This window comes from Vulpes vulpes, chromosome 12, assembly GCF_048418805.1.
Source record: "Vulpes vulpes isolate BD-2025 chromosome 12, VulVul3, whole genome shotgun sequence".
Taxonomy (NCBI): domain Eukaryota; kingdom Metazoa; phylum Chordata; class Mammalia; order Carnivora; family Canidae; genus Vulpes; species Vulpes vulpes.
This window is the reverse complement of record NC_132791.1, coordinates 165,780,668-165,833,330: the sequence shown is the minus strand read 5'-3', so window position 1 is coordinate 165,833,330 and position 52,663 is coordinate 165,780,668. Positions and strand designations below refer to the sequence as shown.

At 55.7% G+C, this 52,663-nt stretch overlaps 1 long non-coding RNA gene across 1 annotated transcript; it reads right to left on the bottom strand.

The window, feature by feature from the left end:
* Window positions 1-19,490: 19,490 nt before the first annotated feature.
* Window positions 19,491-47,748, bottom strand: LOC140594779 (uncharacterized). The gene is made up of 4 exons (XR_011996084.1): window positions 47,296-47,748; window positions 24,537-24,621; window positions 23,485-23,719; window positions 19,491-21,755 (listed from the first exon to the last, which is right to left on the bottom strand). It is a non-coding gene; the product is annotated as an uncharacterized lncRNA (long non-coding RNA).
* Window positions 47,749-52,663: the final 4,915 nt, after the last annotated feature.

Below are 52,663 nucleotides of genomic sequence, written 5' to 3'. Positions count from 1 at the left end.
AGGGTTGGCATCTGGTGGAGCCATGGCCGCATGCTCAGGCCACGGTGCCTGTGGCCCTGACTCACAGATACAGCCTGGGGCCTCAGCTTTGCCATCATCGGCTGGAATAAGCAGGCTGTTCTCTGCAGAACCCTGAGTGCAGGAAGAGCCCTGGCTGGGGCTGCTGCTGACCAGCTGGACGGCAGCCACAGGACACCCTCCTGGCCGGGCCCCCGAGGCACCTCAGAGGTCACACTGCTCCCCGCTCCCATCTCAAACAGTTGCTGGGGGGTGGGGGCGCTGTCTGCAGGATCCTGGTTGGAGCTGCGAAGTCCAGGCCACATCCGGCAGTGTTATCGTGGTCCTGGGAACTTCCCCCGGCCAGCCGAGAAGGTGGCCCTGGAGATACTGGGCTCAGGGCGGGGGCTTTCCTGCCTGTGACGCGATTAAGTAACAAAAGCAGTTGCTGGTGGGAAAATGAGCCGCGACACTGGCCATCTGGCTCTGCCCAGGCCCTGCTCCACCTCCTTCCAAATTATCTCTGAGGGCCCAGCCCTGCTGGCCAGCCTGTTATCACCCCCAGGACAGACTGCGAGATTACGGCGTCCAGAGCTTCGCAAGAAGCTTCTATCAAAATCTGCAGCCAAACCCGAGGGACAGGGGAGCATCCTTCCCCAGGGGCACCTGGAGGGTCTCCAGCCCCAGGCAGGCCCCATGCCTTGCCTCCACTCCACTGTAACAATCCCCTCCCACCCGCCTGCTGCAGGATGCTGTTTTGCTCACACCTGTGCTCCGTATGGGTTCACATCAGCCCCGAGTCTAACTGAATCCAAAAATATTAAACCAGGCCCATCTGTTGGCCAACTGATGAACACAGATGTGCTCTGGATTTCAGAGGCAACTGCCAGCCAGTCAAAGCTGTTAGAAGCGGCACCTGCTGCCCGCTTCCCCCCCTTTTGCACCACCCCCCCAGCCCCAGGAGCCTCGCGGCCAAAACAACTCTTCCTCCGGAAGGGGCTAACTCCTCCCCCCACCAACTAGGGAGCATCATGGGGCAGGACCCACAAAGAGCCTTCCCTGCCAGCTGGGAGGTGGGGACCCCAGGTCTGCCGGGCCCTTTGCCCTGAGACCCCACTGTAAGCCTTGATAGCCAAGCTTTTCTCGGTGGTACAGCAGCTGGGAGCCAGGCATGGCCACCTCAGGGCCTTTGCGCCTGCAGCTCCCTCTGCCCAGAACACTCTCCCCCGGGGCCACATGGTCTGCTCCCTACCCACTTCAGATCTCCCCTCAGACAAGGTTGGGACTGAATAAATACGACCATTTTTATCTTGTGTTGGGATTCACACGAAGAAGTTATGTAATGAACACTTTTTCTGGCCTTATTTCAAGAGAGGGGAAAAAAAAGGCTGATGTTCCCTCCATCCTCATCTGCCCCTCCCTCGAGGATGAGGCAGAAGCTGCAAGAGCAGCCAGCAGAGATTCGGGAATCTGAGGCCAGGGCTGGAGCAGGAGGCAGTGGTGAAGGTGGACGGAGGAGCTGAATCTGTACCTGGAGGAAGAGACAACAGGGCCGCCTGGCAGATGTGAACAGAGGCCTCAGAGGCCATGGCCCTGCCTCCTTCCTCCGTCCTCCTTTCAGCCCTAAGGTTACCACCTATGTGGTTCCAGGGACAGCTGAGCGAGCGCTGGTCCCGTCGCAGGGTGTGGATGGCTGGATGGGAATTGGGGCCCGCCCAGAGGGAGACCAGCTGTCGCAACCAGCAGAGGGCAGAGGGCTAGTGTCCAGACAGGGGAGGGCACAGAGGGGCCTTGTGGCTGTCCTCTGCCCCCACCCAGGGTTTTCACTGGACGCAGGTGCGCCTGGGCCCCTGGTAGTGGCCGTGGGAGCTGTGGCAGGATGGAAGCAGGGTCCTCTGAGGCACTTCTTTCCCTCCCTGAGGCCAGGGTCCCCCAAGCGCTGCTCCCTCAAGCCTGGCACCTCCTGGGTTCGGGCATCCTAGGCATCTGAGGCATCCGGCCAGAGGGTTGAGATGTGGGACCAGGGCCCCTGGCACCCTACAGACCCCGAGGAGCGGCGGGGAGCTGGGTCCTCATCTGTCAGGCAGGAATCAGATCAACCAGTGTCCTTGTGTTCTGACCTGTGGCTTTCAAGCCTTGTTGAAGGAGATCTACAGCGTGGAGCACACTTATATCCTGCCCCATGTTTACATGCTCTCATGGGTTCCAGAATACCATGCCTGTTATCCCCACACGAGTGTATACGTATGCACACACACTCTGTGCCAGTGTCCTCGCCCTGACAGGACAGTGGTGCTTTCCTGCATCTCTTTGTTTCTTACCCTTTTTACAGGGAAACAAGCCCCTGGTGCTGCCTGTGCAACGCCCCCGCCCGCAGCCCCTCAAGGCCCCCCGAGGCCCGGTCATCTCTCCTCTCACACTGTGCCATCTTTGGCTCCTGCCTGAAAGCAGGGCTGTTCTGTGGCTCCGCGGCTGGGAGGGGGTGCAGCTTCTGTTCCCTTCCCTCACCTTCTGTGTCCCGTGTTGAGAGAGCCCGCTAAGTCCAAATGCTCATTCCTGCCTGACATGCCTTTATGAGATGCTCCCACCTCGGACTCCCCGTCCCCTGGGCCGTCCGGTTGTCACCATCACGGGCAGGTGCCTGCGCGTTCCAGGCCTTGGTGAGTTCCCCGGGCTCTGTGCTGGGGAAGGACATGGGGGGAGGGCAAGGTTTGCAGTTCCTAACTCACATATTTTCCATTTTATTCTATTTCATTTTTTCATTTTTAAAAAATGCTGGTCATGGGGCAGCCCCGGTGGCCCAGCAGTTTAGCGCTGTCTTCAGCCCAGGGTGTGATCCTGGAGACCCGGGATCGAGTCCCGCGTCGGGCTCCCTGCACAGAGCCTGCTTCTCCCTCTGCCTCTCTCTCTCTCTCTCTCTCTCTCTCTCTCTGTGTCATGAATAAATAAAATCTTTAAAAAATAATAAAAAAAATAAAAATGCTGGTCATAAAGCATATGCCAAGGGAAAGAAGCCAGTCACAGAAAGCCACATGTGTAAGTCCATGTCTGCGAAGCGTGCAGAACAGGCAAATCCAGAGACAGGAAACAAATTCATGATTTTTGGGGGCTGGAATGAGGGCTTTAGGGAAATGGGGAGTGAGTACTCCTGAGTGTGGGGTTTCCTCTTGGGATGATGAAAAGTTCTGGACCCAGATGCTGTTGTGTCAGCCCCCCAAGACCTCCACCATCTAGGATTTACAGGAGTGCCACCAGGTCTGGGGGCACCTGCTCCAGCCCCACACTGATGGCCAGGCTGCTCTGATGGTGAGTGCAAGTGTCCCAAGGCTGCTGTAACAACGTCCCACATGCCGGGCAGCTGGAACCACAGAAACCTGCCCTGCTACAGTCTGGAGGCCAGAAGCGTGAGCCCAAGGTGCCTGTGGGGCTGTTTCCATCCAGGGCCTCCCCCCAGCTCCTGCTGGTTTGCCAGCGTCCTTGATGTTCCTTGGATGATAGACTCATCGCCCATCCCTGCCTCCGTCCCACTGGGCTTCTTCCTGTGTGTGTCGGTCTCTGTGTCCAGACGTCCCCTTCTTGTGAGTACACCAGTCATCCTGGGTTGGCACCCCACCCTGACAATGTCATTTTAACGAATTGCACCTGCAATGACACTATTTCCAAGTAGATCAGTTACACAAGTACGGGAGGTCAGGACCTGAATGTGGATTTACAGGGGCTCGGTTCAGCCCGTAACAGTTAACTATCCTGAACCTCACCCCTGCACTGGCCTCACCCCTGTCTTCCCGGGATGAAAGTGCGGTGTGGACAGGGTTGGATCTGACCAGGAGTGCAGGCTCCTGGTGGGCGGGCCTGTGTGCATGAGCTGGGCGCAGGTGTGACCGACCCACTGCAGCCCTGGCACCACTCTGCTGGCCACCTGCTTCACAGCCTGTGGCGTTGGTCTCACTCGAGCGGCCTGGACAGACCCTAAAGGAGCTGGTCACACTGCACTTGGCCAACTATACCAGTTTTGAGACTGAGTCAAAAGCAGCATTGATTGAATACAACCTGCCAGTGCCCTAATAGGTCCCTAATCTGGGCCGCCAGGTGCACATGACCCCTGATGGGCCCAGCTATTCCTGGAGGTTACCAGCTCCAGCCGACGCATGGCAGGAGGATCTAAGTCTCCTTCTGGAGCTTGGGAAATGCTCTCAGCACCCAGTGGGATCTGGCCGGGGGCAGCATGGGAGGGAATGACCTCTCTGCCACCCGGGACCGACCCCATGGCCTTCTGGGGTGCACAGTGGGGCTGCTGCCTGCCACGGGCCAGGACTTGCCAGGCTGTCCCCATCCTGCCTCATGCCACCCAGGGGACTGAGCCCTTGGTTGCCAGGCCCTTCATGGGTGAGGCTGCTGTCACATCTCCATGGAAACCAGGCCCTGGAGCCCCCGAGGCACCTGGTGAGCCTCTGGGGCAAAGGGGTGCTTCCCAGCACCCCATCTTCTGGTGCTCCCATCAGACTCCCACCAAAAGTTCTGGGACCATCATTGGTCTAGCCTGTTTGACTTCCAACAATGAAACAATGGCAAGGCATTCTAGGAGGCGAGAACACAGACTCAGGTGTGACACACATGCCAGGCTCTCGAGTGGGAGCTAAGATGAACACGCCAAGGGATCCAGTAGGGCCAGTGGACTCCAGGAGAGAGCAGACGGATGGTGTGGGCACAGGGGTGGGACTCTTACGGGGACCAGAGAGGTAAGCAATCCGCTCCAGGACAGAGGTGGGAGCGCTGTCAGGCTCCTGGCAGGACTCTCTGGGTGGAGGAGACCCAGCCCGTGGGAAGCTAGGTCGACAGTTCCCAGCTCCAGCCACGAGGGAGACAGCATCCGGGAGCCCAGAGCAGCCTCAAAGGCACAGCACACATGGAAGGAAAAGCAGAGGACAGAGCAGAAGAAGCTTTGGAAGGGATTGTAGCCGAGACCTCTGCACAGCTAGTGGCAGAGACACACCATAGACCTGAGCAGCTCCGAGAAGACCCAGGGGGATAGAGACGATGACCCTGAAACCCCCCCATGCAGACCCTGGACATTCAAGTGCAGAGAACAGAAAACAAACCCAGAGTCCCGAGAGGAGCTGGAGGGAAGTCTTCCTCGCTGTGGATGGACATCGTGTCCTGTCCAGAGCCGCAGCAGGAAAACAGTGAGAAATACATAAAACCACCCTCCCAGAAGTCACTGAAACTACCGTCCAAGGTGGAGGAAGCGCCGCCTCCTTCAAGCCACGATGGAGAGCATGCAGCCCAGGGCCGGCCTCGTAGGCAGCGCTGGACGACGTCCTCGGGCCAGAGCTTGGCTTCACCGGGAGACCAGGAGGCAGCACAGAAGCAACAAGAGTAAGGTAAGCTCCTTCCTTTTCCCATCCAGTGGCGCTCAGATTGGGCGCCCCTCTCCACCTCTGCTGGTTGCTGGGGGTTGGGGGCAGCCTGGGGGCAGGAGTGTCGGGCTCTCAGGGGCTCCCTCCCTGTTGGGCACAGCCGCCACCCCCTGCAGTGGCTGGAGGGTCTGAGAAGAGGCTCAGCTTTGGAAACTGGGCAGAGGAGCATCACTTACTGGAAGGAGGGTGGCTGCTCCCCAGTGCCTGCCCCTGAGCCTCTGCCCCCCCACCCCGCTGGCTCAGCTCCACTGTGTTGAACCCAGTGCCCTTGCACCTGCTGCCCTTGAACCCAACGCCCTCGCACCCAGCATCCTGGCACCCAGCGTCCTGGCACCCAGTGTCCTAGATCCAGCACCTTCATACCCACTGCCCTCACACCCAACACCCTGGCACTCAGCGCCCTCGTACCCAGTGCCTTGGCACCCAGTGCCCTCGCGGAGCCTGGCCTCCTCCTCTCAGGCTTCTTCCCTCGCCACCTTGCACAGTGCAGAAATGGTCTTTCTGTGCATCTGTCTCCTCTTGGTGTGCCTCGCTGTGAGTAACCCACTCAACAAATGTTCACTGAGCACCTACCAAGTGTCAGGTGCTGTTTTAGGCACTGGGAATACAACATGAGCAAAATGGACACAAATCCTCAAGAGGGGAGACAGAAGATAAGCAAAGTGAGCCCACGAAATCTGCGCTATGCCCGTTGGTGACACATTCACAGAGGAAATTATAGCCAGGGACAGGGTGAGGTGCCAGCATGGCTGGACTGCAGGGAGCAGGGGGGTGGGAGGTGGTGGCAGAGGTCATGCAGGGCCCCGGGGCCTTGTGAGGGTAAGGCCCTGGCTTGAGTGGGGTCACTGGCTGGTGAAGCTGGGACCAGGCAGCAGTGGGGGAGCATCCAGGAGAGCTGGTGGGGGCCTGGGCCTAGTGGTACTGGGCAGGGGGAAGGCTGGCAGGAGTCTGTCAAGGTAGAGCAACAGGTGGGAGGTGTGTGGAGGGTGAGGGTTAGAGTTAGCTCACTCTGCATCTTCCAGTTTGGTTGGAGATGGACGTGAGATGGATCTGCCCTGCAAAGCTCTGAGCTGGTGGCCAGAGGGGAGACGTATCAGAAGCTGCCGAGGGAGCAGATGCAGATGAGTGAGAAGAGACCCAGAGACCAAGTCCTGGACCTTCCAAAGTTTTGGGGGCAGAAGAGGGCCTCAGGGAGTGAAGGGGCAGCAGGGAAGGCAGGTGGTGGGGAGCAGAAGGGACGTGGGGCCTGGCAGTGCATGCTTGCCAGCCTGCTGGCCTCTCGACCAAGCTGGGCTCCCTGCAGAGGTAGGTTCCCCACCTGCCAAGGCTTCCTGTACCTGAGCCTGAGCCCATCCCACAGCTCTGAAACCTTGCATCCTGACTGTGAAGATTTGGCTCTAAAAATAGGTGCCATGTGGGGGAGGAGACAGGTGGGAAGCGGTGCCCCTGCCCCCCTGGCTGCCGGCATCCTGGCACACAGCCGTCTGGCCTGGCAGTTCCCTCAGCTGGCAGAGGCCTGGTGCATCCTGGCACATCCCCAGCAGAGAACAGGCTGGCAACTTGGCAGGCCGCCCCCAGGGAGCCCCTGCCTCACCTCTACTGTGCATGCCCCAAGAGCCAGCTGTGTGACGTGAGCCTCACTGCCTGGCCGCCTGGCCCCACACTGGCCTTTCCAACCCCTGCACACCTTTGGGCAGGTCTTGTGATCTGTCCGTGCTTCCCACTCCTCCTCCAGACAGTGCCCATTCCGTGGGGCCGTGCGAGGATCTCAAGGGTGCAAATATACCAAAGGCCTTATGTGGCTGGGGTAGGTCAAGCTCAGTGGGTGTGGTGATCCTCATTGGCTTTCATCCTCTCAGCTTTGCTCGGGGACCTTGCCTCCACCTGCACGCTGGTATCACCTCCTCACCTGGCCTCCCAGGTGGCCTTCGGGTGCATCCCCAGGGGCAGGTGACGCATCTCTGTGATTCACTCCCCAACCTTTCCTGCAGCACAATGACACCTCACCCCTGCTCTGTCTGTGTCAGGTGGGGCCACGTAGCATCTTGGCCGGTGCAAGGTGTGGCGACTGAGGTTTGCTCTGTTGAGCAGCATCATTGGCGCCTGAGGGGGCTCATTCTGTGTCCCAGGATGAGAAGTGCCACAGCCAGCCTGTCCCTGCCAACTAGTACTGTGAGCAAGAAGTAAACTTGGTTAGAAGCCCCAGGGTCGGGGTTGTTTGTTACTGTCGCAGAGCTGACCAGCACACCAGACAGTATCAGCTTCCTGCCCGCTGCACAGACCCTTGTTTTTTTTTTGTTTTTTTTTTTTGCACAGACCCTTGTTAACATCAGCTCTCCAGACAGTAAACAGTAAATGCACAGGTCTTACCTATGTAGGCCAATAAGAGTGTGCCGCCGTGTGAGCCCATACTCTCCTCTCTCCAGGCAAGATAGAACATGCCCGTCACTTGGTACCTCCTTAAAATCAATTCCCCTACCCCAGTTCAATCACCCCCCTGATTTCTCTCCTAATGGGGCAACTGGACTGTTGCAGTAACAGGACCATGGGGTACATGTTTTCTGTGCCCAGTGTCGTGGCTTGTCATGGTGTTCTTGTGAACGCACTCTGGGTTGTGTGCACATTTTACGACGACAAATACGGCTGCTGTGAAATCTGGTGTACGAAACCCTTTGTGAGCACATGGCTTCCCTTCTGGAAAGTCCCCTGTGAGTAAAACTGCTGGTTACATACACAGTATATTTACTTTTGTAAGAAATTTCCAAACCGGTTTCTCAAGTAGTTGGCCTAGTTTCATGTTCCCACTGGCACATCGAGGGTTCCAATGGTTCCCCTTCCTTGCTGACATCGGATATGGTCAGGTTTTGTGTTTTCTGTTTTAAATTGTTATCTTTTTAGTTGATGTGCAATGACAGCCAGTTGGGAGTTTTAACTGGCATTTCTCTGACGACCAGTGATGTTGAGCATCTTCTCATGTGCTTGTTGGCCATCAGTACCTTTTACACCAGTGTCTATACACATTTGGGCCACATCTTATTGGGTGTTTGTATTCTTATTAAGAATATATAATGGGTTGGGATGCCTGGGGGGCTCAGCGGTTTAGTGCCTGTCTTTGGCTGAGGGCGTACTCCTGGAGACCTGGGATCAAGTCCTACATCAGGCTCCCTGCATGGGGCCTGCTCCTCCCTCTGCCTGTGTCTCTGCCTCCCTCTCTCTCTCTCTCTCTCTCTCGTTCTGTCTCTCAAGAATAAATAAATAAAATCTTTAAAAAAAAAAAAAAAAAAGAATCTATAATGGGGCAGCCCAGGTGGCTCAGCGGATTAGCGCCGCCTTCAGGCCAGGGCCCAATCCTGGAGATCTGGGATCGAGTCCCAAGTCAGGCTTCCTGCATGGAGCCTGCTTCTCCCTCTGCCTGTGTCTCTGCCTCTCTCTGTCTTTCTGTGTTTCTAATGAATAAATAAATAAAATCTTTAAAAAATAAAAAAGAATCTATAAGAATTCTTTATAAATTATCAATACAGATTGTCATATATGTGTACTGTTTATTTCCTCTGCGATTCGCCTTTCTGTTTTCTTAATGGTGACTTTGATGAGCACAAGGCTTTCATTTTGATGAAATCCTATTATTTTTTTCTTGTGTAGCAAATGCCTTCTGTGTCCTAAGGAAGGAATCTTGCTGGGAGATGTTTCTCCCATTCCCTCCCAGATGTCTGGTTTGCTTGTACAAACTGGTCCAGGACCCACTTCCTGCCCTATGGGGCTCCCAGGAGAGCCACCTGCCTTGCCCGAGGCCCGAGGCCTTCCTCGTCACAGCCAGGTCTGGGCCCGGGAGTCCAAGTCTGCTGTGCTGACAGGGCTGTTCGGCCCTGGGGTCGGTGCCATGTTGCCCCCCACCCCCTGGACGAGAGTCCTGAGGCCCATAGGCTGCAGCCTGAAACAGCAGATGTGTCTTCTCCCATGGCTCCATAGGTGGAAGGACTGTGGTGGACCAGGTGAGCAGGCTTGGGGATCTGGTCTGGGCTCCGACCCAGGAGACAGAGCACTAGGGCTGAGCCGAAGGGTGTTTGCAGGGGGAATCATCAGGTCTGTTGACCCCAGGGCAAAACTGCAGCTGGGGGTGTTGGGGTGTGTGGCCGTGTCTCACAGCCCAGGGCGGGAGGGAAGTTGGAAACATCTGGGTGTGTGGTTTGGTTGCTGGGATTGGGGGCAGAGAGGGCAGAGTACCAAAGGTGTTAGCCAGGGAGGTTCCTGGGTGAAACCAGGTGAGGGGCAAGAGCAGCATGGCTGGCCAGAGCCCTGTAGGTGTGTGGGCTCAGGGGGACACTAGGACGGCAGGGCTGGGCTGGGGCTCCCAGGAGGCTTACATTTCTCTCGAACAGAACAGTCCAAGGCCCATGAGATTCACCAGGGCTGGAGGCTGGGCCCTGGCTGGGACGGAGGGGAAGCCTGCCCTGCCCGCTTCTGCTCAGCATTCTGGGTAGGGGGTGCGTCCTGGGCTGGGGGTGGGTCCTAGGCACGGGGTGGGGGTGGGCAGGAAGGAAGATGGGCTGTTCTGAGGCTGGCGGAGCTGTAAGCACAGTTTGGACAGACCCTAGCTGGAGTCTGGCTCCAGGGATCACAGGGCATATCGCCACGGCACATAGATCCTCTGATTTCCTCTTTCTGGAACAACCAAAGCCACATCAATCCCAAGCCCCCCTGCAATGGCCTCTGATGACTACACCGTATATGAGCACTAGCTTGCGTTGCATCCGGCAAACACGGGCCTCCTGAGTCCCTAGGCCCACGGAGGAGACCACCATGTTAGTCAGGGTGGGGGGCCAGGCTTGTGGCTGGAGTAACTTTCCCCCACTCAGGCGAACTTGGATGTCAGTGGAGGTCCCCACAAGGCTGCTCGGATCTCCTGAAGCCATTGTCTCAGGATCTCCAGGGAGGAGATGCAGCCCCAGGTGGCATGCACCCCCCTAACCACAGGGGCTGGGGAACATAGGGGTGCATGGGGCTCAAGGATTGTACAGCTGTCCAGTTGCTTTGGGTCCTGAGCCCAGCACCCAGGAAGACTTCTGCGCCCAGGTTCCTGCACACCCACACACCCCAAGTCTTCCACTTGGGTTCATTTGCTCATGCAACTAATGTTTGCAGAGCACCTGTATGGTAGCAGGTGCCAGGCTCGCTGCTGTGGATTTGCACTGAACCTGGAGGGGGTGTCAGCTAGGTGGGGGTGGTGTAAGTGCCCAGAACAGCCCAAACTAATGGCCCTAGACTGGCGCTTAGACAACCAGAACCTCTCCTCCCCTCCGCCCACCCCAGACTTGGAGGCTGGAGTCTGAGATCCAGGCAGGGACACACACCCTCTTGGAGGCTCCAGGGGAGGGTCCTTCCTGCCTCATCCAGTTCCCGGAGGCCAGGCGTCCTTGGGTTTGGGGCTGCACCCTTCCACCCCTGTCCTCATGCGGCCTCTCCCATGTGTCTGAATCTCTTATACAGACTTCAGTCATTGGATTTAGGCTACCCCAATTTAGGATGGTGTCATCTTGAGACTCAGCACTTGATCACATCTGCAAAGACCCACTTTTTAAACAAGGTCACATTTACAGGTTTTGGAGTCAGGATGCAGACATGTTTTGGGGGACACCCTATTCAACCCATTTCAGAGGAATGAATGACATTAAACCAGGCACTGGGTGGGGGTCTGGGGGGGGGGTACTTGGCCCTGGTGCCCTCCCGCGTCACACACGCTGCCCTGGCTAATCCTGCAATGAAGCTCTGACCTCCCCTGCCCTGCAGAGGAGGGAAGGAGTCAGCGAGGCGGGCAACTGTTGGTGCATTCCTTGGAGCCAGCTCCGTCCCGGACACAGATGCATCTGCAAAGACCGGGCCACTTGGCAATCCCTCTCTGTCACGAGTCACCAGCACAGACCAAGGTGACAGCGGCTGATAACCTCTTGGAAGCTGGGTTTCCTCGCCTGGAAAGGGGAGATAATCACATCTCCCCCGGATCAGTGGAGATGGCCCAGGAGAAGGAGGCTTGCCGTGGCTGTTCCCCACCTGTGACGGGTTCCTCTCCCGAGTGGGCCTGGCTCCCACTCCCCCGGGGGCCCCAGGGGTGCCAGTGGAGGCTCATCAGGGCCAGACTGGGAGGACCTGGGCCCAGGGTATGCCACCCTCGGGGAAGGACGGGGTGGGAGCGGGATTAGGGAGAAGATGGGGTGCACGAGGGGGCATGGGGGATGGAACCCCTGACTCCCTTCCTCACCTCACCACCCCCTCCTCCCCAGCCCTGCCAAGGGACAAGGGAGGCAGAAAGATAGAGGCAACCAAAGAAAATGCTCCTTGAAAGACATGAAAATGAAGTCAATAAAAGAGATAAAAATGGAAATATCAAGACAGCAACTTCTCTTCTGATTACAAAGCAGGCGGCGGGGGTGGGGGGGCGGGCGCCCCACAGAAGCAGCTGCACAGCCGGCCGGCCTGATAAGGGCCAGCAGCCTGGGCCCGTGAGATAAAGCTACGCGGCCGCCTCCAGCCGGCCTGGCCATCAATATTCACACGGCCCACGACTGGGGCTCCAGATAGAAGATGCGCAGACTGCGGCTGTGCTGCCGAGACCTTATTAATCTGCTCGCGGGCATTTAAATGCCGTGGAAAACGCGAGTTTAGTGCAGCCGTCAAGAGCTTGACACTTCATCACTTTCTCTCCCGCCCGCCCCTCTCCCTGGCCATTGTCTCCCTCTGGAAGTGAAGTTTTCAGATGCAGGTGGGGGTGGGGGGTGGGAGTGGGGTTGGGGGTGGGGACAGGTCCAGGCCACCCCCCCCCCCCCCGCCCCTGCAGGAGGGAGGGGCCTGCAGAGGTCACACCTGCTGGGGAAGCAGGCAGGCAACAGCCCCAGTCAGGGGCTTTCAGGGCTTTAGGGGCCACATTGACTCGGAGGAACTGGCTGGACATTGGTACCAAGGCTCCACTGTGCGCAGGCCACAGCAGGGCAGGGCAGGGGGGCTGAGCGGCGGGGGGGGGGGGGGGGGGGGGGGGTGTGCTCACTCTTCTGGGTGTGTCAGGGGCGGGGTGCAGCCTTTTCCTCCTGAGCCGACAGCCTGCTGGCAGACACAAAAGCTGAACACACAATCATACAAACAGATTTACAATTACGGGAAAGGCACGGTAAGGGATGTGACACGGGTGGAGAGGCGGGGGTGGGAAGGGAAGCTGTCCACACCCCTCTCTCGCTCAGACTCCTCATGGCTCCCACCCTCTAAGTGAAAAATCTCAAGGGCCCCAGAGGTCCCAGCCTTCTTTCCTCATCTTTGGTGTGCTTGTTTCTTTTTAATGCCAGGCTTGCTCTGCATAGGGCCTTTGCATGTGCTGGGCTGCCTCCCAGGGGCCCTTTCCTCCAGTTGTCTGCCTGCCTTGCCTCCTTCAAGTCTTTGCCAGATGTCACCTCCACAGAGAGGCCTTTCTTTTGAGGATGGGGATAGCAGGCAGAGGCAGAGAGAGACTCTCAAGCAGATTCCCTGCTGAGCACAGAGCCCTTTCTGGGGCTTGATCTCACAACCCTGAGATCATGACCTAAGCTGAAACCAAGAGTCAGACACTTAACTAACTGAGCTGCCCAGGCGCCCTGAGAGGCCTTTCTTAACCACACCCTCACCTCCCTAATCCCTTTCACGTGTGGTCCCCATCCCCACCACACTCACGCAGCATAGGAACAGGTGTCTGCATCCACTTTACCCACTGCTGGAAACTCAGAGCTTAGAACAGTGCCTGGCACATAGTAGGTGTCCAGTACATACTCACTGCTGAAGGAGAAAGGCCGTCATGGAGGCACCTCAGTGAGGTGCTGGGATGACAATTGGTGGGGTCATGTCAAGGGATCTGGGGTTAGACTAACTGCACCCCAGCACGCAGAACCCACACACACGGCTCGTGCACAGAGAAACTGCCCAAGAAGCATGCTCCCTTAAAAAAAAAAAAGAAGAAGCATGCTCCCAAGTGGGCTCCCAGTTGGGCTCCTGGGTGGGCAGCCAGGAGACAATGAGACGGGCAGGTTCCCAGGTGTCATGCATGGAAAAAGCAAGGGCAGAGTGCTCTCATACCTCTACACCAGTACATGCTGGTTGCATCCCAATCCCAGTGACGGCTTGCATGGACAGCATGGCCCTACTAACTGGAACCTAAGCAAAAGACCTCTGAAAGCAGACACTGGAGCAACTGCAGGCTTCCCCAAGGCTGTTCCCCACCCTGCGACTGCTGCCCTGACCCATCACCCCTTTCCTTGCTCACGCTTCTCTCCGTGTTACAATCTCCAGGACTCTCCTGTCAAGACTTATCTCAGCCAGGTTCCTGTGGATGGGCCAAGGGGAGATGGAACACCCCTTTTGCCAAAAGAGGATACTAAATCCTCCCACCAGACAGACAGGACATTGGAGGGAGGCTGGCTCACTCCAGGCCCTGGTCCCTGGGTGCTCTTCTTCCAGGTGGGGTTCTTCCCATCAGCAGCAGGACTTTTTAGAACTGTAGTCTAAGAGATTACCTTTCTGGGTTAAGACCAACATTTAAATATTTAAAAACCGGGGATCCCTGGGTGACTCAGCGGTTTGGTGCCTGCCTTAGGCCCAGGGTGTGATCCTGGAGTCCCGGGATCGAATCCCACATCGGGCTTCCTGCATGGAGCCTGCTTCTCCCTCTGCCTGTGTCTCTCCCTCTCCCTCTCTCTCTTTCATGAATAAATAAATAAAATCTTAAAAAAAAATTTAAAAACCTATTAGGAGGCATTGCAGATGGAAAAGATAAATGCTGTTTGTGAAATGGCATTTGGGTTTGGGGATGTATATATGAGTGTACAGATGGCTGGTACCACTCACAGTCCAGCCTGCACTCTTCTCTTGCTTTACACACGTTCACGTGCCCAGTGATCCTGTGAGGTGGGCACTCTTGTCTTCTCCATCCCACAGCTCAGCAAACAGACCTTGGACTTTGGAGCTTCAGGCCAGGTGCATATGCCCCCAGTTGGATGTACTCAGAGGAGTCCCCTCTCCTCTCTGAGTCTCCGTTTTCTCATCTGTAAATATGGACATAATGCTGGAGACTTCCCAACAAGGATGCTGTGAGGTGCAAGCAGGACACAGCACTCAGGAGATGGGTGCTGCTGTCAGACCCCCCATGCAGCATGTGCCTGCTCCCCTGGCCTCCTCTGGCCCAGAAACAGATGGGGTGAGGCCTTGTCTCCTCCTGGCTGAGCCAAGCACAGGCAAGCACAATTGAGGGAGACATACAGAACACAGGGGAGACCTGAAAAAGAACAAGGGGCATAAGAGCAGCCAAAGTCCTACTTCTAATTCTCGAGGTACACATTTGAGTTTAGAAGAACCTCCCAAAGTCTTCTGTAAGCGCCAGACAGACGCTGCACATTAGGGCGGTGGCCTTCCGGCCAGCAGTGGCCAGTCTCTCACAGCATCTGTCCTTGTGGCTGCTCTTCATCTCACGGACTACCCATGCCATGAGCTTCCCTCCCTCAAGGCCAGGCTGCTTCTGCATCTGGCTTCACCCATAAGCAAATGTCAAGTCACCCAGTCCAGAGCTCCTAGTCAGCAGGAAAGCTCTGTGCAAATATCAGCAATCATTAATAATCATTAATGAAAATTATAAATACATGCAAATTATGGGAGGAAGATTTTCTGGAGAGCAGGTATCCAACTGGACACAAGGACCCTTGGCTGATCCCCCTGCTTTTCCCTCTTCCTGACCACAGGATTCAGCTCTTGCATGCAGGCCAGCTGTGGGTTAGTTCAGGGTACTTGAGATAGTTCACAGTGGTTCTGGGACAGACCCAGCTCTCCAACAAATGTGTAATTCTGATGGATAGGTAGCCCCAGTGTTCCCAAGTATAAAGTCAGGTGGTGGGAGAGTGGTATCCAAAACTGGTCAACATTCCCTCTCTTCCTTGCATGGAGCAGGCAGGGAGTGGCGGGGGGAGGAGGGGTTTGTGTAGGTTTGGCTCCTGCTCCTCCTTGTTCCAGCTGTGGGACCCTGGGCAGGGCACTCCTTGCTCCAAACCTCAGTGTTCTCGTCTGCAAAGTGGGCACAATAGTGCTGTGCTCATAGGACATCATGAGGCCTGAGTGAGCTAATACATGTGCCTGCAGCAAACCGGACACACACGTGTCACACGCCTGTTGCTGCTGTGGCCACAGCCCCATTGTACTGGGTGATGAACAAACGAATGAACAGAGTCCTGGGCAGTGGTGACCGGGTCCCATGAGGCTGTAAAATCTGGGGGCAGAGGTCCCTCTTGCATGGTTCCTCTGTCCGTGGTGCTGAACCTAGGTACCCTGCCTACCACCTCCCAGCGGTCCGAGCCAGGTGACAGGGAGACAGGATGGGGGACAATAATGGGACCTGGGGGCATTTCCACTGACACTTCACCAGGAGAGAAGAGGAACTTTTGTTTTCAAGGCAGTTTTTAACAGTCCTGGTTTCTCAGGAGGGTATTTATCACACTGTTATTTGCCACCATTCTCCTTCCCACCTGCTCCAGCTGTGGGTCCCTGAGCAGGTCTGTGCAAGTGTCCACCAGAGCAGAGCCAGAGAAGCAGACTCACCGAGTGTGTGTGTGTGTGTGTGTGTGTGTGTGTGTGCGCTTATGTGTGATATATGGATATATGTGTGGGGGATATATGTGGCCCACACCAGATACATGTGGATGCATTGCAGCGATCTGACCACAGGCAGTTTGGCACCTGATTAAACAGCTTTGTGGGGCTGCTGTCTGATGTTAGAAGACTTAGTGATGTGAAATGGGGAAAGAGGGTAAGCTGCTCCCCAAATTGAGCCAGAGCCCCACAGATACCCTAGTGTGGCCAGTGGTTGTGCCTATGACCCAGGGTGTCCAGCAGGTGCTGGGCTACACTGCCCCATCTAACAGATCAGAGTTGGTGAAGAAGGGTAGGGGATAATGGCTCAGTGGCAGGCCTGGCCACATGCCACAGGTGACTCTACAGATCAGGGACAAGAGGTAGCTTCCCCTCCAAATCCCCTGAGAGACTCTCACTCTGGGCCCACTACATCTAAAACCCACAGGGTATTTGGGGAAATGCAGCCAGGCTTGGCAGGCCCACTTGTGACAAAGCTGCCATTGTGAGGAGGTGACAGCCAAGGCCTGGCAGGCCACCTGTGGTTTGCGGTCAGCTCCTCTTGGGTCAGAGCAGGCCTCTCACCTGGGCATCTGACTTGTATCTTGACTACTGGTCCTTGGGGTGGAAACTGCCAACCTGTGTGGCTGACTATGCCCCTTGGAGGGCTGACACCAGGCCTGGCTTTCCCCCATCTGCTGAGCCCCCTACATCTGCTGATCCTGGCAGCCCCAGCTCCATGAGGGGAGGCCACCTGCCTCCAGGGCCCATTGTGAGTGGAGCTTTGCTTCTTCTTGCTCATCTGTTAATGTGGGAAGCCGTCTGCTGGCTTCTCCTGATGCCAGTAAGGACAGAGCCTGTGTGCCGAGGACCCACACAGGTATGCGTGCTGGGATGAACCCCAGCAAATGTCCTCCCCAGGCCCGAGGCAAAAGGACTTAGAATTATAAACAGCAACTTGTTCATTTTCTCCACCAGCATCTGGGGCCCACTGTGTGCCAGGGAAATGCAGAGATGAAGGAACAGTCCAGAGTGTAAGGCCCATGTGTTGAGAGAAAGACGGACGCAGCCAGTAGGATATCACACATGGTCCTCACAGCCAGGTGGTGCCTTGAAAATCCAGTGTGGCCAATGCGGGTCGTCCCCCACACCAGTGTATTCATGGTCCCTGTCCAGAATGCCGTGTCCAGAAAGGTTCTGATGCCGTGTTTCAGACTATCTGCAAAGAAAACTGGGATCAGGGACGCCTGGGCAGCTCAGTGGTTGAGCGTCTGACTTCAGCCCAGGGCATAATCCTGGAGTCCTGGGATTGAGTCCCACATCAGGCTCCTGCATGCAGCCTGCTTCTGTCTCTGCCTATGTCTCTGCCTCTCTCTCTCTCTCTCTCTCTCTGTCTCTCATGAATAAATAAGTAAAATCCTTAAAAGAAAGAAGAAAGAAAGAAAGAAAGAAAGAAAGAAAGAAAGAAAGAAAGAAAGAAAAAAAGAAAGAAAGAGAGAAAGAAAGAAAGAAAGAGAGAGAGAAAGAAAACAGTTTTGTCTGCCATAGTCACACTACTAGGAAATTTTGGGTTGAGGGGTGCCAGGTATGGATACTTTATGGGAAGCTGAGGTCCAGAAAGTTGCAGTGGCTTGTGCAAGGTTTTGGAACAAGTTGTCTGCAGGAATGAGACCAGAAATTGGCCGTTCTCTCCTAATTTGGATTCTGTCCAAGACATCACAGTGTATTCAAGTGAGCTAGACACAGGGAGGGTGGATGTCTGGGGTTTGTGTCCTCACTGGTTCTGTGACCCTTGCAGTAGCTTAGTCCTCCTGCAAGGCTGGTGGAGACAAAGTGCAAACAGACTCCTGCAGTGACCCCCGCTTCTACTGAGGCCTTGCCCTCAACATTGCCGATTTCCCTGAGACTAAGCGGCTTACCGGACCTTTAATTGCCCAACCCCCACCCCAGGCTTAACTCCATTGAGTGGCTCAGCTATTCCCAGAAGCATTCATGGCAGGAATGCCCAGAAAAGGCACTGGAAGAATCAGACAGAGAGGCTGTCCCTGGGGAAAGGGGTTGGCCCAGAGTTGTCCAGTGTAGGTCCTAAACCCAAGTAGGGAACGAGGACTAAGTTTCTATTCCTGCATCAAGAAGAAGAGAGATTTGCACAACTGTGGTTTTAGCTCATCTCTGTTGTGTCTTAGGCACACACACGGCTAAGATCACTCTGTCTAAAACTAGGTGCCGGAATTTTGTGTAGAAAGCTTACCAATCTAGGAAGATAAGCCTCTACTTTGTTCTCATGGACGCACAGTATTCACTCACTCGCTCATCTACCATCACCACCTTCTCATTCATTCACCTACCCATCTATCCATCCATCCATCCTCCCATCCCTCCTTTCCCTCCCCAACCACATATCCACAGAGTTTGTGCTGTATGACCAGGCACTGTGCCAGTCTATGGGAACTACAACAATGAACAAGACCCTATCCTTGAGCTTCTGATCCAATGTAAGGTTCCAGGCAAGGGTGCACTCATCCTGGGGACTACATAAGTAATCCCCTGGGGTGCAAGAAGGAAACAGTCCCTCTGTTTGTGTGCATTTTCCCCATCTCTTATTATTTATTTATTTATTTATTTATTTATTTATTTATTTATTTATGATTTTATTTTATTTATTCATAAGAGAAACAAAGAGAGAGAGAGAGAGGCAGAGACACAGGCAGAGGGAGAAGCAGGCTCCATGCTGGGAACCCAACGTGGGACTTGATCCCAGGACTCCAGGATCATGCCCTGGACTGAAGGCAGCACTGAGCCACTGAACCACCCGGGTTGCCCACCCCCCATCTCTTATTTAAATGACTCCTGCCATGTATCTCTTTTACAGTGCATAAAGCAGTGCTCAACATATCCTTCTGCCAGGGGCTGTGATCAAGGGAGTGATTGGGAGGTTCAGCTGGCTGAAGAACTGGGTGGCAATCCAGCTGAAGGAGTGAAGGGGCCTCCAAGAACAGCTCAGCTGCAGGATACAGGGTGTTTAGACCTAGGAGGTCTTCTTGGGGGAGGTAAGGATTCATTTGGGTCTTGGGCAGAACAAACACAAGTGGGACAGGGTGGTGAACTGGCACTTGGCAGGACTGGAGAACACAGAGGTGCCCAGGCCACTGAGTGCACTGAGTGTTGGGGCAGGGATGTAGCAGGAGGGGTGGGGAGGGGCAAGATAGGTGCGGTCTTTGATGTGGGTTAGCTTTAGCTCCACCCTGGTGGGTGATAGGAGCTGCTGAAGGAGGATGAGGGAACCAGATCTCCCCTAGGACCATGTACACAGTTCTGAGGGGCCGGGGGAGGGGAAGCTGGCATCTGGGGCAGCGCAGGCATCCACTGAAGAACAGGAGACAGAGGCTGCCCATGGTGGCCATGTGTCAGGCTTTCAGTGAATAACAAACACCCCGAATCTCAGTGGTCAGAAACAATGGTGATTTATTTCTCATGACTTCAAATTGACTGTTTCGGCCTAGGTTTACACCTGCTTCTGCTTACACCAACGAGTCTGTGGGCTGGACAGATCACAGAGGCCTCACTCACAGGCTTGAGAGATGGTGCCGGACATGCCCCAAGGCCTCCATGAGCTAGACCAGCCTCCTTCCCTGGTGTTCTCAGGGTGATGCTCCAAGAGGGTGAAGTGGTGGCTGCACCAGACTCCAGATTCAAACATCACTTCAGCCACGTCCTGTTGGCTAAACCAAGTCAGAAGCCCATGTGGGCTTGAGGGTGGGACCCACTCCACCTCTTCATGGAGGGAGCCCAAAAATCCTTTGCAGTCACATTTGATGGATGATGGGCATCCCAGCATTGGGGCAGTGTCTGTGGAGCGCTCACATGTGCTTACTGAACACCTGGCTGTGGAGGGCTTCAGGAAGAACAGAGGCGAGAGGCAGGCATCTTCATGGGTGCAGACAGATGAAAGAGCAGGACACATGGATGGGAAGTGCAGGGGCTCTGTGCAGTTGCAACAAGAGGATGGGGGTGGGCTTGAGGAGTGAGAAGACTCTGGATCTGATTCTGAGGGTGACAGGGATGGGGAAAGGCTCCAGAAGGGCAGAGAAGGGGAAGAGGACTGTTAGGAGCCAGCCAGGTGAGTGATGGGGGAACCTGACCCTGCAGGGAGTTAGGGAGATGGTGAGGATGAGGAGAAAGCTATGCAGGAGGTGGTGGGACTGGGCATCCGTCTGCATGGCCCAGCGAGGCACTCGGGGCACCCTCAGCTCTGGCCTCCCATTCACTTCCTATCTGTAGTGCCCCTTCCAGGAGCCCTTTCCTAGTTCCCAAGGGATCTTCAGCGGGACTATGGCCCCACAGCCACCCCGGCTCTGTCTCTTCATCCCTACCCAGGCCAAGCCTCCAGCCCGGAGAGGAGAGAGAAGAGGAGAGATCCTCAGATCAAGAAGCCACTAGGGAGAGCTTTTAAAAATGCAATTAAATAGAAAATAATTAAATCCAATTAAAAATGAACCATGGGGGAGTTCTGGGGGCCTCCATGTGAAAGCTCAGGCTGTCTCCATCCTGTGTTGGCAGCCTTCCCAGTGTTCATGAGTCGGATGTTTAAGGTGGAATGAGAAAGGCCAGGCACCCCCAACACCCTCAGGGCTCAGACACTGCTTGCCTTGGACCCATCCATCCTTTCCTACCCCTGAAGCTCCCCCCAAGCCTGTCCCTTCATCCTTTGGGATGCCTAATAGTCTTACTCTTGCCAAATGCCAAAAAAGCATCTGAAATTCATTCACTTAGGGCTGCCATCCATGCCACCCAAGTGCTCGTCTGGCAGATTTGCCAGTTCCATCCTATCTGGGATGGTGGACCTCTGGACTCTGAATTTATAGTAAGCCCCAGGTGATTCTGGCAACTAGAAGCTGTGGTCCAGTGCCCTCCTTGAGAAATAATCTATGGCCTAGAGAGGAGGTGTGGCCCAATGCTGCACAGGGAGCCTGGGGCAGTGGGATGGAGCTTGGTGGAAGGTTCTCTGGCCAGAATCTGGGGTAAGGTGAAGGAGATGGGAACAAGCCTGCTGGAATGGGCTTCCTCCCCTGACTCATCCACTATCACATGTGGCCACAGCTGTTTGCCAGGTGAGGGCTGAGTCCTGGGCTGAGAGTCTCCCGAGACTGTCTCCTCAGGGTACAGCGCTGAGTAGGTGCGTGTCTGTGAGACTGAGCTGCTCAGGACCATATCAGCAGAATGGACCTTGGAGGGGCCAGCTCTGCCAGGGTCATCTGCACTCTGTCAAGGAGCAGCACCTTGCCCTTTGCATTACGAGCACCTGGTCTCAGGGGCTCAGGTAGAGAGCCCCTCTAGGGTGCCTGTCTGCCTCCAGATAATGCTCCAAAGTCATCAATGGCCAGAAATCTCCTTCTTAGAGGGAGGGCAGTGTCTGGAGAAGGCACTCTTTTTATTATACACACAAAAAATAGTGTTAAATGGAGATTAAGAGCCTACAAGTGCAGTACAAGAAAGCCATGAAAAAAAAAAGAAAGAAAAGGAAAGGAAAAAGAAAGCCATCAAAACGTCCCTTCTGTTTCTCACCTCCAGGGCCTCAGTGTTCCCACATCCTTCCAGGACAGCTGTGCACAGGCAAGCACCTGGGTGACTGCATGGTCACATAATATCCATGTGTGTGCGCATATGCGAGCCACCAGCCCATGAGCACGTCTGCATCGTCCATCCTGTCCCCACCTGAATGGCAGCACATGGCAGGGCAGTGAGTTCCAACTGTTGCTGGCATTGCAATCACCCAGAGAAAGAAGCATGGCTCCACCCCAGAGATCCTGAGCTCATCTCAGGAGGTACCTGGGCAGTTGTCATTCCATATATAATTTTATTCTGAGGATTTTAATATTCAACCAGTGCTGAATATCCTGTGGTAGAACCCAGTGGAAAGCCTTGCTGCTTTTCCTTTGACACGTCTGGACAGGAAAAACACCACATGCCCCAAGCTAGCCTATCAGGGGTGAATTCCTGGGGCAGACTGGGTGGGTCACAGGACGCTCAGTGAAGTCTTGCACAATGGGGAGAGGGCGGGGGTCTTCCAGCTTGCAGGTGGGGAGCAGCCACACTGGGCTAGATGGGAGCAGGCTGGGTTACTAGCATGGTTATTTACCTGTTCAAAGCTGAAGGGAAGGATGCATGTGGCTATGAAGCAGTCACAGGGTGGATGGGGCAAGCATTTTAGATATGCTCTCTCCACCTGCCTCCCACCCTCTTTCCACTTGCAGAGGCTGAACGCTGACAGCCAATCCTGGACTCTCCTGAGGCTCCCGTTCTGGATGCAGGGGAGGCCCCACCAACTAGCTATTTTCAGAGAAAGTGGACAGGTCCTGGTGAAATCACAAGCCACAATTATCTCTAGCTCCAGGTTTTATGGGGCAGGCCTAGAAGTGGCCGGCAGCCCACCATCCGGAGCTTGGCCAGCCCCCTAAACAGTGAGGTGGTATGGAAAACACAGTCTTCTGGAGGATGAGCACCAGGACTGGTCAACATTGTCCTTAGCATGAGGACCTACATGGTTGTAGTTTCCCTGTCCTCAGAGAGAACAGAGGAGGGACTGAGCTGATGGGAGGTGTTGCTGCACAATCTGGAATCTAGCCCTCTAAATGCCACCAGGGAGTGAGAGCCTCACACAGCAGGGAACATAGTCCCACCCATCAGCAAACCCTGGAGAGCTAGCCATGTGGCCCTGGCCCACTGCAGGCTGGAGGGCAGTCTCCATACTGGTGGCAGGCAGGCAGGCATGCATCAGGCACGTGGCTGGGGTAGGGGCTAGGCTTCCCTTTAGGGTGATGAGGAGGCCGGCAATCCATCTAGGGCATGCACACTGGGTGGACAGACTGCAGCTTGGGCCCATCTGTGCAGCCTCACTCTTTGCAGGCTGTGGAAGCTCTGGGACTCAGGACAGAGCGGAGGCTGGAGGCCAAAGCCCCAGGTCCTGGGGGATGGAAGAGGGGCGCTCCCGAGGGGGAGGCAGGGATGGCGGTAGCCCTGGGAGCATCGTCACTGAAGTGCAGGGCTCAGCAGGCTTTTGCTGCTCACCATCTGTCTGTCCAGCCCGAGGCCAGGATGGGAGCGGCAGGGCGTGGGGGCACCGACCTCCATGGTACTCCTGCCAGGTGCCAGAAGGCTGCCTGACCTTTGCGCACCACTCTACAGGCAGCTCACACCCCAAGGCTGGTGCACGGGGGCCTGGACCCTGGGTCTCCCCACGCCCAGCTTCTCCGTGGAGAGGGTGTCCCTGGGCGGCCCGGGGCCAGGGGTCATGGGCACCTGGCCCCTCTCCCTGCCAGGCAGCCCCGCTCCAGGGATGGAGCTGCAGGGGGCACCGGCCTCTTGCCTGCCCGGCCGTCTTCCAGCCCTTCCCTCCACGCCCCACTCCCCGGTAGCTCACCCGCCCCACTCCCCGGTAGCTCACCATAAGGGCAGAGCCGTGCGGAGAGGCCGGCCTCCCGGGCGGGCGCAGGCATCACCGGGCCCCAGCCTTGGTCCTCCACCTGCTGCAGTGCCTTCAGGTGCCCCGTGGGGCGGCTCCCTCGCCAGCGGTGCCTCCGGAGCTCGTGGACGGACGCCCATTGGGTGCAGCATGTGTCCGACACTCCAGGTGGGGAGGAACTTACAGCATCCGGTGGTGGGGGCAGTGGCCAAGGAGCCTGAGGGGTAAGGGCCTGCGGGTGAGGCCGGGCCAGAGCCTGGGGGGTGCCAGGAGCACTGGCTTCCGCAGGTCAGGTCCCAGGGGGTGGGGGGGGCACTGATTCCTCAGCCTCTCCTCCTGTCTCAGGTGGGCTCCAGGAGGGGCTGGGGTCTGGAGCCAGTATCCCTCCGCTCACCTGGCTGGAACACCAGAGCTGTTCAGGGCTAGGTGGGGCTGCAGGCCACGGCTTGGGGAGGGGGGCGGTGTGTGTGTGAGCAAGCCACAGCTTGGGGAGGTGGTTGCAGGCCATGGCTGGGGGTGGCGGCTGCCTGAGAGGGCTGCAGCCTGCTCCTCCACTGGCCCAGGGATCCCAGGGGCTGCCCATGGGAGCACGGGAAGGACAGGTGAGGTCAGCAGAGATCAGATGAGCTAGTGGGCCGGGAGGAGGATGTGACTGTAGCTGAGACACCTTCCTAGGAGCCCCCTGGGTGGCGGGCCTCATGCCTGCTGCCAGACCTTTCCTCTCCCTAAGGCAGTGGTGGCTGGCCTGTTGAAGACACTGTGGCCTTTTGTCTCCAGCAGGGAGGAACCAGATGTGGGGGGCCACTTGAGCTCTGTTTCGGTCCCAGCTCTGCGGCCAGCCAGCTTTCTGACCTTTCCTGAGCTGCGTCAGCGCTTCCTCTGGTATGGGGGCCATGCCTGCTGCACAGACCTGCTTTGAGAATGAGGCGGGAGGACAAGGATGTGGTATCAGCTGCTGCCTTGCCCATGGCTCTGCCCACCTCTGGGCCGGGGACCCTAACAGCAGCCCACCCCCTGCCCTTCTTTCAACTTACCCTTCAGCGGTTGGTTCAGAGATGAGCATGTGACCCAAGATGAGGGAGACTTCAGGAGACCGCCTTTCTAGCTCTTATGGGAGATCTGTAGGAAGACAAACCACTGTTCTCTATGCTAGTTACCCATGTCTGGGTGTGAGGTTTGGGATCAAGAGTCATCTTGGTACCAGCCTCATCTTGGACTGTGGCATGTCTGAGGCTAAGAAGTTAGGCTTCCCTGCTTTCGAGGATGCTGGCAGAGGACATGAGACTTCTGATCAGAGCCAGGGAGCTTTCTTGGTTGTGGTGCAGGCAGAAGCTTGTGTTCTGGCTTTGGGGGCTTCCCTTCTGCCTGAGTCCCATGGGTGTGATCCAGATGGATGCTGTGCGTGCAGGGAGTCTGAGGAATGGTGCGCTGAGCTAGACTTAGTGACCTAGCTTGCCTGACTTTTCCTCCAGAAAACGAACAACTTTGCCCTTGACTTTGGAAAGGAGATTGCCTGTGCCAAGGCTGTTTGCTAACCAGGCATCCTCGATAATATGGTTGGGACCCAGAGTTGTCAGTGCCCCACCCTGCAAGGTGTGCAGAACTGTGACAGACCCAGGGAAGCAGTGGCTGGGTGACCATGTGAAGGAATCTGGGTCTCTGATGACATTATGAAGCTGCTGAGTCAGCCCCAGTGGGATCCTGCCCATTGCTGAACCATGTTTGGATAGGTAATGTTTCCTTACACTGTATGCTTGTGGAGTGCCGCCTAAAGCACCAGAAGCAACCTGCCATCTGCTCCAACAGGCTTTACTTGGTCTTACCTCTGCTTTGTTTTTTGTTTTTTGATGGTTTTTTTTTTTTTGGTCTTTTTTTTTTTTTTTTTTTTTGGTCTTACTGCTGTTAACCGTGTGGTCTGAGACGGTAATTAAAACCCTGTACTTGTCTTGCTGGGGTGTGGTGAGAGCCAAGTGAGGTTCTGTAGGCAAGTGTTGAGAAAGCCAGAACATGTTGGTGGGAAGACACGATTATCTCCACTCTTCCACTTCACCCCTGGTTGGAGATGGGGACTTGAACTGGTTTCCTGGGTCTTTGTTACAGCAGCTGAAGTAAGGGCAGGTGTAGGAAGGAGGGCACCACCCCCCACCCCCAGCAACTCTGGTTGAACTTGTGTGGGAAAGGCCACGACCTAGCCAAACGTTGCGGGCACTGAAACTTGGAGGCAGAGTAGGTGGAGGAACTTAATGCTCTGCCAGGTGGGGGGCTGCAGACGGAACGTTGTGTCCTCCAAGTTCCTAAGTTGGACCAAGCACCCAGTGTGATGGCATCAGGAGGGGTGGGTGGGAGCCTCATGATGGGATTAGAGTCCTGACGGCAGAGCCCCCAGGGGGCGTGCCCGTGCCCTGCCTGCCCTGTGAGTACACAGTAAGCGAGTACCATATGTGAATTAGGAAGTGGGTCCTCCCCAGACACAAGATTGGCAGCACCCTGGGCCTGGACTTGCAGCCCCCTGGGCTGTGAGAGATCAGCCACCTCAAGGAACTGACCGTGCAGGATGGGGAGAGATGAAGGCCATCCATGGGTGTGTCTATGTTCCCTGTCAGCGGGCAATGCCAGCAATTTTACAGGTCACTGGTGAGCAGGTGAGCTGCCCCACATCCTCACCAGGACTTGCTTCATTGGTCTTTTAACTGCAGCCTCTCTGGTGGGTGAGGAGTGGAGTCTCAACGAAGGTTGAACTTTTCCTGTGTCTATGGGCTTTTGGGGGGATCTTCTTTTGTGAAAGATCAAAATCACTTGCTTGTTTTACTTCCTGATTGGTAGGAGTTCTTTATGTGTTTGCGGGGCATGGTCTGACATGTGGTGGTGACTAGGGTGGGGGGTGACACTCCTGCCTTGCCGGGGCCTGTGTGCAGCACCGGGGCCTGCCCGTGCCCAGCCTTGTGTAGCTCTTCCCGGCACCCTGAGCCCACTCCCCTCTCCCAGCCCAGCACTTCCCAGAAAAACACACACACACGAGCGGCTTGTGGTGTCCTGCAGGAAACAGAGCAGTTCCCTTTTGTTTGACACAATACCTGCACACTCAGCTGATCCTGGTTTTAGGAGTTTCTGTGAATGTCTTATGGAAGTTGCGAGGTGTGTTCTGAGACAAGAGTGGAGTGTGCTGCCCAGTCTAATCCTGATCCAGAGGTGAGGCATTGTGGACGCAGAGTTTTAAACACACACTCACCGTGGAGACACATAGATGCCACACATACATCCACATGCTCATCCACATGCCACTCACGTATTTATATGTACGTGCACATGTACCACACACATATATACATGCTTATACACGTATCACACCACACATATGCATACATACACCATGCACGCACACCACCCACATACATATACATCACATACATATAGACATCACACACACCACGCATATGGACACACCACACATGCCCTACATACATGTATATATGCTCATGTACACCACACATGCACACACCACACCTTGTGTTCCTTGGGGACTGCTGTTCAGGGCCTGGGTAGCACATCCTTAGCACTAGCCTTGGTGACTCTCCCCCCTGCAAAGTCTTCCTCTGCTCCACAGGCTCTCAATTCTTAGGAGCTGGGGTCTGCATCAGCGGGGGATGGAGAGTGCCGCACACCTTTGGACCTACCTGAAAGGTCCCCTCTGTTAGTCTGGCTTCCTGTCCCCCAAACTCAGGCCCTCTTCCATCTGGGCCTGGGGCTCCTGGCCTCCCACAGCCTCTAAGACACCCGTTCCTCCTCACCTCTCATCCTCCCTCCTCCACCACTTGAGGCTGGCTCTGCCATGCATCACACTCCCCATGTTCGGCAACAGCTGGCTGAGCTTAATTAAGCCCCACAGTGCGGGTTTCCACCTGGTGAGGAATTAACAACAATAACAAAATAGTAAATATCCAAGGGATGGGGTGTGAAGAGGTGAGCTGCGGGATGGGGAGCCCCCTAAAATAGCCTGCAGGTCCTGGCTGTCACCGACCAGTCCAGGCACGACATGACCAGCCCTTGCCATTCCTCCCACTGGGATGGTGGCCTCTGTCTTCAGGTGCATTCGTGTCTTTCCCTGTGGGAGAGGCAGGCCACAAGCAGCCTCACTCCACAAGTAAGAAGGCCTGGGCTCCAGAAGGCTCCATCTAGGGCATGAGCACGTTCGTAACTCACTGAGATCTAGGCAGAATGACATGTAGGCTGTGATTGAGGTCCACGTGCAGTATGCTTTGGGAGTGGGGAGGAAGGGGTCCTGGATTTGCTGTGGGCATTGTCTTCACTTTCCACAGAGGGGATGTGGGCAGAGGCATTCCCAGCAGAAGGGGCCCAGAACTGGGACTGGGAAGAACTGCAGAGTAAGTAGTATCCCAGAATAGGCCCATGGCCTTGGTGCCACAGACTCTTTTTTTGCTCATGGAGCCTGGGCTCTGCAGAAGGGTGGGAGTCCCAGGAGGGTTCTGAGTCTCAGCCCTGCAAGGCTGGAGCTGCCAGGTGACTTGCTTGGCTCCGAACAGTGCTCCGTTCACCACACCAGATGCACCCACCAGCTCTCCACAAAGGAAGCAGACGATTGAGTTGACTCAGGAGAGGCACTCCAGCAGTGTGGACCCCCCCCCAGGAAGGCACTTTCCAGGACACTCAGTGTTGGGCAGGACTGGCTGGTGCTTTGTGAGGTCCACCTGTGCACACAGATTGGTTCCTTTAAAGATGCTATTTATAACTTGATCCCCATCTGCTTCCAAAGGGGGCTTGGGAAATGCAAGAAACAACAGAACTGTGTAAATAGAAATGGCAGGCTGATTCATAGATTATTAAACTCCAAATCAGCCGTAAGTTTTATTCTGAACTTCCTGGCACCTAAGGCAAAAAGGGAAGCCAGAAGGATTTGTCAACTATAGATTCATATTTGTATGTTCAGATTTTTCAGGAAATTATAGGAGAGGATGGCACTTTCAAGGGAAAGCCATGGTAGGTGTGGGATGGATCCCCACTCTGGCCTCCAGAAAATCAATCGACCTGCCTGAAGCAGGAATAATGATAATAATAATAATAATGAACCAGTGTCTACCTTGTTCTCTCCACTCCCCCAGGAATAATGATAATAATAATAATAATGAACCAGTGTCTACCTGGTTCTCTCCACTCCCCCAGGACAGTGGGCAAGCCTGAGAGCACTGTGCAGACCATGACTATGCTGTATGTAGGATGCTTATTGTAATCCAGGAAGCTTCTGGACAGCAAGGATTGTGGTCACACCTCCCATTCAGGTAGACCACTACAGTTCCCAGGTCAGTGCTGGTCTGCCTGTCTTCCTGACTGGGCCATCCCCTTCACTCTCCAAGCAGCTTGGCTTGGGGATAAATCATAGGTCACCATATACACGTGTGTATATGTATTTCTATTTATTGCTCTTACTAATGTATTAATGAAGTCTGTGATCTCCAGAGGTGTATGTTAAGAAAGAGTTAACAAGATACTAAGTCCAGGGAACAAGAGGGGATGTTTGCAAGATGTCACTTCTGAAGTTGTAAGCTGATTCTCCAGCTCGTGGGGGCTTTAGTCCCTTGTCTCAAAGGCTCAGGGGTGGGAAGGAAAAGGAAATGCAGGAGGCAAGCTCTGGGCAGTTCCAAGAACCCTCTCCACCATGGGCACTGGGAGAGAGCTCTGTCACTGCCTGTGTGATCTGGGCAAGAAACAGAATATCTGTGAGGCTCTTCTTATCTGTAAAGTAAGGTTGTTGGAGGAGAGGAAATGGTTGGACAAATTGCTAGGCAGCTCATGGTGCCTGCAGCAGACACAGGGGAAGGCACAGGCAGCTTTGTGATTCTCCGCACCTCACTGTGTGCAGGAACCGGTTCCATGCTTCACCCTGCCTGGAGCCAGACAGCCACCACCTTTTTCTGTGTGGGCAAGGTTTTAATTATGAATTCCTTTTGTTAGCTGATATATGACTTCTCAGAGTTTCTGTTTCTTCTTGTGTCAGTTTTGGTAATTTGTATCTTTCAGGGAGTTTGCTTTTTTCTGCTAATTGTCAAATTATTGGCATAAAGTGGTCCATAGTGTTCTCTTGTTTCCCGTTTGATGTCTCTGGGGTCCTGGCGATGTGCTATGTTAGCTTTCATTCCTGATGTCGGAATAAAAACAAAATTTTGTTTTCTGTGTCTCTTTTTTTCCTGAGTAATCTAACTAGGAGTTGATCAATTTTTATTAATCTTTTCAAAGAATTAGCTTTAGGGTTTTTAAAGTTTTTCTATATTGTTTAATTTATATTTTATTGATTTCTGCTCTTTATTGTATGCTTCCTTCCAGTTTTTCAAGCTTAATTTCCTCTTTTTTTCCCACATTTTCATGTAAAAGCTTGGATAATTTCTTTAAATCCTGTATTTTCTATCATGAGCACTTAAAGCTACGATGTTCACTTTAAGCACTATGTGGGTGATAGTCTGCAAATGTTGGTATCGTGTTTTCATTATTATTTAGCTCAAAATATTTTTTATTTTCTTCATGATTTGTTATATTCATAGGTTATTTAGAAATTTATTGTTTAATTTCCAAATAATTGAGGGAATTTTACAGATACCATAATGCAGTCAATTTCCAACTTTGCTACAGTTCAATCTATTTTGTATGATTTTAATTCTTTCATATTTATTCAGATGTGTTTTGGTGAATAAGCCATGTGTAGCTGAGTAAAAAAGTGTGTATTCTACTCTTGTTGGGTGGAATATACTATAAAATTAGGTCATGTTGGTTAATAGTGCTAAGTCTTTATATCCTCACAGATTTTTTCTCTACATATTCAATCAATTACTGAGAAGAGAGTATGAAAAACTCCAACTATGATTGTGGATTTCTCTTTGTCTCCATCTAGATTTGTTAGTTTTTGCTGCACCTATTTTGAAGCTCTTATTATGCACACTCATTTATGATTGTTATGCCTTCCCAGTGAATTGAAAATACCTATATTCCACTTATGTTTTGAAGGACTTTTTTTGGTCATGATATAGACTTTTAGGCTCACAGCTTTATTTAAATACTTTAAAGATGCCATTCTGTGACATTTTGGCTTGTAGTGTCTCTCATGAGAGGTCAACTGTGTATCTTTATCTCTTGTATATAATGTGCCAGTGATTTTCCTCTGGCTGCTTTTTTTTTTTAATTTATTTACTTATTTGAGTGAGGTGGGGACAGAGAGAGAAAGAAACCTAAGCAGATTCCATGCTCAGCACAGAGCCTGATGCGGGAGTCAATCTCACAATCCCGAGATCATGACCCCAGGATCATGACCTGAGCAGAAACCAAGAGTTGGAGCTCAACCACCTGAGCCACCCAGGCACCTCTCTCTGGCTGCTTTTAAGCTGGCTTCTTTATCTTTGATTTTAGTATATTTTTAGGTATTTTTTAAATGTTTATGCTGCTAAGATTTTATTGATTTATGGGTTGATGTTTTTCATCAAATTTGGGAAAATCTGTTATTATTTCTTCAAATGTACTTTTTAGCCCCACAGTCCTTGCATTAGATAATATATTAGTATATACTATATAGTATATTAGTATATTAGACTCCTTGGCACTGTCCCATGGGTCATTGAGGGTCTTTATTGTTATCATTGCTGTTTTGAAGGCTTCCCCTTTCCCCTTTCTATTCTTAAATTTAGATTGTTTCTAAGGAACTTTTTTATTTTGAAATCCTTCAGTCATTTCTTCTATAGTCTAATCTGCTCTTAGATTCATCCTATGAATTTATTTCAGATTTGTATTTTTCAGTTCTACATTGTCCATCAGATTTTTCTCCTTATAGTTTCCACTCTGTTGAGAGTCTCCATCTCTTCATTCATGTCTTTTGTTTTAAATATTTCTTTTGTATTTCCAACATCTGTGTCATTTCTGGGTCTGCTCTAATGACTGGTTTTTATTTTATGTTTTCCTAGTAAAAGAAATATCTATCAATAATTTTGCATGTCTAGTAATTTTGTATTGTATGTTGGACTTTGTAAATCCTGGATTGTTGATGATCTGAGTCATGTTGTGTTTTGCAAAGAGTGTTAAGTGTTGTTGTGGCAGAGTTAGTTTACAGGCAACTTGGATTAATATGTCCAAGCTTCGTTGGACCATGTGAGGGCAGGGTCTCAAGTAGGGGTTGACTGGTTCTGCTTTTGAGACACGCTGTCTGGGGTGTTTGGTGTGGTCTCTCCTCTCCGGTAGTCTGGAGTCTCCCAGCACTGTGGCAACTCCTGATTCTTGTCAGCTCACAGCCCTCAGGGGTTCTCAGCCAGGTTTTGTCACATCCCATCCTGGATGTGTGTGGCTTACTGTTCACAGCTTCGGAGGAAGGCTGTGCAGATTTCTGGGCTTTCTTCTTTGTGCTGCGTCCTCCCCTCTGTGCTCACAGACACCTCAGCAGTCCACCTTCAGTCTCTGTTTCTTCAGTCTCTTGGGACCACTGCGCTTCAGTCTCTTGGGACCACTGCGCTGTGTTGGAGCTCTTCTTACCTGTGCAGGTTTGAGAATGGCTCTGCTCAGGAAGCTGGGGTGTTGTCTGTCATGCACACGTTTGGCCCACCTTAGTAGTTGTTTATAGCAGGAGAGTAAGTCCGATGCCCATTCTATGTATCATAGTCAAAAGCAGTGTCCACTCTAACTTTGCACCTGCTGCCTTGCATTTCTTGTGCCCTTCTGAAGAACAGCCCCAGTCCCATCAAAGCCCAACTCAGTCCTCTGGACCCATTTCAAAGGTGCATCATCAGTAACCTTTTCCCTGGTCCCTTTGGGATGGAGCTGTCCCCACGCTGAGCTTTATCATATTCTCACGGCATTTTCTTCTGGACATTGAGCAAATCGAAGGTCACAGGCTCTGTCCTGTGCTCTGTGAAAATCTATATGGTGCCTGGCACATTGTAGCTTCGATAAACATGATTTTATTTAACTGTTGCTAGAGCAGAGGGGACTGCTCTCTGCCCACTGCTGACCTCTCAGGCTAGGGTGGGATGGACATTGAAAACAGTGAGAGTGAGCATACCGGACCAGAGGAGATCTAACTCCTTTGTTCTCTGTATGTGGGAAGTTTGCTGATGCACTTCAATTATGTCAGTCATCTACTCATTATTTAACCAAATTCATCGAACATCAACTGTATGAGGCTTTGGGGCTAGAGATAAAATGCCTTGTCTTCACAGAGCCCTGAGACTGGAGTGAATGGGGAGAAATAAGGGAATAAGTGATGTCCATCAAGGACCCTGGAATATAAGCCTAGAGGGGCCTTAGCCAGCCTGGCATGGGCGCCCACATGTATGGGCCAGGCCAGCTCTCCTGTTGGGGACCCGGGCAGGACATCTCCCAGGGGAGGTTCTGGGCCAAGTGTGCCCTACCTGAGGGTAGTCAGGCGTCTCAGGAAAAGTGGTAAGAGCAGGTGGGTCCCCACCACCTCATCTGGCCCTGCTTCCTACTGTTTTGATTATACTCTTTGCTGCTAGGTTTTTGGGAAAAGAGGCCAGGTGGCTTGTCAGGAAGAGAGGGGCCAGAGGAGTCTGTGTCCCCCTCAGCGCATCCCTGGCTCCAGGGGCCTGTGACTACGCCCCCTCCTAGCCCCCCATTCTCTGTCCCCCTCAGTTCCTCCTGGTCTCTTCTCTCTCCCCTCAGAACCCCTCTCCTCCTGCAGCAACAAAGAAGTCACTGTCAGCCACCACCCGGCCCCACCCCACCTGCTCAGAGACACTGACGCAGACTCCTCCCCCCTCTTCCCTCCTGCCCTCTCTCCCCATCTTGAAAGGCAGGAGAAATGAAGTCGAGATCTTCTCTTGGTGATAATTATTGAAAAGTTCAGTGCAGAGACAGACAGTGATGCTATGAGGAGGGAGAAGGGGGGAGGATATTAAAATGCATGTGCACAGCTTGGCTTTGCAGCAGATGTTGGCATAATTAGAGAGGAAAAAATTATGAAATTAATTTGTGGTTCAATGTAAATTTCAGCGCTGGGCTCCAGTCACCTCGTGTGCACAGATAGACACGCACACGCACACACACACGCACACACACACATGCACGCATAGCCCAGCTGCCAGGGAAGTGGTAATTGTCAGAACCTATCCAGGGGGAGAGACTGGCATGAAAAACAGGGAGGAAGGGGACCGAGGGTGGGATGCGTCCTCTTAAAGGCACAGCCACTCCAGGGGCCGCAGGAGTGTGCCCCTCCCCCATGAGGGCACCTCTGCCCTCTGCTTAGGGTAGATGCACACACTGCTGGGCTCTGGGCATCCCCACTCCCCCACTGTGTGCAGCCCGCCCTCCCACTGCCAGGGCCAGCTCCCGGGAAGCAGCAGTTCAGCTGGTTCAGGGGTTCAGTCTGTAGCCGGGGTGGGAGCAGTCCAGGTGCGCGGACTGTGAGCAAAGGCAGGAGGCAGCGGCACAGGTTTGGTGATGGCATGTTGTCACTCTGGCTGGTACAAGGTATACTGAGGGGGGGTGCCCAGGCCAGGCAGTGTCTGGGCAGCACTGGGGAGCCATGGGGAGTTCCTGGGCAGGGCAGGGGCATTAGGCAGCTCCTCGCTGAACCTCCTGGCTCTGGTCCCTCACCTTCACTCTCCTGCGTGTCAGCGTTGCTGGGACTTCTGAACCAGGCAGCTGCCCCTTGCAAGGCCCCCCAGGACAGGTAGACGCAGCAGAGGTGCCCTCTCCCACCACACTGGAGCTTCACCGGCAGCCCCCTCATCCTGCCCCCTACCAGACTGGGCTGACTCAGTGACCCCCTGGCCTATTTCACTGTCTGCCCACTGAGGGCTTCCCTGGGTGCCCTGGGATATGTCCGAGAAGGAGGTGTCCCTGGAAGCCCCTGGCTTCCCACTGGCTGCCACGGGGCCTCCATTCACCTGTGAACAGTGACGAGCTTGTGGTGAATGCATTACCCACTGCCTTCTCAGTGTACCCTGCGTGCCGAGGAATCACCCACAGCCCAACTTGGGGGCTCTGACCTGAGCCTCGGACCCCCAGGACCTCCACCTCCACCTTCTGTGGATGCTGAGACTTCCCATCACCTTTCTCACTTGGTGATTTCCCCACGTTCCCTCCAGGGGCTCTGATGTGTGTCCCCAAGCCTGGGCACCTATGCCCTGTGCCCGCTATGAGCTGTTCCAGCCTACTGGGAACTCCTATTCACCACTTTCTTCCTCATCCTCCAACACACTGGATGAAAGCTCTCTACTGGCCCCTGTTCCCCTGAGGAGTCCTCATCCTCATGCACCCAGCTCAGACCTTCCTCCTCCAGGAAGCCCTCCCTGACCACCCACTAAAGGGCAGGCACTTGTCTCGAGTTGTCAGTGACGTCTCTGCCCCTCCCTGCAGGACCACAGGCCTCTTCAAACACTGTGAGAGGCACCGCAGGCTTGAGCAGGTACCCACAGTCTCCTGGTTGTTTTCCATCTTCTCAGGAAGCCACATCGACATGCTCTGAGATTCATTATCTATGTCACGTTAATTCTCCTGGGACACGAGAAGAGGATTGGCTCTCTAAGACTCAGGCATTGCGGTTGGGGGGGTGCTTGCCCTCAGGGCATCTGGGTGGCAGTTCGGCAGGTGTCCAGCAGTGGCTCTGGCCTGGTTTCACGGTGTGGCTGGTCACAGCCCTGGGCAGGTAGCCCCCAGTGCAGGCGGGTTCAGAGGAGACAGCTGGATGGCCAAGAGTCAGGATTTTGTGTAGGGCCATTGGGCCCATGAGGGCTGGAGCCAGTGCTTTCTCCGTGTCCCTGTGGGCTCAGTACCCTGTGCCAGCTGCCTCCTCTGGACAGGGACAGAACTTGTGCAGGACTCTCCTGAGACACTCATGGTTGCCCAGGTCCTGTGGGTAAGCTCAGGCTGGCTTCCAGCCCTCTCTGAGTGATGGAACAGGCCCAGGCTGGGCCACAGCTGGGGTGAAAGCATGTCAGCTTCCTGCCCCTGACACTGTCTCCCTGCACGGCCAGCAGGAGGCTGTGGCCTCTCCTCATTCTTCAGTCTCTGGGGGCAGACAGACCAGTCCCTGTGCTGTGTTGCAGGCCAGAGCCATGTTCCCGGGCAGAGTGCATTACCTCTCCAACCTGTTTCTCCTGCTGCCCAGGCTGGGCGTAGGGGTGGAGGATGCCATGGTCCCTCTGAGATGCTGGGACAAGGCAGGGTAGTGTAGATGAGGTCCCAGGCTGGTAGAGGTGAGGGGGGGAAGCCACAGTCCCTCTGAGACGCTGGGACAAGTGGGGTGGTGTAGATGAGGGTCCAGGCTCCAAACAGCCAGGCAGGAGGCTGATGTTTCTCACTTGGGCAACAGCCATAGAACTGCCCCCCTCACCGAGGCCCCAGGGCTCCCTCCCCACCACCCTGAGGAAGGTCAGCCTTCTTTGTACCCCTGGATTCTGTTTCTTTGTTTCAACTCATCCACATTCACTTCCTTGCAGGATAAACAATCAGCAAGAAGGGAGGTTGGGTCCGGGTCCGTGTGAATCTCGTGTGTAAATGGGTGTGCCCACGCTTGAAGGCACACAGAGTGGGGCTGCGTGTGGCGGGGGAGTGTGCAGGGTGGGTCATGGGTCTGTGCCTCCAGCCCTGTGTGTGTCTGTGTAGCATGTGGTCATGAGTGTTCATGGGGTTATTCCCAGAGGCCCCCCACCCCGCTCCACTCCCCAGCTCATTAAGGCTCTCCCATTATTCTGACATTTGTGCGCGTCACGTACTGGCAAGAAGTAATTTACTTAGAAGAAATTAAAAGTTCATTTTAATTGAGCGCACACTGCAGTATGCAAATGAGCACATTATGCACCCAACGCAGAGACAAAGCTATAATCAGCGCTTAACCCTGCACGTGCCGGCCCTCGTGCTTGTGCTGCATGGCTCTGGGGGGTGGAGAAGTTGCCCCGTCCCTGATGGGGGGCAGGCCACCCTGGCCTGACTCGTCCCTCCTGAGCCTCCTGTGAGCCTTTTCTGGATGTCAACAGCCACGTGAGCGCTGGTGCCCGAGGGACAGCCCCAGGCCCTGAGCGCACCTCAGGCTCCAGCCAGGGCCCGGGCCAGCTGGGCTCAGCCAGGCCAGCAGCAACCCAGCCCAGGCCAGGCCCAGCGGTGGGGAATCCCTGAGGCCTGCCATGCCCACCCCGCTGGAGGAGGGTCTCTGGGTGCTGGGTGCTGAGGGTTGGTGTCTGGTGTGTGCGCCACCCCTGGGAGGCAGAGCAGTGGGAGAGCCTGGGCAACCTGCAGGTCATACCAAACAGGCCAGGTCCAGGGTTGCTCCATGTGCCCTGCCCCAGGTGCGTCCATCCACTTACTGCCATTTATACTTGTCCTGGAAGTTCAGGAGGAGCAAGTGGCACGTCTGAGCGATGGAGACCTCTCAAGGAGTCAGGCTGGCCTCCATCCCGGGGACCTGCCTGAGTGCCTATGCGACATGCCCCCACCCAGGGCAGCAGGCAGGGTCTCCAGCTGGAGGCCAGAGACAAGTGTCATGTTCCCACTGTATGTCATGCGTGGCATCTCTCCCTCCTCTGTCAGCGGGGCTGGCTGTGTGGGGCCCCTCACCGAGGCATCCAGCATCCCATGAGATGTGCCACTGCAGCCCACGGCGGGGCCTGCACCCCACTCCCGCACTTCCCTTCCTCTTGTGCTTTGGTGTCTCTTCTCTGGTCCTGCCATGCTGGTGGCTAGGCCAGCACCTGTTCAGCTCAGCCTAGCACACCCCAGAACTAGGGGGGACAGGGTAGGCTCCCCATTCCATTTCCCCGAGGACCCTGCCCCTGGGATAGAAGCTGGGCTCCCACTTGAGCTGTGGTTGGTCCCTGGGTGCTTATTTTTACGTCAGATTTTCCCTACCTGTCAGACCTGGGATTTTTAATGACACTGAAAATGAAGCTGGATCACAGATGTGAGCTGACAGCCAGCTGCGGGAGGGAGGCGATTACCGCCAGACCCAGCCCGTGATGCCCGCAGATTCGAACAAAGAAGCTATCCTGGCTCACTGGGGTGAGCCGAGACAGCAGGGGTCCAGGGAGGCTGTTTCTGTCCTGCCAGAGCACCCCCACTGCCCAGAGGCCACTGACTGAGCTCAGTCCCTTGGGGGCCGAGGCAGCGTGGCCCTGGCCCTCCCTCCCCTTCAACACCCCCAGCCCTGCCATGGCTCAGCTCCCGAGTGTGTTGATGCTCCATCTCCCAGGCTGCCTGAGGGAGCCTGATGGGCCCAGGAATCTGCATTATTAGGTGCCTTAGGACTACCCTGTGGACTGCACAACTGGTGTCCTCAGGCCTCGGCCTGACATAGAGAGTCCTCTCCCGGTCCACAGCCACATGGCCCCCTATTCCTAATTCCCTGGGAGGAGGAATGGTAGAGGCAAGAAGGGGTATAGCAGTGCAGCTTCTTTCCTCTTATTGTACCCCCAATTTCCTGGTGTGATGTTCTCCGGCCCCAGTGGGAGGCCAGCAAGTCTGTCTCCCTTGCTGCCAGGCTGAGTCCCCACAGCTGTCCCCTGACAGCTGAGCTGCTCTGTGCTGGTCGTGGCATTAGGCAGGTTTTCCAGCCCCTGTGCCTGTTCCTCCAGTGTCACAGCCACGACCTGGCTGCTTGGCTGAGTGGTGTAGGGGTTCTCCCCATCCTCCCTGCAGTGGGGGGGACCGTGGTGAGGGGCCCAGCCACTTGTCTAGGCCCTGACCCAGCCATACTGGCTCTGGGGTGTTCCGGGGTGGTCCTCCTCTGGCAGCCCTTCTCTTGCTACAGCCAGAGGGTCTGGTTTTGGATGTCGTTGTGTCTCTGATACCACTGCCATCCTTCCGCCTTGCGGCTCCCAGGCACCCAGCTGGCCACTGGCCTGTGCTTTTGTAGACTGCTTCCCCTCCCTAACCTCGCCACACCCTGTGTCCTATGGCGCCTGTGCTGGGAGCTACATACTCCTGTGGCTGTAGTCACAGTCTGCGGCTCCGCAGCTCTTGTCACTGTAGACTTCTGTGGTTGAGTGTGCGTGTTAATACCCATTGGCACTGACTCCATTGCACGTGTGCCGTGTGCCAGGTGTGGTACACGGCCCCATTGGAGGGGTTCCCTCTAGGCCGTGGCATAGTCCACAGCAGAGCTCGGGCCTTTCAGAACCCAGCTCTGTGTGACCCCAAGGCCTGTGTTCTTGGTCAGGGTGTGCTGCTGAGGTGGGAAGGAGGCAGTGTGCTGGGCAGTCTCCCATTGGTGTGGGTGGCCAGCAGTCCAGCTTGCAGCCCAGGGGGTGCAGCACTCGCCAGCAGCGGGATTTGTGGCCATGAGAACACTTGTGGGAGCAGGATGTTCCTGGGTCTGTGGCCCAGGTCTCTTCTGTGCTGGCAGCAACACTGCGGCTTGATGGCGTGCATGTGGGATGTCAACTAGCCATGGGAGGGGGCACCTTAGAGCCCATCTATTCCAGGTGGCAAATGGCTGGCACAGAGTAGCCCCCTGCAAGTCCCATGGGCTGTGGGACAGGGCTCTGTGACTGATAAGCTCACGATGAGAACAGGCCTCTCTTGATGCTGAGAAACTGAGTCTCCAAGAGGGAAAGTGGCCTGGCTTGGATTCCCCTGCAGACGCCAGTGTTATCTGTGCAAGCAGCCGTCTGCCAGGCCTCCCATGTCTGGTGGTCCATGCCCATGATCCCCATGGGCTCTCAGCGTGCCCATAGTAGCTGGCTGCTTCCTGATGTGGGGCCCCCATCCTGATTCCAAAGCTGTGGTTCAGGCGGAGTCTGTGGACTCTAAGAAATGCCATGCGTTGCCCAAGTGCAGCTGTGTCCCTTACTGCTGCTGGGCATGACAATGGGATGGTCTCACTGGTGTTTGCTGGCATGGGCCCAGCGTGGCTGCGCTTTGCACACTGCCTCGTCTGGTCCTCTAGGCAGGGGGACAGAGATCGGCTGTGTGCTGGTGTCTCTGCCGTGCTGGAGATAAGGCCCTCATCTAAAAGTCTCACCCATTAAACATGGGCTCTGGGGGAACCAGAGCTGCCTGGTCACTTTGATGCTCCAGACTTTTCCAGGTGGACATGCTACTGTCCTCTGAGTGGGACTCTCAGCCATAGCATGTGGCAGTGTGGCCTGAAGATGCAGTCCGTGGACATCCTCAGTGTCTCACTTCAGCCTGCACCAAATCCTGCAGTCCTAAGTGCCCTCCTCACAACTAGAGAGAGGCTCAGAGAAAAGTGGCTAAGTCCAGGGCACTGCACTGGCCTCCCTGTGCCCTCATCAGGATCTTTCTGAGACCTCACAAGCCCTGAATCTGACCAGATGTCTCTGATATGCCTCCTGCCCCTTAGGCCTGTACTATCACAAGTTCCATCACTTGGAGGAACATCCTCCTCTGCCTGTGAAAAGCCTTCTCCTGCAGGACCCAGGGCAAATGCCACTTCCTCCAGGAGCCTGCCTTGACTGCTCCAGTGGAAGCTCATTTTCCCTCTGAAATTGGAGGACTCCCTGCAGTGTGTCCTCTACCACCTTCTGTGAGTGCTGGCCTCTCACCCTGGTCGAGGGGGTGGGGGGCAGCCCTTGTACCCACCACGGGCCCCAGCACTGTGCCAAGATGGGATTTGGTGTCCTGTAGAGGCAGTAGGGTAAGTAAGGACATGGATGAAGATGAGGGATGGCTGAAGGGCCCAGGTGTCTCCAGTTCCTGACAATTGTAGGTGGGGGTCGTGAGCAGACTCCCAGCAGCACCAATCCCTGGACTGCTGGGCCTCCAAGGTCCCCGTATGGGCCCAGCAGAGAATGGGGCCCAGCCTGTCCGGGCATGTGTGGGGGCCCAGGGCCTTGGTGGGCTGGCTGTGCCCCATGCAGGGCCTCCCCCGGGCTCCACACGGCAAACAGGAAAGAGTTAAGTCCTCTGCAAGAAGGAAGTGGTAAACAATTTTCTCTCCCTCGGCTAAATTAATATGCAAATTCCTGCACCCCTCCACTCCCTTCCCCTGCCTCGAAATTAGCGAGGTAGAATGCTCCGGCTAATTATACATTCAAACGAACAGGCAGCTTCTGGCGCCAAGAGGGCGCCGGAGGAAACTGATGTGTGTGCGCGTGCGGCCCTCCTGCTACATCTGGAGCCGCGCTCCTGTGGCCCGCAGATGTGACCTGGCAGTGACCGCGACCACCCAGGCTTAGGCAGAGGTGCGGAGATGGACACTCTGCACACACTCCCCTGGTCACGGGCGGTGGGGAAGGGGAGTGCAGAGGGGGAGACCCTGCACGCTGTCCCTTGTCCCCACCTGCCAGCCCACATCCCACCCTGCAGACAGGAGCCCCCGGATCCTACAGTCAGGACTGACTGCGAGCCGGGGGGTGACGGCTGCTGTCCAGCGGTCAGAGCCGGGCAGAGCCGGGCAGAGCATGGGTCCTGCTGGGCTGGGTGGGAGACAGGGGACAAGCCCTGGAGCTGCACCCAGAGGCTTCCCTGCAGGGTGGGCCGGGGCTTATGCGGGAGCCTCACCTCCAGCCACAAACTGTTCTACTCGTCGCAGTTGTGGGTTAATTTCATCCCAGAAAGATGTTTTTCTGCAGAGTGGGAATTTGAACAGCGGGAGACAAGAGGCTGCCTGGGCGCCAGGGGGCGGATCAGTGTCAGCAGGTGGTAGACAGAGCCAGACCCCCTGACCCCTTCTCAGGGGGCTGGTTCTTTCCCCTTCTGTGGGGCCCAACTCATCCTTGCACCTCCTCACATGTCCTGTGGGCAGCCCTGGGACCCACTGCCCCTCCAGCTTTGGTTTGCTCCATGGGCCCCTGGGGCCCCTGTCCCTTCCCTGCACTCCTGGGGGCACTTTTCCTGGTGCTGTGTTTATTTTTGTTGGGTATGGGGTTGGTTTTCCCAGAGTCTGGGAGGGGACCTGGTGGAACAGTGCCATGTGCTGGACTTAAGATGTGTGGCCTGGAAGGTGAGTTGATGAGGAGCCACAGGGTAGCAGGAGCCCCTGGGTGAGGGAGTCCAGTGACTAGAAACCCTTACCTCTCCCAGGAGGCTGTAAGGACACTGAAGTGGGCTGATGGGTAGGTGGTGACCCAGCCTGACGACTTACAGTGGAGCCAGGCAGACAGGCGGCCCCAAGCCCATAGCAAGCCGAGGTCAGAGAGGAGAGCAGAACCCCTTCCTCTTCCCCCCTCCCCCGTGTTCCCTCACCTGGAAGCAGAAGTGTGGACCAGGCTTCGGAGGACACTGGCATGCACACTGTGGCTCCTAGGTCCAGGTCATGGCTTGGGTCATGCCATGAACTTGGACATTCCCTGAAGGCCCCAGAGCGCAGCACTGATCTTAGTAGAAGGCCCAGAACAATCCTGCTCCCCAAAGAGGAAAGGGAAGCAGGGGCTACAGAGAAAACTGGGAGGGAAGATAGGGCCAGGGGCTCTGGAAGCTGGCGAGGGCTGGTGAGGACCAGCAGGGCACACAAGTCCCTGGTTACCTGCCACCCCAGCCTCCCTGCCCATCGGGAGAACAGCCCAGCTTCCCAGAGCCAGAAGGATCAAGAAGGTGAGCGGGAGAGCATGGTCCCCAGCAGCAGTGACAGGATTGATGGAGGATGTGATCACAGCTCTCCTCAGCACCTTGGGCAGGCACTTGCCAGCTGGATGGACAGGGGCGGCAGAGGAAGACAAATCACCCGGGAGAAGCAGTGCATCTCAGAGCTGCCGACGTGGCTATGATCAATAGGGACCCGCAGCTCTGAGCAGCCGATAGCGAGTAATAAATGGGAGCAAGTGGACAAGCGGATTAATGAGGCCTGGCGTGGGGAGGGTCTTCAAGAGGGGCCAGGAGCACAAGCCTGGGGTGAGAATGAGGTGGGAGGTGGGGTGTCCATGGAGGCCTCCAGGGGTGGGGGGCCCGGTGGATGAGGCAATGTAGACAACAGGACAGAGCCCACCTACCCCACCAAGTGTGACCTGTGCTTCTGGGGAGGGGAGGCAGGCCTTGCACACCTGACCCCACGCCTGACCCAAGCAGCACCATCAGACAGGCCTAGCGATGGGCACTGGACACTCTGGGCTGGGGTCTCTGGGAGGGGAAAAGGGCCAGAAAGCTGTTCCTCTTGCTTTCTGGCAGCAGCCCCCTCCCAGGAGATGCAAGGCTGCCCTAGTCGGGTTTGGGGTGCTTTGTCCTCTGACGGTGATGCATGGCCCCACTAATTCTCTGCACACGGCTGTTAATTCTGGCGCAGCTGCTGCCCCCGCCCTCCAGGCGCTCCGTAACGCCAGGCTGCGGAGCGCACTACAAATTAACACCATTTGTTCTGCCGAACGTGTTTTATTCCTACACTACACGCATAGCTTATTACCTCGCCGGCAGCGCGGGGAGAGAGGCAGCCGGGCTGGGGAGCAGAGGGGGATGTGGCCCCTCTGGCTCTTCTGAACCCCCAGGCCCTTCGCCGGCACTGGACCCATGGACTGTGCCCTTGTAGGGCCACATCACTCCTGGGGGAGGGTCCTGGTTCCCATTTGCCCATCCTGGTGACAATGACCAGGGGTCCAGGCTTGACATTCCTGGGCAGTCTGTTCCTGCACCGTCCAGCTCCCTGTCTTGGGGAGACGATCTGACCTCTGAGTTCCTGTGCCTGCCTCCCCAATAGTTAGACCTCCTTGGGCAGAGCTCAGCCTTGGCTGGGTTCATGGCACCGTTACCAGGTTTTTACCTGGTCACTGCAGGTGATTGTTCTCAATGTCTGAGCAAGCAGCTAGCCACAAAGATTCGATCCGGAGGCCAGGGCAGGTAGGTAAGGCCCTGATGGAGTCGGGGATCCCCTCCCAGGCTGGAGCCTTCCTTGCAGATGGACAGAGTGGAGCTTGGTCGGGTGATCCTGGGCAGTGTCTCCAAGTTGGGACCCTGCAAGTGTGAGGGACATCTATTGCCCATGGGGGGCAGGATTCAGGCCCTGGTAGGCACAGGCCCTCCGTAGTTCCGCCTGCAGAGCCCTCACACAACAGTGCTTCCCCGCACCCTGTGGGCATCTCAGGAGCAGCCCTCCCTTGGGACCAGGGAGGCCCTGGCTGTGCAGAAGGCAAGAAGGCAGAGGATTTTGCTAAAAACCTGCCATATGCTGACTTCTCCTAAGACCAGGGACACAAGGACACCTCTAGGCGAGACCCACCTGCTGACCTGTCCCCTCATCCCTGAGCCTCCTATGTTGGAGGGATGTGTTCTGCACCTGCAGGAGTGGGGTACAGAGTGGGGCAATGCTTGGGCGGCTTGCACAACACACCTGGATCCCATCCAGGGGCTTTTCGAGGGTCCTAAGCCCGTTTTCCTGCTCACAGATGAACATAAAGGCAGCCGGATGGGGAGGCTCCACTGGGGCTGGGGTGGCCCCGGGGAAGAGGCAGCAGACGGGTTGTCTAGACCATGGGTGGCCAGTGGTAGTTGCCAGCCTGGGCTGAGTGGAGCCTAGTCACTACCTGCTGGCATTTCCAGGGCTGATGCGGGCCAGGCTCTACACCAAGCACCGTGCTTCTGTGACCTGTGGTGTGGCTTTTACAGACGAGAAGGTGGAGATGGGACAGATCACGCAGCAAGTACCCCTCTGCCCCCTTACCAACCATGTGGAGATGGTCTGGGCCCCCTAGCCCCCACCAGCATCCTAGCCCTGAGGATACCCACCACTGGTCTGTAAAGCACACTGTAATGCCTAGAGCCTAGTCAGATTTGGGGAGAGGAGGGTGGGGCTGCCCAAGTGTGGGCAGCACTGGAGCAGAGGTGCTGAGGGCCCGGGCCAGACGGGAGGGAGCAGACAGCCAGCCTTGGGGCCATCAGGGGCAGCCACCCAGAGGCACCTTGGGCCTGGAACCCCGGCCTCCAGACAGCTGTCTTGTTTCATGGAACGCTATGGTGGGGGCTGGGGTCCAGGAGCCGGTGCAGCAGCCCACCTCATTCCAGGCCAGGATGCATGCCTGTGGAGCACCTGCCCACTGGTGTGAACAGCTTGCATGGGGCTGGGGGACTGGGAGAGCGACCCCTGCAGGGGCTGCTCAGCCAGCTGGCCCCAGTGCCAGGTCTGCTCCAGCTGGGAAGGGGCACAATGACTGGGGTCCTGTCCATTGCATTTCAGGGACCTGGTGAGGAGGTCAGTGAGGGCACAAGGCTGGCCCCGCAGGGGCTGCAGATAGTAGTTGTGGTTCTCCAAGGGCCCTATAAGGGCCTGGGGGCTGCCCTGCATGACCAGCATGTGGAGGATGTCTGGCCCAGAGCACAGGGTTGAGTCTGTTCTGCTCAACATTATGAACCTTGACTCTGTCTCTGTGTCTAGAACCCAGTGGATAGTAGATTTTCAGTTGATAATAACAAGACAGACAGATGGACAGCGGGTAACTGAAGTGCCAGGAAGAACTGCCTGTGGTTGCCGCCACACTGTGGCAGGGCCTTCGGTGGGCTATGGGTCAGGTCTCATTGCCAGGGGGCAGGGGCCCTGGGACACCAGAGCAAATGATGGAAGGGAGCCGCCAAGCAGAATGGCCAGTCCCATGAGGGGCAGCCGGTGCTCCTGAGAGGTGGCTAGCGTTTAGAGCAGGGGTTGGGTGGGCACGCTTGCAGGCACCTGCTATTCCTGGGACCGTCTGCAAGGCTGGGTGCCTGGGCTGACCCTCCATGGTGTGGGGAGCTACAGAAGCTCTTCTGTCAAGAGGCAGAAAGGCTCCGTGAATGTTTCATTACAGATGCAATGTGGTGTCCGTGAGGAACATCTGGCGGGAGTCTCCCGGGAGCTGGGAGCCCATGCAGGAAGCAGGACTATGAAATTTGGCAGCAGAGGGGCCAAGAGCAGTGAGCAGAGGCACTGGCCTCTGCTGCTGAGGGTGACTTGAGTCCAGCCACCCTGTGGTCCCTCTGGTTCTTCCTGCCACCCACCCTGTTTCCAGAGAGAAAGATCTGCCCGTGTGAGGGTGGACATCCTGGCCATCCTTCTCTGTAGCCTCCACAGCATAGCTCCCACTACCAGCCCCACCTGGCCTAGGCCCATGGCCACTAGAACAGGCTGTGATTGGCCAGGGGCAGAGGGGACGGTCACAACAACCTGGAACTCCTTGGTTCCTGGTATTCCCTGCTGGATACTCAGACCAGGGATCACCTGGGCCAGGCCAGTGCCTGCCCTGCTGGTGGGGGTGTCAGGGCTATTATTAGAAAGTCCTGGGGTCTGGGGACAGAATGAGCCCCCCTACACCCAGCCTCCAAAGTCCTGGGCAAACATGTGCTGGCATAGGGTGTGGTCCCAGAAGACCTGGGAAAGCTCTCTCCACAGGATTTTTTTGATCCACACCTGCCTGTCCTCTGGGGGATGCCTGCCCACCTCATGGCCACCCATACTGAAGCATGGAGACCATGACCACCCTCTGCCAAGTGGCACACCCCAGACAATACCCGCCAGCGCCCAGTGCCATGGAGCCTACTCCTGGGAGCTCCAGAGAAGCTGCTCACCCGGTACTCTGAGAGGTGAGGTTCACACAGCCAGCCCTGGTTCTGGGAGCCCCTTACTCCCACTGCCCATCCAGCCAAGTGGATGGTGTGTCCATCGGAACCCCTTCCCTCTGCCTGAGCATCTTCGTGAATGGGCCTCTTCGGGGGTCTGAGCCCTGCCTCAAGCATTCTGTCTCCCCTGATGCCAGATACCGTGTCCCCCGGGCTCCTGCACCAGCTGTGCTCCCCCCCCGCCCCCCAGTCCCTGTATCTCAGCCCAGACCCCTAGCTATCCCCCAGGGTGAGGCTGCTCTGGCCCCAGCCAGGCTCCACACTCAGCTCTTCACGCTCCCGCAGCCTTAGCTCCTGAGTCAGCAATCTCCACCTCTGCCTTGCCTGCCACATGCCCCAGGCCTCCTTGTGTGGCACCTTCATTCTGTGTCCACGCCAGCAGCTCAGAGCATCACACAGGACAGGACCCAGTGCAGAGCCCCTGGTGCTGTCCCACCTGCTCCTGTGCCCCAGCCTGAGGCATGTGTCACTTTGGCACATGTGCTTAGAAAAGGGGAAGATACACTGGCTCCCTCCCACCCGCCCAGAGGGGGTGGCCAGACACCTGCCCACTGCACACACACCCTCTTCTACCTCCTGCTGCCCTGGCCCTTTCTGCTCAAGCACGGCTGTTCCCCATTGGACAGCTTGCCCCTGTGCCCTTGGCAGCTGGGCTCCTTGGCACCACCGCCCAAGCTCCTGCTGATGGGCACGTTTGGCTGCAGTCCCACTGCCTGCGCACAGACACTGTGGTGCCGAGCCAGTCTGTGGGGCTCTGGGCAGCTGAAAGGGAGGAAAGTGGAGACGCTTGTCTTGAGGCCTTTCAGCCCCTCCAGCCATGTCCCCAAACCTGTCCTCCCAACCCCCACTGGGTCCCTGGGTTGACCTTTGAGAAGAAATGGCAGACATACAAGGACATTTGGGGACACCCTGGGGACAGGGTGGCCCTGTGAGCCAGCGGGGCATCAGGTGGAGGTGGCGCAGCCAGGACCCCAGAGGGAGGGGCCCGAGCGCCAGAGCCAGCAGCGCTGCCAGGCTGAGGACCTGGGCTGTCCCCTCGAGCCCTCGCGCTGCACAGCCCAGCCTGCCCGGCCTTATTCCCGTGTGCAGGGAGAGTTCCCCCGCCGCCCCGACGACTCATGGCCACTGCACCTGAACCAACAGGCCCCCAGGGTGGAGGACCGTCTCCTGCGCCCTGGACAGTGCTCAGGGAAGCGGGCTTGAAAGGGTCCCCCTTATGCTGGCCTGGACTCCGGACAGCCCAGAGCCCCCTGGGTGCAGCCGGCGCTGCAAGCCGCCCGCCTCGCACCCCCGCCCAGGCCGAGCCGCCGCGCCCGTTACCTGTGCCGCTGCCCGCGGCGCCTGCGCCCCGCCGAGTCCTCCACCGCTCCTTCGCCCAGCGCTGCCGCCTTCCCACGCCGGCCGCCAGCAGTCGGCGGTGGGTTTTGTTTGCGAGTCTGGCCCCCCGTGGCAAGCGTCCATCTCCCCCACAGCCGCCCCGCACCTCGCCCTCTTCGCCGCCCGGGTGCCAGCGCGGAGGGGGCTGGCACGGACGGAGCCGGCCAGCCTCCCGCAGCTGAGCGCAGCCACGCCGCCACTGCTGCTTTTTTGTATTTGAAACACACACGCACTCTCGCACACGCACACGCACGCACGCCAAGCCCCCCGCCCTGGCGACACGCATCCCTTCTGTCAGGAGCAGCCCCAGCCAAGAAAGCCCGGCAGCGGGCGGGCGGCCGCGAGCCGGGCTGCGCCAGCGTGGCAGCCTTCCTCTCCTCGCCGCCTCCCTCCCGCGCAGCCAGCGGGACTCATGTCGCACTCGGGAGCCTTCTGATTGGGTGCCCCTCGCTGCCCGCCGCTCGCTGGCGGCCACATCCGGCCCTGGCCCTTCCCAGAGGGGCGCTTCTGGTGGAGCACCACTGCCCACTGGATGGCTGGGGCCTGGCCTCCTGCAGCTGCCAGTGTGGCGGGCAGCCGGGCCACCCAGGGCCACCAGGGAAGGCATGTGGTAGTGGCGGGGCCGACCTCCAGTGGAGAGGGGGTGGTGGATGCCACCGGCTGGCCGCACGGGGGGCCACCTCCATCTTCCCCTTGCTCATAGGCCACCAGGCTTTAGCGGCCAGCACAGGGCCTGCCAGAGCCTGTGTGGGGCGGGGGTGGGGGAAGGGGGGTGCCTGGCCCCAGGCTCCTTCCGTGCTGACCACGCTGGGCGAGGTGGGTATCCATCCCTCTCTAAGACCCCTGTGGGTAAAGGTGCACCCCATCACCCAGCAGGCCCTGCCACGGGCCACGTTTCCCCTCCTGCCCATGATGTGACCCCTGAGGCGGTGACACCTGAGGTCTGTGGCCACCATAGAAACTGCCACGCTGCCCAGCCAGGTGACACCTGCAATCCAGGTGTGGCTGTGGGAGCCGGAATTGTGGCAGGTGTAGTGATGTCTCTGTGCCCTTCCCTGGAGGGTGTAGTCCATGGAGAACAGAAGAGCAGAAGTCTCCAGAACATCCCCTCAGAACGAAATGAGCCTGCTGACCCTTGGGCTGCGGGGAGCAGACAGGAACATGAGACAATGAACAACCAGGTGTCTAGTGTGGGGTTGGGATGGGCCTTGCTTGGTGTGGGGTCAGTGAGGGCAGGCCAAATGGAAGGCAGACCCACAGCCACAGGTAGAGCCGCCCCAAGCCCTGTCCTCAGGATACCTGTGTGTGCCAGAGGCCCAGTCTCCCCCGTGTCTGCCCACCCTAAGCTCTCCTGGGCTCCACTTGTCACCCTGATGGATGAGCTGAGTCAGGGGACCCTCCCCCCTGCATTGGGTCAGTGCCTCACCCATCACTGGGGGCTCCTGGGAGGGCCAGCCATAGCAGCTGCCTGAGTGGCCTGATTCATGCCTTCAGAGGTCCCTGAGTAGACATCAAGTGCCTATCACCCCTAGCCTCTCAGCCAGAGTCAGGGGCAGGGAGCTGCACCCCCAGAACCCGGCCCCCAAAGTCTCTCTTGGCTCCCAGAGCCCCAGTGCTGCCTGCCTTGGTAGAGGGGCTTCCTGTGGTGGTTCAGTCGCTCGAGCTGGGGGCATTCCCCAGGGTGCCAGCCTGCCCACGGCTCTACAGGCCATCCTGCTGCTGGGCTGTGCAGTGACCATACATGCAAGGACATGTCCACAGCCTGCCTCAGTGCCAGACCCAGCTGCCCTGTGGCACAGCCCATCACCTCCTGTGACCTTGTGTACCTCAGTTTCCACGATGGAGAACAGCAGCACTCACAGGCTGGGTGGGGCTTAGTGGGGCTCTGGATAGAGCTGTGTAAGTAGATGTTAGTTTGGATGAAAAACTTGGGTTTTACATTTGAGTGCAGGGTGGGCTTGTAGACACATGCACATGTGAGCACATGGGCTCCAAGTGCGTGTGGACCCGCACACCAGGGCGTGGGTGGGAAGGGCCCTATGTGAGCAGCCATGTGCTAGGTGAGGTGCTGCATGTCCCCATCATTCCCCCTAGGCAGGATGGGAGAGCTCATGTCCCATTTCCGGCCCGATGTGGCTGAAAGACTTGAATTGTCAAGTACAGTGAGTGGCAGAGACTAACAGGAGGCAGGTCATCTTCTGTCCTGCCTTCCTGGAATACGTGCTGCCAGCTGCTGCCCTGGGGCCTTTGCACACGCAGTTCTGTCAGCCTGGAAGACTCTTCCTCCAGAAATTCACGTGGCTGCCCCCTCACTCCGTCCAGGTGTCTGCTACGGTGTCAGCTCTGCAGTGACCTTCCCCCGTGGCCATCTCCACGCTTCCAGCCCTGCTTCATTTTTTCCATAATGCTGCACACAGGCAGCCTCTTTACTGACCTGTCTTCTTTGGCAACTGTCCTTGACTAAAACTGCAGTTCTGTGGGGGCGGGGCCTTTGTCTCGCCCATTTGGAGGCCGGGGTGGCAGGTGTTGGCTTGAATAAGTCAGCGGAGAGTGTGCTCCCAGAGAGGGTAGCAGGTCCCCACACCTGGGTAGTGCCACACCTGTGGGGGGCAGGGCTGCTTTCTGCCTGTGGAGGCACCTCTGCCCTCTGTGAAGGCCTCCTCTTGGCACGTGGCTGCCCTGAGGTGGCCCACAGGTATTCCGTGGGGCCGCGCTGAGGCCTCCTGGGCAGCACGCAGGACTGACAGGAGTGGGGGGCAGGCCATGCACCACCCACTCTGGAAACGACGGCTGTTCATCTGTGGGGCACTCACGGTGTGCCAGGTCCCCACCAGGTGGGCCTTACCTGTAGCCAGTTCTCCCAACATTCCCGTGAGGTGCCCCTGTGGCCACACTGTCCACCAGCGGGAATGCTGCTGCTTAGAGACAAGGAGCCCGCAGCCTGATGGTGACAGCCGTCCACATGTGGGCTGTTCTACTGCAGCAGCACGCTGGCAAGCACGGCCTCCAAAACACCCCAAGACGCTGCTTAGCAGCTGTGTTAAGTCCTCCCTGGTGGCGGGTGTCAGGCCACAAGCGTAAGGTCCTTGAGAATAAGGTGAGGGGCACTGGCTCCCCTGGCTGTGCGTACCTGCCTGCACGTTCTTGTGCCCCAGCTTGTGCGATGGCCACTGCGTGCGTGGTGGTGGGAGCCAGTGCGCAGCCTGCCTGGTCTCTGGCATTTCCTTCCAGCTGCACTGTCATGGCCACTGTGGGAGCCATCTGGCTCCCTGTCCTTTTGGGTTGTCTTCACTTGGTTTTGATACCGGGGTTAAGCGATCTTCGATCTTCGTACACTCAGTTGGGAATTGACTTTCCTTGTCTGCGGACAAGCGCTCGCCGGCAAGGCCTTCTGAGCCAACTGCCCTCTGGGGAGTAACTTCTGGATTATGTTTTCAGTTTCTTCCTTGGTTGTGATTATTGTCTGGATTTTCTGCCTTCTTAGGTCTGTTCTGATAACCTGTATGTTTTCAGAAAGTGAGTAATGCAGGGTAGAACCATGCGAGTTCTGTCAGCCTGTAGTCTAGTCTCCTGTGCCAGGTGGTTACACGTTCCTCATCGCTCCGCGCCCCAGCCTCATACTTCTGGGTTAGATTACATAGAAGCTGTACTACCTTGTTGTTTGTTTGCTTTTTTAGTAAAGAAATATCTCTCAGCTACATCTGTCAATACTATTTTCTCTGCCTCCTAATTTATTGTTTCTGCTTTATTTACTTATTTTGTGTACTTTCTTTAGGCTATTTTTTCTTTTCTTTTCTTTTTTAGTTTTCACTTAAATTCTAGTTAGTCAACGTACAGTGTGTTAGGAGTTCTGGGCACGTGACTCAGCGACCCAGCACTCACAAACACCCAAGGCTCATCACGACAGGTTTTTATTCTGACCTTTGATCCAGACACCCTTTACCCCGTGGTCACTGATGGCCTCCACTGTGTCAACATCTAGAAACTTCACTGTTATTTTTTTGATATTTTGTACTGACAATTTTGGTTTCCTTTAATCAAGTTATATTTTAAATTCCAGCTGGGGTAGGGGGTTGCCTGGGTGGCTCAGTGGTTGAGCATCTGCCTTCAGCTCGCAGTCCTGATCCCAGGGTCCTGGGATCAAATTTCACATCAGGATCCCCGCAGGGAACCTGCTTCTCCCTCTGCCTCTCTGTGTGTGTCTCTCATGAATAAATAAATAAAATCTTTTAAATTAATTAATTAATTACAGCTGGGAATTGTAGCAAACCCTCAACTGATAATTATTAGCTTCGACATACTGTAGTTTATGAGTCCTGCCTGGGTGACGTCTGAGGCGTCCAGCTGTCCTGGCCGTCCTGGGACTGGGGGGCTGCCCAGGACACGTACCCATGGTGCCAGGCAGACCAGGACAAGCTGGCCACCCTGGCCACTGAGGCTTTCTCGGTCACCTAAAGTGTGACTTGACTTAGTACTTGCTACAAGGGAACTTGGCAAGAATGTGTTTCCTGAGTATAGGTCACAGAGTTTAAATTTAGACCTACTTAATTAATTTAATTAATAATATTTCTCAGTTCCTCTATATCTATTTTTTTTTTGCTAATTTGATTAGTCAAAAACTGAGGGAAGTGTGTTAAAGTGTGGCCACTGCTACTGTATCTGTCAGTTTTTCCATATATTTTCACCCCAGTTTGCCTTACACACTTCAGCACTGTTCTTGTTCATGTGAAAGTTCATTATTGTGAAATTGATAAGCCTTTAGCAAGACTGACCAAATTAGAATGAAAGAAGATTGAAATACCAACACCAGGATGAACCAGGGGGCCATCACACGCCCTGAAGCCGCTCCAGAGTTTATCAAGGAATCAGGTGCCTGGCAGCTCAGTTGGTGAATCATCTGCCTTTGTCTCAGGTCATGATCCCAGGGTCCTGGGATTGAGCCCCACATCGGGCTCCCCATGGGGAGCCTGCTTCTCCTTCTCCCTCTGCCCCTCCCCCTACTCATGCTTGCTCTCTCTCTCTCAAATAAATAAAATCTTTTATACAGAAACAAAAATTGCCTTTACTTACAGATGACATGATTATGTTTAAAAATCTCAAGAATTCTACAAAATATAATTGGAACTAACAAATGATTCAGCAAGATTTCAGGATGCAAGGTCAACATACAAAATCCGTCACATTTACATATGTGTCTATATGTATACACCCACACATGTACACACCTGTATGTTACACATATACTTATAATACATATTGTGAATATATATATTATAAACAAGTATGTGGAAACTGAAATTTAAAATCCCAC